The following is a 72,089-nucleotide window of genomic DNA, read 5'->3' on the forward strand; positions in this document are numbered from 1 at the left end:
CTTATATAAGGATTCGAACTAAGGAGTGATAATACTAAAACCAAAAATACTCCATTTTCCCCAAGGAACATACATTCAACAGGGGAAACATAGACAAATAATGTTTACTTTAAATTGTCACACAGTAGGGGCTTAATAATTGAGAAGGGAAAGAATATTATATTCTACTTTAAGTTCATTCCTGGCTTTCAAATAGTATTTTCTCATCATCAATGATTTATTCCTTCAAAGTAAATTCCATCTGCATCCTCTGATACTTCCTCTTTTTTCCTAATAAAATGAAAAGTATATCATATTGTGTGCATTATATGATTAATTAGGTGATTTATGTAAAGAACTTTGTCATTCTACACTACTAGTAGCATCAGTTTATTGTTATTATTGCTACTGACTCAATAGATCCACAAGTCTATAAGAGTATTGCCACTGGCACAGAATTCCTCAGCACCTTAGTAAGCTGATAACCTGTTTCTGTGGCCAACATTTCCATCACCTGGTGGGCAATCTTTAGATAATGAACTTCTTTAAACTTAGCCAAGCAGGGGTTTCTCAGGTGACAGTCCTTTCAAAATTGGTAAAACTACCATTACCTGATTCACCTGTTGGCATATCCTCTAGAACCCAGGGTCACTTAATATCATGATGAGATACCTGAGAAGGATTTCAGCAGATAATTATAAATGTAAGTCATATAAGAACTTTAGATTCCATTCAAGCCCTTTCTATGATATTACCAAGCTTGAGATTTTCACCTGTATATGACAAGTATTCATCAATTTTCTCTTAAAGTAATTGGGTATTCTTAGAAATTAACTGAAACTCAAAAACAGATGGGGTATGTGAAGGTATGTAAGCTTTGGGAGAAAATCAATCCATTAATAAGTATTCATGAAGTGTCTACTACAGGCTTAACATGTACATAGTAATGTACCTGCCTTGTATAAAAATGTAACAATATCTTGCCCGTAGACAGCTCATGCTCTAATGGGTCCCTTGCCAGTGGCTGCTTTTTAAGGGGAAACCCACCTCACAAGCATGTGGTTAGATAAAGCAGCAGACTTGTTACCAAGATCTCAATCACTCTTGTAATCACTCAGAGGGAAACCATGTTATTCAGGCATAACCCACACAATGCTATCCAAACCAAAAACCCTATCTTACACGAGTTTCATAGAACTCCATCGTATCCCCCGTCCTGACAGGGATCATCTCCTAATATTTCACTAGGAATTATACCACTACCACCACCACTGCTCCTTCACACACACATACATACATCCTTTCCTCATAATTCCCAGTCTATAGATATCATTGTTATCTGAGGGGGAGGGACAGGAAAGAGAAAGAAAGGAGAAGCACTGAAAAACCCTTTCTCTTAATTAAGCAGCTGGGCAAAAACAAAGGACAGATCTCAAGACTAAATATGAGAGGCAAAGTTGGAGGAATGGAAAGGGCCCAAGGATGAGGGAAAATTGTGGGATAGAAAAAGGACCTCACCATATTTTCCCACCCCAACCTCTGGTGGTAACATATACATGGATGGATAAAAGTAGGAGATAGCTCCACACTTTCTCCTCCCCCCACTCTAACATTCATTTAAGAAATTCTTTGTTTTCTTAGGACAGGATAGGGAAATTATAAAGAAGTGTTTGAAGAAAAGTCAAAAGAGAAAAGATTACATAGGCTCAAGTATCCATAAGAAGGAAAAAAACAAAAAAAACCTCACAATCAACTGCAAATTCTTATAATCTTTATTTTTGTTGACCAGGAAAGTAGCTCTCATTAATAACATTGCTCTTATAGAACTAACTGCCCTTTATATCACCTGATATACTTTTACAAAATCAATTAACAATGCTACTTCACTATCCTGGTTACACTTCTTTAGACCCATTCTAGTTTGTCAATACCCCTCTTAAAATATGGTATCAAAAGCAATCAATCATATAAAGGTGGTCTGACCATTGCCTTGTATAGTAAGACTTGCTTCAAGGAACATAGCCTAGGTTTGAGGTGTTTCACAAAAATTACTTGTTTCCCATGCCTTTCTCATCCTTTATGAGATTTTCTTCCTAATACAATCTAATTCCAGAAAGGGTTCTCTGCAATCACATCTATGTTTTGAAGAATTTATTTTGGTATCTCTATGCTTCCTGGACTTTTCTACCAGCTAATAAATCTCATCTAAAATCAGGCTGGAGAATTTTTTTTTTTTAGATTCTTTAATCTTTATTGAGTATTGACGTATTAGTATTAGGTCAAAAGATATGCATAGTTTAGTTACCTTTTTTTCTTTTTAAGGGAATGTTTCAATCTATTTTCAGACACAATCAGTTCCTTCTCTGGGTATGGATAGAATTTTTCAACATAAATCCTTCAGAGTTGTGGTGGATGATTGTACTACTGAGAATACAGACCAGAAAATTCTTAACATTGCCTCAACTTCATGAAAATCAAGTTGTTTGAAAGATTGGTGTTTATAAAAAGCCTGTGTTTGTAAGTAATGTACTATGTTAAAAAAAAAAAAAAATCATCCCAGCAGTAACAAAAGATTTGTTGCATTTTACTATTTTAAAGTGGAAGAAAAATACTAATTTTAGAAAGAAAGATCGTGCAAGTGAAAATCCTGATCCTGTTTCGTACTAGTACTACAACTACTGTAAGCTGCGTTTATATAGTGGCTTTAAAATTCAAAAGCTTTTTACATAGTTTGGGTTAGAAACCCATCTGACCGCATTCAAGTCCCCTAACCCAACTAGTGTTGTTTCCTTATCTGCAAAATGTAGAATAGATGCTCCCTGAAGTACTTCCCAATTAGAAATCCCATCCCCCTGTTTGTTCTTAGGGCATTAAAACAACAACAAATATGCAAATCTCTAATAATTAACTTTCTAACTAAAAAAGTAAACATTAGCACAAGTTATCACGTTACCAGGTTTAACCTTACTTTGATGTGCTAACAGCCCCTAATGAAGAATGGAAACTGTCAGTTAAATAAATAAATCATTGGATTGAGAACAGATATGTCAACAGAGGCACAATCTGATAATTGTCTGGTTATTGTTGACTCTTAACTCCAAAACATAAATACTGTCACCTTTGGTTCTGTTTCTCTAGTGTTGCTTTTGTATGCATTGTGATGTTTCCCATTCCCACCTCTGAAATTTGACTTATCTGCTTCTTTCCTAATGTGCCAATTAATTATCTTCCAAAATGAATCTTTTACTTTTATTAGGCTCAGTGCAAGGAAGATGAAGAAATGCCATGACACAGTAATTGTGTATTGGTTTCTAAATTCTAACTAGCTCTGGAAATGTAATTTCAAAAGTCTTTTAGGCGATGAAAAGTCTTGCAAGAATTCAGTCACACTTAGTAATTATAGAAAATCACTGGCTATGTTTAGATCAGTCGGCTGTGTCAAAGGACTCATTTGGTAGAAGATGTCTGCAGCTCAAGTATAACCATCAAGCAGTCTCTCAATCTTCTGCAATATTCTGCAAAGGTATAGCCAATTCATGATTTACATTTTCCTCAAGTTTTGAAGATATCTAAAACAAAATGAGGATGTATCCTCTGTCATTCTGGCACCATGTCCCTTTATTAATTACTATGTGATGGGGGGAGAGGAAGGGGAGAAGAGTCACAACCTTTGTACTTTTAACAACTCTAAATTGTCATTGGATTCTCCATGATTTGTCCAAATGTTGATGAGGGTCAATTAGCAGCATAAAACTAAAGAACAAATTTGGAAGGGATTTGGGGAGAGATGTGTATAAATTTTGAGAAATATTGCCATAATAGAGAGAGTAAAGGAATTCTGGAGTCTTGGATTACATGCTCTGACACTAGCTATGTGACTCTGAGAAAGTAATTTGCTCTCAGTTACCTTATCTTTAAAATAGGAAAAATAATCAAAATGCATAGTCATTGTATGGTAGAAATGATATTGGGACTGGCAGAAGAGGACCTATCATTTCATTACTTAAGTGATCTTCAGCTAGTCATTTAGATTCTTAGCCTCAGTTTATTCATCTGCAAAATAAGGTAACTGACTTCTAATGCTCTTTACAATTTTTATTTTATAACTCTATGACAAAACTGGAAAGATTACTGTAAAAAAGGGACATCATAAGCCTTAAACTACCATATAAACAGGAATTATGATTGCAAGCTCACGGTTAAAAGAGATGCATTTTTTTTTTCTCCAAGACCAATTTTTTGATAAGACATTACATTTTAGTCTGATGAACTGTTGAGAAACTGAGACTATTTTTGTTTTTTTAATCCAAGAACCAAAGGATATGCATAATAGCACAATGATTTTATCCCAGAAGACTGGGGTTGTAGGGAGGGAAGGGAAGCATGGTTAAAATGACTATTAATAAGATTTTAGAATACAAATGGATACTTGCAATTGCTCACTGGAGTCTAGCTTTTTGAGACATTTTCTGTGAAAGTTTTGCCTGACAAGATCAAAAATATGAATTTATTATCTCTGCAAAAATACAAAGCTGCTCTAAACTACACCTAACTACATAGAAACATAGAGACGCAACCATAAATAACTGAACTCAATATAAACCCAAAAAAATTAATTTAAATAGATGAATGATAAATTATCATCAAAAATTCAGGAATCTCACAGTTCTGTTTTCCAAGGAAACTTCATTCAGTTCACTTGTGTACATGAAAGATTTTTTTTTTAGTACTGAATCTACTAAACTTGTGCTTTAATGTATAAATATATAAATTTGTGGCCTGTTTATAGTTGCTTTGGGAATTATTGCTTTGAATGTCTTGATTTTTTATGTTTAATTTTTTGGCTATAGATTCTCCTGCTGAATTTCATGAGATAAGAAAGGAAACAAGGAGTTGGGAGAATTGTACACTTAAATCTGACTTCCCATCATAAACTTTGCCCTGTTATAGTACCCAGAACTGCCCATCCATAGATGTCTCCTTGGACAAACAAGGAAGGACTGAAGAGTTAATAGATCCTCAAGGCCTTCTCTCTCTCTGTCTCCATCATTGCTACTGTTTTTTTTATTCTGCAAAGGTATAGCCGATTCATGATTTACATTTTCCTCAAGTTTTGAAGATATCTAAAACAAAATGAGGATGTATCCTCTGTCATTCTGGCACCATGTCCCTTTATTCATTACTATGTGATGGGGGGAGAGGAAGGGGAGGAGAGTCACTTAACCTTTGTATGTTTCCCCATTTGTAAAATAATTATCTGTATTGCCTCTCAACTTCAAGATGGTTGTTAGGAAAATTCTTTGTAGATCTTAAAAAATATATATATAGAACTATTATTATCAAAATAAAGGAACTAGATATGAAGAAGTTCCTAAAGCATATGAACTTAAATATATATGTATATAACTTTTTTCAATGTAATAAATTGGATCCTTTGTATTTTTATGCTTTTAAAGACTTTACTCTTAGAAAAGGGCACATGGGCTTCACCAAACTACCAACAGGTCTAGGACACACAAAAGGTTCTAATCTGAATTAGAGGTGACAAAAGAGACTTACTACTGAAGGTAGTCTCTTAATAGCGACACAGAGATCACTTTAAACCCTAGCTGAAACTCAGTTGTGATGGAGGGGAAAAAAAAGTCTTGCTCTTTCCCCAAAGGTGCCATCTTAAATTCTGTTGTTTATTAGGAAGTATCTAATTATATATAAACAAAAATCTATGAATGAAAAAAACTGAAGGAGAAATGAAGAAGGGGAAAAATGGGGTCTATTAGGACAGAGTAACAGAGAACCAAAAGGGGCCTCTACTAAGGAATAAGTTCTTTCAAGAAAAGGCTTCCCATTCTTCAGCACTAGAGGAACAGAACCTACCTCATTGTTCAAGGTAGGAAGGAGAGAACAAAATTCTTGAGCAACTGTAAATATTTTTCCGTTCATGACCTATCATGGTAAAGAAAAAAAAAATTAATGGCTTCTTCTAGGAATAACAGTTTAAAATTCAGTAGACCAGAGGGTGGGACAGAAAAATGAAATTTCCTCCAACCCAACACCATGACTACCCTTTCTATACATTTCAGGGAGCTCTTTCTTTCATACTCTGGAACACTGCCTGGGAGAGAGATGGTGTCATTTGGAAATCTGAAGACCTCCTAAGGATTTTAATTTTTACTTTTTGACACCCTATTACTCAACTTGGTTTGCTCCTCAAGTAGTTTCAATCCTCCCAGAAATGAACGTTCTATCATAGTACTGGTCAGAAGAACTAAACTCATTGACTAGAAACCAGTTTGGGCTTGTAGCAAAACCTGCCAGAGAGAGCCCCATGCCAGCCATGCATGGGCAACTGTTTGAGCCAGTGAGATGTTCCCTTGGGTATTCAGCTGAAAGGCCAATTCTGTGGGTACCACCCTGAGGTGTGTAGAGTGGCAGGCCCAGGCAGGGCATTTTGACATGCTAGAGGGCATGAAATTTGAATCTGGGGTGTGTGTGGAATCTCTATTGAAGATGTATCTTAATAGCAACACAGAGATCACTTTAACCCTAGCTGAAACTCAGTTGTGATAGGGGGGAAAAAAAGTCTTGCTCTTTCCCCAAAGGTGCCATCTTAAGTTCTGTTGTTTATTAGGAAGTATCTAATTATATATATAAATAAATATCTATGAATAAAAAAAAAAAAGCATATTTACCCCATACTGGAAGACTGGGGTTGTAGGGAGAGAAGGGAAGCATGGTTAAAATGACTATTAGTAAGGAGATTTTAGAATACAAATAGATACTTGCAATTGAGGGTAAAAACAGTTGTGGTAGCCATTCCTTGATTTTGAGAAACACTGAAGTTACCTTGGCTACCTGTACCTTTCAAATGCTAAACTGCATTTGAACAGTTCAGAAAAATAAGGGGCACTTACTACTCAAGTCTGGAAATAGAGATCTGGAAATTCTCTCCCTCTCCCAGGAGAGTTCTTGAAGTTTCTCGGCGAAACTCTCAAATGCCAATTAGGAAGTACCGTTAATTGATTTCAAATTCATCTGTATTCAGTTGTCTGCTCTAAAGTTTCAGTTTTTTCTGCAATACTCAACATAATAGAAAATTTGAAGGGGGGAGCGAGAGGGAGAAGTAAAGGGGAGAGAGGGAAAAGGAAAGAGGAGAAAGAGACAGAGACAGACACAGATACACTGACGCAAAGCCCTTAACTTCTGGGGGGGGAGGGGGGAGAAAGGATTATCCTCTTTCAGATCTGTCTTTTTTTTTCAGGACTTCAATGCTGGACTAGTCTTAGAATCGTTATTATCCATATTGTGGAGAAATAAATAAAAAATAAAAATCCTTCCATTCAGCCACGCATCATAGCAAAGCTCTCGTGACCAGTGCGACCGCTAGTTCAGGGTGGGTGGGTCAGACCCTTGAGGGCTTCTAGTGACTTGGCATCTGTAGGATCTGCCACCTCCTGAATAGTTTGGAGGCCGCCTACAGGTGCAATACCCACATTGCTCAAACAAAGCTGCCCGCCTTCCTGGGCAGCCGAGCCTGTCTCCGGGAGGGGAAGAACTGGAAGGGAAAGCCCAGGAAGCGACGTCTAAGAATAGTCTAACCCACTCGCCCTTCCCTGGTCGCCCCCAAGATCCAGCAGAGGGGGAAGGGAGACACTGAGTCTCCTTTACTTAGGTCTCCACCTCCCCGCCACACCCCCTAGCGCTTCAGCTGGGCAGTTCGGGAGGAGGAATCTAGCGAGCAAGAGAGGCTTTGCAAACTCTGATCCCATTGCTGGGGAAGACGAGGCAGAGGAGGAGACAGTAGGATCAGGACTCCCATCCCTCAATCGCAGACGCTCGGGTAACGTTTTTTCCAAAATTCCTAGCAAAGGGGGCTGCTCAGGTTGTCTCGGGCCCGCCGCCCTCAGCCTCTAGGTGGACCGCAGAAAGCCCGCGCTGTTGCACGCTCAGGTCCGCAGCTAGCTCCGAAGGAGCGCGCGGAGCTTAATTGGAGGTCCCTCCTTCTCCTCCTCCCGGAGAGAAGCCGCAATTGACGCATGAAGGGGGAGGGAGGGGAGAGAAGAAGGAAGCTTTCCAGCTCCGGCCGTGTGAAGCCTGGCTGCACCGGGCTCTTTCCACTCGCCCGGCTTTAGCACTGGGGGGAAAACTGAAATGCAAGCCCCGCCAGCGACAGGCTCTAAACACATACGCATCTGTCTCCTTTCTTCTTCTCCTACTTTACACACCTGAAACACCACGTGTCCCCTCCCCCTCGGCTCACTTTACCCGCCCTTATAAGCGTTCCAAGCTCTAGCCCACGCGTGGGATCACATGTCACGCCTCCTCCACCACGCGGATCCTAAGGGAAGCGCTTGCCAAGGCTAAAGGGAAGAACGAAAGCGAAGGCATCCACATATAAGCGTATCTACACATATTTCTAATTACTTCACTTTCCACCTCCCCAGCCCCAATTCCAGCAGTAACCCCTCCCCATCTTTTCCACCAAGTCTCTCCTGTGTGCTAATTCTCGCCTCATTTAGGTGTACCTCACACCCACCCACACCTCCGCAAGCTCTTTTCCTCCCCTCTTGACCCTACCAAGGCTGTTAGAGTAGCCGCAACCCCTCCTTCCTTCCCAGCCTGGGAGAAAGGGAGGAGGGGGAGGGGGCGTGCCCAGGAGGTCTCCAGAGGGATACGCCCCCTCATGAATATTAATAAGGGGCGCATGCGCCTTCTTCCTGCGGTCGGATAGAGTTAGAACCGTCTCCCAGACGGGCTCTCAGGGTTCTTCTCTGTGTGAGCCAGGCTGGAGGGCGAGCGTGGTGCGGGCGCGTGTTATTGTGTTACCTGCGAGGAAGCGGTGGCTTTTTTTTCCCCTTCCTTCCCTCCCTCCCTCCCCCCTTTTCCCTGCAGCTGATCTGAAAGGGAATAAAAGGCTGCGAATAATCATAATAATAAAAGAGAGCAGCCCGAGAGGAGGAAGAAGAGGAGGAGGAGGAGGAGGAGGGGGGGGGGAGAGAGCAAGAAAAAAAAACGAAGAAGAAATCAGAATAATAAAAGGAGGCTGGGCTCTTTTGCATTCAGTACCCGGACGCTATTGAAAAGGCTTTTGAAAAGTGGTGTTGTTTTCCAGCCGTGCATGCTCCAATCGGTGGAGTATATTAGCCGGGACGCGGCGGCCCCAGCAGCAGCGTTCAGTGTCTCCGCGACCGGCAGCAGAGGTTACAGGAAAAGGCGATGCTTTTACCACGGGCACCCGTCCGGACTGAGTACTCTTTAAGTCTGATCATCGCTCTGCTATGTTTGCGAGTAAAGGTACGTTGCACTGCCTCTGTCCTACACTAGAATGTTAGGAGTTGGTGTATATAGATAGATAGATGTGTGTGTGATGGCCTTTTTTTTTTTTTTTTTTCCCCGTGGTGAACCGGCGTTCTTTCCTTCCTTGCTTTCTTCCCTCTCCTCCTCCCCGTTAGTCACTTTCTCAAGAGTGGGCAATAAAACTGTTTGCACCTTGGACTTCTGATTGCTGCCTGTGCTTTTTCGTTCTCGCCTCACCTACTTCTCCCCTTTCAGAAATATATACATATTTTATTGTTTTGCATGTGTGTGTATGTATGTGTGTGTGTATATATATATATATATATATATGTATGTATGTATACCATACCTAGATATTTAAATTATTCTGTCTTTTGGATGATTTCTTTTACTGACGAGATTATCGGGCACTGAGGACTTAACTTGGTTTTATCTCAGTTGGGTCCGGCAGCACCTCTGTTCTGCCCTCCCTCTTACTCAAGATTTTGTTTCTCAGTTTGTGTTCTGTTGTAGCCTTCTTGGTTTGACGTTTATCTAGCGTTAACAAATCCCTGCCCTTCTAAGTTTTTGTTTTTTTTTGTTGTTGTTGTTGTTGTTTTTCCCCGTCTCCACTGGGGAAAAACAATCACTTTAATTTCATTTCTTAGTGTATGTGTTGTTGTTGGGGCATTTTCCCCCCATAGATACTCGATTCCTTAATCCTTTAAAAAAAAAAAAAAGAAAAGAAAAGAAAGAAAAAAGTGGGAAACGTATTTTCACAGTTGTCATTATGAATTTTACTGTTGCATGTCTTCTCGATGGAAGGGGTTTTCTATCTCTTCTTTCTCTTTCTTCCCCTTAAGCCCCCTCCCCCTGCCCCCGATATTTAAAAAAAAAAAAATAGCCCAAGATAACTTTTTCGGAACTCTTTCTCTGGGGGGGACTTAAACAGGTGTCCTCGGCGTCCGGACAGTTCGAATTGGAGATCTTATCTATGCAAAACCTGAATGGGGAATTGCAGAATGGGAATTGCTGCCATGGTTCCCGAAATCCAGAGGATAGAAAATGCACCAGAGACGAGTGTGCTACTTACTTTAAAGTTTGCCTGAAGGAGTATCAGTCCCGGGTCACTGCTGGGGGGCCTTGCAGCTTCGGATCCGGATCTACTCCTGTCATCGGAGGGAACACTTTTAATTTGAAATCGAATCGGAATAGCGAAAGATACCGGATTGTTCTCCCTTTCAGTTTCGCCTGGCCGGTGAGTCCCAAGTTCGTTCTTGCTGTTTGCGTTTCCCTAGCGAGCGGCATTTAAAGGTCTCTGTCCCTGAGCGTGTGTTCTCTTTAAACTCCCCGTGGGGAAGTGGGGGTGGTGAAATCTTTGCTGAACTACTCGCGGAAATCCCCACGGGAGTTATCGAAAGCTCCAAATCCCTGCAGAACAGGGGAGCGAGCTGAGGGGGCTGCTGGTTGTGGGTTTGGAAGGGAGATTTATAATTGTGCAACTGTCTTGCTTACTAAGCATGCAAAGTTGGAAAACTTTGCTTGTTTGCACTGTGATCTATGAACAATATGAAAAATCTGCATCCGTTGTGCAGGAGTGTTGTGCATAAGAGCTTGCTGGAAGTAGGTCTCGGTCCCGCGCTATTACTCCTTTCTCTTTCCCCTCCCTTGCCCCCGCCCCTGAGGAAATAAGAGGTCAGGAGTTCATTATAAACGTGTGTATGTTTTTAACCATTTAAATTTAGTGTACAGAAGAAGGGAAAACACAGTTATCGCTTGTGAACGTGATCCAAATTGGCATCCTCCCCTTTTCCGTGAGCGGGTGGGGTGTGTCCTTACTGGAGGAGAGGCGGGTAGGAAAAGGGAGAGGAGAGGTAACTTGTTTCCCGCTTCTCTAGAGGGAGGCTTCCTGGCAAAGACGAAGTTGTCAACTCTCGGCTTCAGGAGCAGGAGTGGTCGTCACTCTAAGTTATTTTGCAATCCTGCCTTTAGCGTAGCCATGGCCGGAGAGATCCCTGAGCTTTGTATTTGCTTGGGGAAGGGGGCAGGGAGGATGTGCATTTTTCCCACCCTTGTCCCGTGCTCCCTTCTCCCCTCTCTGCGGGGTGGCTTCGTTTTCAGCGGTTCTCTGGCTCCTAGGAACAGCTGTTTTGCAAACTTTCCTGCTAAGTGCAGACCGCAGAGAGGAGGAGGTGGAGCCTGGAACCATGTGCTCTGGGAGGCACTGCGAGGAACCGCCAAGAGAACCTCCACCTTCTACCATCCCCGGGAGACCCGGCTCCCAGGGAAGTGACCTGGCCTAGGAAGTGTCTGCATCTCTAACCAAGTTTTATTTTTATGGTGGGCTGGGGGAGGGACTTACGTTTTCCCCTCTTCTAAAATAAAGACCTCCCGAGTGACTCGATTATTGCCCACTTGGGGAGGGGTCCCTTATATTTTTTGTCAAATAATACAAAATGCGCAGAAAATATCAGCCTTTTGATAGCTGCCCTCCCACACACCCCTCCTTTCCCCTCCAGGGATGTAAGTGAGATAATGTCTCTCCTACAAAAAGAATATCTAGACAAAATTGTGTTTTCCTATAGCATGCACACGCAGAAATCTCCAGAAACTGCAGCGAGGAGGAGAATTTTGGATTATAAACTGGCAGGGGATGGGGGGGAGAGGGTGGTTCGTGTTCAGGGGCTGGGACGGAGCAGACACCAATGGGAAGACTGCAAAGGTTTGGATGGTGGGTGGATTCAGTTACTGGGAAGAATGCATTCAGCCATGTGCTCTAGAATTGTGCCCTTTGCTGCCCCCTACCTGTGATCGTGGAGAGTCTCAAGTTGTGATTTCTCTCTCAAGAGCACTGCAGAGGGAGGTGTACTTCCGCCTCTGGAAGAAATAAAGTCCGCAGTTTCAGGAGATAGCATTACAAAGTCTAGCTAACAAAAGTGTTCTCTGTTGGGACCATAATCAGATTTCCTCGTTTGTGTGTGTGCCTAAAATGAGATAAAACTGTTATCAAATATATCATCAAACAGATAAGATGGTTTATAAAAATCTGTGGTATTTGAAGTCCTGCCAAAGTCGTCAGTGCTGCCCCTGCTGTGGGATTTAACATTTCTGAAGGGCAAGTTCATCTAGATGTACTTCCCCTCCCCCATTTGAAAAAGAAAAATGTCTAAGCAGAATTTCAACTGAAAACTAATTTTCTACTGCTTAGGAGTGGAGAACAGAACTGTATTGCCTGCTAAGAGAACCTGTGTTCAAAACCTAACTCTGACATTTAGCAGGGATGAGTGACCTTAGACAAGTCATTTAATAATGGGCTTTGGGGATAAATACGGGGGAATTTGACAAAAGATCGTTTCTGTTTGTGTTCCCTATTTAAACAATTATAAACCAAGCCAAAACTTTAGCTCTCCCCCCCAAAAAAAACCTCAAAAAACAAGGTATAGCTATAAAGTTTATTTGAGAAGGTGGTAATTTGAGGAAGTGGTATGGTGAACCTAACTGCATTATGTGGCTTACCTATCAAAGTTTGGGAATAGTAAACTAGGAAAGATAACTTCAATTCTTCTTTGATAGAAATGGGAAGGCTAGAAATGAAGCATGCTAAGAGTAGGGAAATGATCTTTTTTTTTTATTTCAGAAGCTCCAAAAATTTATTCTGTGCCTCCCTGTTTCTTACTTGTCTCCCACTCTCATCCCAAATCCCTACAAGAAAAAAATTTCTAAAATTATTCAGGAAATATAGGTAAGTTTCATGCTTATTCCCATGTTTGACATTTGAAATGGGAAATTTGAGGTTTATTTTTCTTAAAGCATAATTTGAAAGTGTAAAGTTTGGTAGTTTCCCTTGAATCTCCAAGTGTGGTTAGCAAGGTCTTTATACTAGTTTTGAAACAAAAGGTGCTTAATCATTCTCAATCTTGAACTTCAATAATGATAAAATAGGCTTTAGATTTGAAGGATGGGCTTCATTTCTTGAAAGTGCTAGCCTTAAGGAGACCTGCACAAGGTATGCAATGGAAACTTTCAAGTTGTTGTAAGAAGTTTGACTTAGTTGGCACTATAGTGCAATAAGTTTTTTAAGTGCAGAAATTTTAATTTTGATGATGACCTTGATCAAACAAGGTTTTGCCAGTGCTAGAGAGGAAAAAGTGGAAGTGATTTAGCAAGATATGAAATACACATTTCAGTGTTAATATATTAAGCCCACTAAAAGTTTTAGACTGGATGCCCTAAGTATTTTATTACATTCATTTGGCTTAGTCTACTTTGACCCATTTTCATAGTTTTATTTATTTTTTAAGTTATTGTAATTATGCTCTCAGATTCATGCAAACTTTTTTTTTTTTTTTTTTTTGAGAAGTAGCCAGATTTAAAATCTTGGAATAGGGAAAGTACATTTCACAATAATGTCCTTTATTCAATTAAACAAGAAGATACAGAATCATTTTGTAACTAATAAAACTTATTAAACTGTGTCCCAGAAGTGATGCTGATCCCTGGTTAGTAGTTGCTTATTAAAAATCTATTGGAAAGGCAGTATGGTGCATTGGAACAGATGGCTAAATTTGGAATTAGAAGACTGACTCAATTTCAAATCCTAGCATTGCCATTTACAATCTTCCTAACCGTAAAACTAGGGGGGTTGGTTTGGACTAGATGACCTTTCAGGTCCTTGCAGGGCTAAAACTTCGATCTCTCCCAGTCTTAAAAATGTCTTTTAGATCTCCCCGAAATAAGATTAAAATGTGTTGATGAAAGGTGGTTAGAATTGGACTTTTTTGACCCTCGAAAAAGATAGACAAGAAATTTAGAATTGGTTTTATTTAAATTTGACATAAGTACAGTTTAGTTCTCTTGCTTGACGAAACACCTCATTAGATACTGATAATATTGATCCAGCATTTAAAATAATTGCAAAGATCAACTTAGTTGTTAAGGATAAATCACTTGAAATATGATCTCTGTGTACCAAAGAGACGGCCAACTTTGACCTGCTCTATGTTTATTTCCTGAATAAATGGTCTAACTGCTATACTCTGGAGACCTTTATGTAGAAAGAGACTGCCAAAATTTTAATTTTAAAGTAATTTCACCCCCTTTCCACACCTTGATCCATCCATCCCAGATGCTCTGTCTGTAACATGTGCACATAAACTTGACATTTATGAACCAGTCCTTTTGGACTTCAGCTAGCATCTCCTAGAAACAGGTCAAGTTTTTCATGGGGATGTATTCAAACAAATACAATGCATACAAACATGGGGCATGTGCATGCTCCGGGCATGATGCTTTACATATATAGGGATGTTAAACATACTTTGCCCAAATGAACAACCTTTAAAAACACAAGCTATGGACAAGTGGGTGTTAGACAAGTTTTTGTTGTTGTAGTAGTTGTTTGGTTGGTTGGTTTGCACTGAAAATATACATAGGTTTAAGGGGAAGGTAAAAGAAAGATACTGATTGTGGTTCTTGCAGAGATGACAGAGAAGGTGTCTGGAGAAGGACTTGTCAAATCCATTCATTTTTAAGGCAATTAAGTTTACTATGTTTCTTTTCTTGCTAGATCAGGTGCCGGTTTCCCTGTTCACTCTTTTCCTTCCTGTTGGTCTGTTGCCCTGTTTCCTAGCAACTTATTCAAGCCTCTAATCAATTAAATGAATTTACAGCCCACCAACCACACACCCATTATTCACCAGGGAATTTTTTTTTTTTAAACTTTACAAAATGAAGTGGGCAAAGTCTTCTATGTAAAGGTCCAACCAGTGATAGCAACTTAAATGCACAAACTACCAAAAAATCAGATTAGCCAGAAGCACTTAAATGTTTCCAGTACTAGAAAGCTTTACACCCAGTGGTAATGCCTTCTTAGACTTTCCCCAACTGAAGGGCAAAGGAGAAGAGTTTAGCATGGGGGAAAAAATAGTTATCAAAAAAAGTCGCCAAGGCAACAAGAGTCTGTCCCACCACCCCTCCCCTTTTCTGATTCTAAAGCAGGAATGCAAACAGTAGTCTGAGTAAAGATGCATGTGCAATGATAGTGCTGGACATTTATTGGATAATCATGGTATGTCCAGAATTTGATTGTCTACGCTTTAAAGATTAGTCTCAATTTAGGAGAAAATAGAACTAAACTAATCATCTATTTAATCCCCCTGGATGTGCATAAAATTAATTTGGGAAGACATAGTTTTGTGAATTGCTTATTAAGACTATTACCACCTTATTTGACTAAACCAGGTTATCTGTGCTTCAAAATTTATGAAATGACATTGCTTGGAAATAAGGCTTGAGCTTAAATATGACCCATATATAGGACTAATATCAGTTCTTTGGATTGACCACATCCCAACAGAATGCATCTCAAGGAACAGTTATGTGATTTTTGCCCTTATACATTCCTTTCTAGAGGTAGGAGGTAGGATTATATGAAATTTAGGATTCAGAAATAACTTACCTTGGCCTTTAGTTAGGGCCAAAGAAGGCTTGTTCTTGGTTTCCAATTACTGCATGGCATTCAGAAGCCCTGTGGTCCTTGTTTTTACAATGTAAATTACATTCATTTACTGGGATGGTGTATAGAGAAGAAATTCAAAAATGTGGCTAGAAGTGGTTAAAGTGGTTTGTAAATAGTCAAACATTCCGAGTCCTTTACCAGCTCAACCCAGTTTTTATGCACTTTTGGTAAATAAGTAGAAGGGCTTCTTGTCCAGGCTTGCTCCATGTGAACCTGAGTGTTGTGCTTGGCTGGCTTCTAGGTATTCTATCTATTAACCTTGCCACCCTTTTGTAACTGGTGCATTTAATTATCTGTGGGATGCTTTTGAAACAGGTAGGAGTAATGATAGAAACAAGAATAGGATTTTTTTTAAGAACCTATAGGATTGGATGGTTGGGGGTCTTCTATGGTGGGATTTCATGAGAAAATAACTTTGTAACCAGATAAAGTTTTATTGAGAAATACAGCACACCACAGATGAAAACACTTTTTACCACAGAAGTCTACTTCAGATTTGAGATGCATGCTATAGGTTAAAATAAGAAAAAAAAATGGATTTGAAATCTTTGAGGCATTGTTGGGTTAATGCATGCTAGGCCACCCAGACAGAAGCGGTGCTGGCTAATATTAACCAAGAACAATAGCATGGTCGTATTGACTGCAGGGAGGATTACAGAACATAATGGGACCCATCCAAAAATAATGCTAATACAGGACAAGCAACAGGAAGCAGCAGTAGACTCAGCAGAGCCCAGCTCCCAGACAAACCATGGACTGACTTCACACAATGGCAGCTTCAACCCATTAGGTATTCACAGGATGCTCATTATTCTAACAGGCTTGCCAGATCAGAGCTGGGCCTGGTTTTATTGGCTGCAGCAAGCCCACAGTTTGGATATCAGTACGTTTCATGTCCATCATTTTGGCAGGGGGGGGGGCAGCTGTGTTAAAGTTCTTGACTGCAGCTTTATTTTGTCTGTGGCTGGCAAGAAGAAACGACTTCTAACAGCACTTAATACAATTACTTTTTTTTTTTTTAATGCCCCCTTCCCAAAGTGTCAATGAAATGCTTACCCCTGCTGGTGCCAAGAAACTGTAACTTTGTAACATCTAAATATACCATGTCTATAGTCCCCTGACCAGCATCTGGGAATAAAGACATACATACATGCATGGGTTGTGCCACAGAGGAATGATTGGTTGGTGGTGACTGGGCAGACTTCGCCTTGATAAGGGTTAGTCATTTGGTGATACTTGGCAGTTTCTTTTTTGGAAACCTAGAAAAACCAGGCTTCCCCCCCCTCCCAAGACTCTACTAAATGCTATGGACCATACATAGCCTTTATGCTAATTTGTTACTGGTTTCCAGTGGATGTGGATTAGGAGAGAGAATTTCTCCTAACAAAACTCTATCTCCCCTGGAGCAACTGCTTCAGCACTTCCTAAGTGCTTTACAAATACTCATGCTACTTTAGTGTTATAAAAAGGAGGGGGGAGAAACAACCCAAACCTCACTTCTCTACTTAAGAGGTGATAATCATTCACTTTGCAAGCCTATTCAGAAGTTGTACACTACCCTAGCTTTGCCTCTAGGCTATTGTTTTTGGATAATGGGGAGGACTCCGATCCATAACCCTAATTTGGATTTGGAGTTAAGGAAGAGAGAAATCCTGGTAAGACAGAACCACAATTGAGTATCACCTTTGCGGCAACCCATGCTTACTCTGGGAAAATGGGGACTTCTAAAACTTGAAGATTTAAGTTGCTGTTTAGGAGAGTTTTCTCACTGCATCTGTCAATACTTGTGCTTTAGAAGGTGGAAGGGTTCTAAACTTCCTAAGTTTTTATGAGAATGGCCCCTCTAACAGTTCAGCATCACATTCTACTGCAAGTAATGCTCTTTTATTTTCATAGCTTTACTGTGAGGTATTTAAGAGAAGGGTGGGTTCCCCTCCCCCTGGGGTATTCATTAAGCTACTAAGGTTTGAACATTTACATATTACTTGTTGGATGTTTCTTTTAAAAGTCTGCTTTGGTCTCCTAGAATCACTGCTTTCTGGTCAAGATCAGTTTTACAGTGGCTAATTGGGTGTGACTTTATCATAGTTCACTGCTGATTTGTGGCCCAGTACCTCGCTTTGATGGAGTAAGGTAGTTGGTCTGGAATTTTTGTGTCCAAATGTATATTTGGGGATGGGCAGAGGTCAGGGGTGGGCATGGGAAAAATCAAACTTCCTCAGACCTAGTAGTCATTCCTAAAATATCTTAGTTGTTGATCTATAGAGTGAGGGAGGTGGTGGGAGCAGATGAAGAAGGAGGGTGAGAAGCCCTTCCTATACTCCATGAAGTACAAAGATTGTTCAGATTGTATGGACTTTGGGAGAGAATCATATCTTTCCTACAGGCACATTCTGATCATAGAAACCCCAGATGATTATTCTGTTTTGTTGCGTGTGTGTGTGTGTTTGTGTGTAATCAGTTCAACTAGTATTTGTTTAATGCTCATTATATATTCCAGGGACTGTGCTAGAAAATGAAGGTACAAAAATGAAAACCCTGGGTTTTCCTTGATTGGGGAGGGGAGGTGGTGAGAAAACATTTTCACAGATAAGTAATGATAAAATATATTCGCATGATTTGGAGAGGAGAGAGCACTGACAACTGCTGAGAGAGGGGGAAGGGCAGATCAGGAAAATCCTAGGATAAGAGGTGACACTTGAGCTGAGCTTTCAAGGGAACTAGGGATTCTTGGCATCTTCCCAGCCTGGGGAGAGGGGGGCAGGGCAGGGGTGTTGTAGCCTGTGCAAAAACAGAGATGAGCAATGGAATATTGTGTATGAGAAGCAAGAAATGGGCCAGCTTGACTGCAGGATAGCATGAATCAGAGAAGTGGAGTGATGTGAAGTCAGTCTATCAAGATAACTTGGAGACAGATTGTGAAGGACTTTTAAAACTAAGAACAAAAGTTTTAACTTTATTCTTAGAAGCATCTGGAGTAGGAGATCGGTATGGTTAACTCTGTGCTTTTGAAATAGCAATTTGCCAATAATACGGAAGATAAAGAGGACGGAGAGGGAAGGTAAGGAGGTCAATGAGAAAGCTTAATGTTATAGTCCAGGCAGCAGACACTGAGGGTCTAAATTGAATTGTGTGTGGGGGGGGAAACAAATATTTTTGTGGAAAAACAACCCCCCTAGCACCTTTCTTTCAAAATTCTGGGGTTCCTTGAGTCTCACATTTAACGGAAACCACTAAATGGCAGTGATATAAGAGTAAGAAAAATTTTATTTTCATAATGAAACTGGAGAAAAAAATTCACACACAAAAGTGAAATTTAGTCATTTGTTTGAAAATTTCTTGTCTGGTATGTGAGGATGTTACTGTTACAGGTTTTTGCCATTCCTTTTCCTCAGGATGGAGAGGTATTGGTAAACAACTCTTAAGAACTAAGTACTGTAACTCGGAAAGCTAAGCAAACTACTTCATAGTAGATTGTCCACGTGCTTATGCAATATCTAAACCTAAATATTAATAGTTGCAAAGTGAGCTACCTCATCAACCAATTCCTGTCTATCTTTTTGGTTTAGAAAAAAAAATGGTAAGGATCTTCCCTATGCAAGTCTGTCAGAATTTTTTAGTATCATTGCCTTTAATCAAAAGATTAATTACATCCACATTATTGACAGGAAAGTGAAGGACACGGGTAGCAAGCAAACCACATTGCCTGAAAATGGAGGGCTTAATCATAAGCACTAAAAGGTGTAGCTTAGTATCTTATTTTATTTTCCAGACTTGGATCTTTTCCTCAGTTGACTATTGAAATCACAAATTATTACTGCAGTGAGAAAGAGTCCTGTGATCTTGTAGGAAATCCCAAGAAATTTTAAGAGGTGTAACTTTCACTAATAAAATATTAACAACAACAAATAGTTTTAACTGATAGCCACTACACAAGAGGTGAGGCTGTGCCTCAGCATGCCTGGCTTTGCTTACTTTTCTAAGCATTTTCCCACAGTTATCAGTGAAGGAAATGGAATCCCAGTCATCTTTGAATATGAAACATATTTAGGCCATATTCCAAGGCAGTGCCTATCACTAAATAGATTTCCATTCAAAAGACTACATGCTGTGTCATGTCGTGAGAAATAAGGTTTGCTTTAAATCTTAAAGTTAGCTTTCTGCCTACACCTTCCAGGTGTTTACTTTTCCTACTTAAACCATTGTTTGTTTCTAGTAAAGTAATATTTCATTGATGTATTCCACTATCAGAAACCGTTGATATCTAACTGGGCCAGAGCAAGTACATGTTAAGTAAATAAACCAGTTTCTATGATGCAGAGAATTTTAAAATTCTTTTCTATGTCCCTCCAAATATACACACTTCCCTAGTACCAAAATAGAAGAAAGTTTATTTAAGCCTGAAGTTTTGTGACTCTGACCTTATAGTGGAGTCACAAGTAAAGTTTTAACCAAATTAAAGGTGGGAATTTGCTAATGGATTGGGGTTTGGGGACCTCTTTCTCTCTTTGTTCTTTTTTCTTTCTTTCTTTTCTTCAATTTTAGAACTAGAGATAAAAGGTACCTTCCATATAATAGTTGGCATATTTCCAGTTTCCAGGGAGTCTGTCTAGTTGGTGGATGCTCATGATTATTATTAGAATGTTAGATTCCATTGACAGATAGTTTCATCTATTAATGTGACTCATAGATTTACAGTTTTCTCCTCCCCACTTCATTTCCCTTACTCCCCCCTCCTATTGCAGGCTTTGTTTCTCAAAGTCTCTCTTTTCCACCAACCCCTCCCCTTTTAGTTCCAAGATTCATCAGTCCTTTCCTTTAGTTACCTGATACTTGTGGGAGCAGTGATGGTCTAGCACAGACACAGCTTTCAAAGGGGTGCTGAAAAGGAAAAAAAGGTCTCTAGAGATTGCCCAGCCAGGGTTCAGTGTGTAATCTTAGCAATGCCCCTTACTTTTCACTGTGGAGATTTTTTTTTTCTCTCTGAGCAAATACCTGGTTAGCTTAGAATAAATTCATTGTCTGCTTTTCTTATGGGCTATGGTTAGAGCCCAGCACATTTGGGAAAACTGTATACCAAGTGTCAGTCTATAGCAAGGTGGCATTTCCTGATTAAGCCCATGAGATGCATTAGTGATGACAATAATGAGCTCAGGAAGGTGAAAGGTCCTGTTTATCATTCTGGATAAGGTAGCTTAAGGGGTTAGGAGAGTTTGTCGTTGGTAAAAATCTGTTGCTTAGTTTAAATTTAAAACAGACACTATCTAAACTGATTATAAATGCCATTTTCAGGTGGGCTTTCTGCTTATAATTGGCATTTGTGGGAAAGAGGCATTGAGAAATATTATGAAACTCAGGCAAACATTCCCCACCATTGGAGTGGATACATTTATTCTTTTGTCTATTTTACAGAGATCCTACACTCTGCTTGTGGAAGCTTGGGATTACAGCAATGACACCAATAGTAAGTATTACCTGACTAGACTTCAGCCCTAAAAAGATGTCCCCAAGCTTGTTTCACAGAATCAGTCATTTCAGACCATATGTGCTATTCACAATCTTCCCTCACTCTCAGCTGGAATAGTTCTTTTTCTGGCTGATCTGGTAATTCCCTTTACCCCTTTTTCTCCTGCCCTGAATTTGGATGGCACTATAGCAAGGGTGGTCCTTCCTGGTCAAAAGACTTACTATATAACTCTGTTAATATGCTAATAAGTTTGTCTTTAAGAAAGGAATCTTTAAAAATTTTACACTTTGAAATTTTTGTATTTTTTAAATGATCAGATTAGTGAAGGATGGATCACTTTTAGTGAGGATTGTTATTTGGAATTATGATAAACCTACTTTTCCTGCCCCATACTACCTAAAGGGTGTTACACTATATTTTTATCAGCATGGCCTTGAATGACTTCTCATCTGCTCTCATAAGTGTATAGTCTTTAGAAGAACTACTTTGCAAAGCCCACATAAAGTAGATCAGAGAGACAAGTGTTTCCACCAGAGTTATCTCAGTGTGTAGCAAGATCCTCTGTTAAAACGATATCCATAGGCAAAAACATCTATGAAACTGAATTTCCAGTCTCGCCATTCCTTTTTTTTTTTTTTTTTTTTTTTGAGAGTTTCTAATTCTCTTTCTCTTTATGAATCTTTGATCAGTACACAGCAGATGGAGTGAGTTTTTCTATTTGGGGCCCAAGGTGATAGGACCTTTCAATTACAGCAGCAATCCCATTCTACCTGTAATTAAATATTGCTTCTTTCTTGGATCACTTCTTACAAGGTATTAAGTGACCTCCATTTTGCTAGTAAAACTTTCCAAGCTAAGTAAAAATTTAAGAAAAGGTTATGTTTTATGTAATCAGAATAAATTTCTTGGTGCATTATTGTATTTCCTATAATATCTCTGAGCTTTAGCTTCCTTATCTACAAAATGGGGATAATAATTTCTGCTAAACCTTTCTCTCAAGAAACAATTTTCTAATTCCTTGAAAACCCATTGTTAATTGGTTATTTTCTTATTCCTGTGAATTTTCAAATATCAGTTTCTTAATTTGAATATTTTCCAGTCCTCTGTTATCACTAGCACTGCCTTTAGTTTTTTTTTTTTTTTTTTTTTCCTTTGCCTTATTTCCTTTTCTTCTGAGTAAAATCTGCTAGTAATTGGGAACTTCTGCTTTGCTCTTTTCCTAGATTCTGGGATGATATGGCACTTTGTTTTAGAGAACTCTGTGTTAACTATTAATGGAATAATATGTAGCTGGCTAAAGTTTTCACAATATATTTATTGCTCATCTTCCCTGGATAACTTTAGAGTCAATCATTCATTCAGAGTTGCCAAGCTTTTACATTTGTCAAATAATGAAAGCATAAAATTCATTCTCTCTCTCTCTCTCTCTCTCTCACACACACACACACACACACACACACACACACACTTAGACTGCTGCCTTATCAGATGATGTGCTGAGAGGTAATAGTGGAGAAAGATTAAAGGAAAGGACCAGGGAGGATATGCCTTATTTTAGGGGAGGGCATTCTTTTTTTAAAAAAAATTTTAACTGAATTTGCTAACAAATAGCCAGTACTACTCGTATGATTTATGTATACCTGTCAGTTCAGCTCACTTTCTCCTCCCTACCATTTGAATCAAGTTTAACAATATTACATTGACCTATTTTATAAAAGTTTCACTTCCTACTACTTCTGTCCCTCCCTAGCCTGCTTAAAAAAAAAAAAAAGAACCAAAACTAGATTTATGATTTTATTGATATAGGAAATTCTTCAAGAGTAAACTCTCTTTACTTTACTCTCTTTATCAATCTTCAGTTGATAGACTTAAAGAAATCCTAGGGCACTGAGAAATTCATTGGCTTGTCCTAGGTTTTAGAGGTAGGATTTCAACTTGAGGCTTCTGACTTGAAGGCCTGCTATTTATGACTTTTAAAAAAAATTTCTCATTAAAATCTCTTTTCATCTATATCTACCTTTTACCCTCTCAAAATTCTTGAAACCCTTAATGTTAACATGGCATTTATGTTGCAACTTTAAAGTCTGCAGAATTTTATATGCCCAATTTTTAAAATCTTCATAATATACTTTTAGTAGTTACTTTATAGACATCATTATATCCATTTTCCAGAAAAAGAGAGTGTGTTTTTACTCAAAATATTGGGTCAGAGGTAACTGTTGAACCCAAGGTTTTCCTCAGTCCTAATCCAGCACTCTCTCCATAATTCCAGAACCCTATCTTACAATGTATATTGTAATTCCAGGCATCTGAAAGTTGACTTTTGATATTAATGACCAAAAACCATTTATTGTATGCTTTATAGTGTGGTAACAAACCAACAAGGTGTACAACCTCAATCTACCAACCACACAGGTCAGTTAAGCTATACATATATGAATATGGTATTTGATAAACTAATCACTTAAAAAAAAAAAAAGCATTAAGCACCTTCTGTGTGCCAGACTGCTCTGTGTTAAACACTTTAGAAATATTGTGTCATTTGATCTTTATAACAGTTCTAAATTATTATTCCCATTTTTCAGTTGAGGAAAGTAAGGCAGATAGGTCAAGTGATTTGCTTTGTGCCACAGGGTTAAGGGTCTGAACTCAGCTCTTCCTGGCTCCAGGACCAGCTGTACCATCTGCCTCTCTCTATTGGTTGTAACATAAAGTTACAATTGTACAATTCTATATGCCCCAAATTTTGATAAAAGTTACTTAACTTACCATTTTTCTTTCTACCTGCTTAGTACTGAAATCTTGTCTCCCAAAGTTGGAGGATATGAGAATAAGAAGAAAATACTGGTTTAAGACTTGTAGTTATAAAAGACAAGTTGCCATTATATTTTACCTGTTGAGTGTTCGTAATTTAAACTCTGGCCTCCAGCCTTGTAGAATAAATTTAGCTTTTTTTTCCTTTTGTCCTGTTTAAATTTTTTTAAATTACCATCAATTTATTAGTCTATCTTGATTGAGTTAATCACCTTCAAAGCAGACTAGGTCTTTTTGTCCCTGGATCTAAATTAACAAGAACTTCGATGTTAAAATAATTGTTCTGGAGCATCAGCATTCCCCCAACCCCTGCTTCTGGAATAAACATGTCATTGTAAGAGCCTGGTCCAAGGGAAATAAAGTGTTTACATGAACTCCTTTTAGAGAGTAGGTTCTGAGGCTAGTTTCTTGTCATCAATCCCATTACAGTATTTTTATTAGATTTCAAGACTGCTTTGTATAAGGTTCCACATTTTTTATTACAGGGAGGGCAAAATGGTTTCAATTCCATTATAATTCTTAATAAATATGTAAATGTAGAACACGAATTTTGTTTTTTTTCTTTAAAGCTTATTCTTATTGGCAAAAGCTCTTGTGTCAGTACCCCTTGCCCTTGCTCCTCTTCTCTTGCCATTGGTCCCATACTAAGCATTATGCTTAGTAAATCAGAACAGATTTTTATTTTGCTTAGCTATTCTTCCTTCTTGATCTGCAAGGATATATTTTGTATGTTTTATGATAAATCTTCTCTTTGCAGTCAAGGACTACCAGCAGGTCATAGAAAAGAGTCAGGTCTTTTTCAGTCACAAGGCTTGGACTGCACAGTGAAATACCCCAGATATATACAATGTTCTGAACTGACACAAAATATTATTTCAGGCCATCACTTAGAAATGTTTAGGTATTTTTTCAAGTCTGCAGACAATTTCTGCACCTAATAGCTCAGCTACTAGAGGGCATGTCCCTTGTAGGGAGAGCTTCTTGCATGTTCTATATCACAAAGAAAACATTAATCATGCAGGTATAAAGTTATTTTTATAGGCCTTCTCACTTACTAAAGATCCATTAAGGATTCTAAAGTGATAACTTGCACAATATGTCTTGGCCAAAATGGAGTATTGTCAAGTGAAAACCAAATGTCACTAAATTCCCTCTCCCAGACTGTTATAGCTCCTGATAGGCAGGCATAAACAAAACACTGTAAGACTTTTTTTGGCCATGTCTCCAGAGATTATATGTGTTCCCTTATTAGGATATTGAAGGGCCTGAGGCCCACTACATTCACTAATTGAACCTGCAGAGCAAAAACAGCTTAATAAACCTGACATTTTTGCCATTCTTTGAGCTGTGTTTATTTGCAAAATTTGAGTTAAGCCAGTAAAAATTTATCTGCAAGCTGTTCTGTTTATGGACACTTTAATGAGGGTGTGAGTCTATCCGAAGGCCTCATTGGAGAGCAGTATCCTGTGTGTGCGCTCCAGCTAATGAAACCCAGAGGGCAAGGTAGGGCCAGGTGGGGTAGTAGATAGTCTAGCTAGACGTGGGAAGCCTCCGATGCGCTAAGCTGCTGTCTAATCATGGTCACCTGGCCCACTGCCTACCCAGGTGTGCGAATGAGCTACAAGCCCTGGGCCTGAAAATAGCAGTCATGTAGGTGGGTAAGAATCATATTAAGGAAATGGAAAGTAGACTTCAAAGGACTGTGTTTGAAGTGTGATGGCTTGGAAACTGACAAGCCTGTGAAAAGCTGGTGGGTTTAAAAAAAAAAAAAAAAAAAGCAAACGCAGCCCTAATCTAGGAAAATGACCTAGTATATTATTGGCTTTAACATGTCCCTCCTCTGACTTATTATAGCTCTGTGTTTGCTCTGTTCTTATGTCACTTAGCAGCTTGCTGCCTTATATCCTAGATCTCTTGTTTATTACTTCCTTCCTTAATTGATTGCAAGCTCTCTGAGGGTAGAGAACTTCTGTAGTAATCCCATATATGGCCTATGCAAATATTTAATAAATATTTGAATGAATATTGATAAACCCTGATTCATCTGAACCCCCACTTGCCTGTCTCTATATTGATATATTTAGATTTTAGACTTACTTAAAATCTATTTTAAATTCTAAACTTAAAATCTCTTTAGAATTTAAACTTATTTAAACTTTTACTTATTCAAATAATTTTACTGGACCATGGGGTTTAATGAGATGAATTTGGAGTTCTGTTTTTAGGCCTTATACCATTGGCCATTTAGAATCTTTGTGGCCCTGTTACCCAAAAGTGTTATGGCACATCCTTGAATGGACCTAGCAATCTATCCAGAAAAGAGAATTATGTTAAAGGTAAGGATGCCATTTCTAATACTAGTTGGGTTTTTCATTTTATAGTTACTTTTAATTTTTAATAAAGAAAGCCACCAGTCAATCATTTATTTCCTTGGGGCTCTCTTTTGGCTTTAAGAAAGAAGGCTCTGCTTGTTAGTGACTAGCATTCACATATCCTAATGCTACTCTGTAATTTGTCTCCTAGATCCTGACAGCATTATTGAAAAAGCCTCCCATTCGGGCATGATTAATCCCAGCCGCCAGTGGCAGACCCTTAAGCAGAACACTGGCATTGCCCATTTTGAGTATCAGATTCGAGTCACTTGTGACGAATATTACTATGGCTTCGGTTGCAATAAGTTTTGTCGTCCTCGAGATGACTTCTTTGGACACTATGCTTGTGACCAGAATGGAAACAAAACCTGCATGGAAGGTTGGATGGGACCCGAATGTAATAAAGGTATGTAGTTTTGGTGGGTTGTCCTATTTAGGATGATCATAGCTTCCTTCCCCATTAGCCCTAAAGTCACTAATATGAAGATTTCAAAGTGGGATGAATTCAGATCTGTTTTCAGGCTTTCTTATGTCATTGTCTATTTGGAGTCTTTGTGGCCATGTTACTCAAACTGTCATGGCATGTCCTTGAATGGAGCCTAGTCCATCCAGAAGTAGTCGTTCCTTGGTTTTGAGGAGGTGGCTTTTAAAAAGTCAGAGATCATTGAACATTCTTAAGTTGAGACTTGGAAGTCAACTGAGACCCTGTTTAAATGACTTGACAAAGTAGTATGTGGCAAAGCTGGGTTTTGAATTCAGGTTTCTGTGATGTTAGTCAGCATGGTTTTCTGTACCACAGAATACTAGAAGTAGTCCAAGAGAAAATCTAGTCCACCTCTTATCGTATTTTGGTTGAAGAAACTGAGACTTGGAGAAATAAAATCAGGTGGGCAAAATCACAGCTAGTTACTTTAATTAGAACTAAGACTACAAAAATTGACTCTGTTCAGTGATTTTTTTCCCCCTTCTATACCATAATTCCAAGTCAGGTAGATTTTTAAAAAATTTAAATATAATTATTTTCTGTTTGCTGACTACAGTAAACCAAAAAAAAAAGTCATTTACTGTTGCTGTCATTGTGATTTTTTTTTTTTTTGAGATTGTGAAATTGATGGAGGTGAGGGCATGTGTTGTTAGACTTCACATCAATAATTGCTTAAATTTGAAATCATTAATAGTATTACAACTTTATGGATCCATTCCCTAATTCATTGGAGGTTTGAGTGGGTATTATTATACCCATATTATTGGGTACTGTTAAACTGAGTGTTGATAGGTGGATATGATCCTCTATTGCATTCTGCTTGCGAGCATTTTGCAGAGTATTTTAGACATATTATCTCATTTGATATTTCTCATGTTGTGAGGTAGTTGTTCTTATCCCAGTTTTACAGATGAGGCACCTGATTTCAAGTGACTTGCTCAGTTACTCTTCTAGTAAATATCAGGCAAGACATGAACTCTGAAGTCCCTGAGAAGTCTAGCACTGTCAACAAAGCCATCTTCGTTTCCATTTGGTAGGACCTGCTAGTGTGGCCTAAGAAACCTAGGATTAATGTCAGCACTAGAAGGAAGCACTGGGTCAGCTTTAGTAGAAATCTAAACACTAATTAGATGAAATTGTGTTTCAGAAAAATTGATATGTTTCAAGAGGTGCTCAGAGAAGAAATGTCTATTCTCTGATTCAGCCACAGTAAAAAGAGCTAGACTTTTCAAGTAATTGTGGAGTTGGTACTTTTCAAAGATTGTGAGTAGAAGACATAGCTACTTCATGTAGCTGGGTGGTTTGATAGGGGCAGGTCTGGAGAGAGGAGAAATTTAGTACCTCTGATTAGAGTGAAAAGATCCCTGAACTTGGAGATGGTAGACCTGGTTTCTGGATACTATTTGTGATCTTAAGCAAATTGCTTAATTTTTCTCACCTAAAAATAAAGGAATGGGACTAGATCTCTTTAAAAAAAATCCTCATCTGACTTCAAAGATCCTAAGATGCCAGTTTTCTGGCTGATCTAAAGATAATACTAATATGTTAAGGGATGATGCTATATTACATGTAACAGAACCATCATTGGAGAAAAATGACCCATTCAGATTAGCTTGTCTGATACATGAATTGTTACTGAGATCTGGCTCTTACTGGTTAATAAGAAATTTAAGTGCCTATTTATTTAGGATGAAATATTTTGTTACATTGTGACATTATAAACGTTTAAGCTAGGCCTTATTTGGATCAATGATCTTTGTTGCAGTATTAAAACTCAGTGGGCTCCATTCTGAAACTAAACATTCCTTAGTGACTTTTAAAAGGGTAGGAGAAGAAAAGAGGAAGATTTGGAGGTGGGGATGGGCTGCAGTTAATGTTCTATAGTGCCTCTAAAGCACTATTTTAGGGAAGTAGGATAGGAGTGATCTGACCCTTGAGTTTTTTGTCTTCTTGTGCTATGTTGCTTATGTTAGAAATATGTTAGAAATATCATACTCCTATCATCTCTTCCTGCAGATTATCAGAAAGCATGCTTATATGTTTGGGGATAGATAGTAACATGTATTTGCAGTTTTAAAGCTAAAGATAATGGCTGAATGGCCGGATTTGCTTTTGTGGAGCACCTCCTACCTTATTCTTTTTCCAGTAGACTTGATATTAGAGACCTTTTAAATCGTGGATTTTGTAGGATTACAGTGCTAGTCAGAGATTTAAAAACATTCCCACGATTGTGTGGATGCTATAAACTGGCAGCATGCTGATATATATGTGTATATACTTTTAAAAAATTCTTAACTCTATTCCCACAGCTATTTGTCGTCAGGGTTGTAGCCCTAAACATGGTTCCTGCAAGAATCCAGGAGAATGCAGGTAATATTTATAATCACTATCTATAGATATATATCAAACCATTTTGTTTTAAGCTTAGTTTAGCATAATATCTCTCCCTATTGTTCTGTGGAAAACTGGGAAACATTAAAAATGGGTATCTTAAGTGCTTATTAAATCATACCAGCTGTCTGATGAAACACAAACACTCCTTTGCTTTCTTGTAAAACTGGAAAAACTGTATGAGAGGGCAAATTCAGCCACTTCATGTGTTGACTATTGACCAATTCCACCTCTAAATTGGGAACAGATTTTTGTAATCTTTTAAGACTACACTGCCATTCTGGCTCTTTTTTGACTTATCATCCACATAATGTTTATTTTCTTCCTCACCCTCCTTGGGTCTCCTCTCCTTTTTCTTCTAGATTGCCCTTCCCTTCCCCCACTTTTCCCATCAATAGGCAAAAGTCAAGCATTCTTTAGAATGGGATTAGTAAAATCTCTTGGTTCCTTTGCAGTTGAGAGCCTGCTCCAAGTGCTGAGAGGTTAATAACAGGGATGGAATCTTGTCAGGAGAGACTGATGAATGCAGAATTTTGTTTCTCTGCTTTGAAGTCTACTCCATTCTGGCCGAGTAACAATGCAACCCAAAAGCTGGGACATACCCAAACAATTTAACAATTAAATTTAGGAACTCTTTGAATTATAACTGTGTGTTGTTATTTGACATTTGGGAAGGTGATTTAAAAAAAAAAACATTCTTGGTGGTGTTCTTTGTACAAATTTGGATAAAAATCCACAATAACTGAAATTTTTATATTGTTAATATTTTGGGGTCATTTTTTGTTTTGAAGTTTGGATTTTGGATTTTGTTTTGTTTTGGAGATGAGGGTAGAGAGGGATTCCAAAAGAAGCGGTAACTATCCAAATTGTATCTGATCAAGGAAGGGAAGTTAAGGACGTTTTATAGAACTAGTTTATTTGAGTGCTAGACTTTATGTAAAGACCAATAATCTGATAGATTGTCAGGCCTAGGGGGCCTCTTCCCTATGGAAGCTACTCTGATTTTCATCAAGGGAGGTTTGTTAACTCTTCTCCAAAGGAACTTGAGGAAATCAGACCTAAGGACTCTTTTCTATTTTAGAACAGGTGTAGAAATTTGGCCTATTGTAGGCAGTAATGATGACTCAGGACCAGGCTGGAAGCATTCAATTTCCAGAGTTATGATACATCGTTCCCCTTAGTTTCCTGCATTTTATCCTTTGTAGTCCCATACTTGTATTTTACAAGACCAAGGCTCCTATTTACAAGAAAAAAAATAGGAAGTGACAGTGGCATGTCAATATTATGACATTTGAAGTGGTTGAGAGCTAATAGAAATATTTTGCCCCCTCTCCCTTTTTTTAATTAGTGACATTTTTCATTTTGTTTATCCTATGCTTGAGTAAGATTTTGTTTTTCTGGAAGACTAAAGGAGTAGTTAACCCTAGTCATTCTAATATTTAACTGTACCGGTATTGGATGATTCTAATGTTTAACCTCATTGCTGTCAACTGTTTAGCTGAAATACACCTACATTAACTTTTTCTAATTAATAGCCTTCTAGAGTAAATCAGACTTGAAGTATCATTAGCACATCTGAACTGGGCCAGATGCTTAGATGTCTATCAGCTGAGTCTAACAAAGATTTGTGCTACTGTCATCAGAATAAACATGCCTTATAGGGGGTGCTGTCTCCCAGCCAGAACAACAGGCTTTGTTTCCAGGTTTTAGGCCTTTCTCTTTCTAAGGCTTACCTCCCACTCACTGCCCAGACATGCACTGGTGCCCTTATTTACTTAAGGTGCAACTTTCCCACACTTAATTTGCATAGCTAAAGTCAGGAAGATAGAATTTTTTTTTAAAAGAAGGAAGGAAAATTTCTTACAAAATCTTTCAGCTGTGTCTACTTCAGAAATACTTTTTAATGCTCACCTTCTCTAAGCTGTCATTCGAATGTCTCTTTCACATGTGAGGGTTTATTGGTTATGTGTTTACAGTTGTTCCCAAACAGACTTAAAATAACTTCTTTTCCTTGGTGCAAGTGCTTACTTTCTTTATTGCGAGTCTGCCAATAATATCAAACTTAATTATGAATCATCTTCATAAGCAAAGGAACTTCATTTTCTCATGAGAAACTTAATCATATGTATTATTAAACTGGTATAACTTTGTAGATTCCTGTTTTAGGTTCAGTATTTTTATTTGTTTTCTTTTGAAGTCATCCATAACCTCTCCTGGCCACCTTTGTTGTACTTAAGGGTAGAGCCCTCATTAATTAAAAAAATGAAGTCAGATCCTCAGCTGCCCTTTTTATTGTATTTGTGAGCCAAAGTGAGGGTGTACAGGATTTTAATTCTTTAATTTGTAAGAAAATGAAGACTACAAAATGTTGATGTTTCACAATCAATTTGCTGCTCTGATTGGTGATTAAGGGAATCATTATCTTTCTCCCTATCTTTAGTCCCTAATTCAGTCTCTAAGTGATTTTCATCATAATTTTTATTTTCCTGACTTTTAAACTTTGTATTTCCATTAATTTTGAATTATTGATTCCCAAGACAGCTTTTTTTTGGGGGGTGGGGGAGGAGAGCATGGTATGGGTTGGAGCTTTTGTTTTGGTTTTAATCAGTAGGAAGTGGTTAGTCTATCAAGATTCTCAGAGGGTTAAATTTATCACTAGCTGTGTGATTAACTATTAGCTAGATCCCTATAGTTTTCCCATGACAAGGATTTACTGGTCCAAAAGCCTAAATGACTTCTATACAAGGGTTTATTTTCATAACTTAGTGACAGCTTAAAGGTTAATTGCTGCTGATCACTTTTCCCCATGTCTCATGAACAAAATATTTTAGTAGAGCCTGTTTCTCTTTTGACTTGGGGTCTTTTCCCCCCATCTTCCTGTTATAACATTTTTTCTTTTTTTTTCTCCCTCTCAAAAAATCCTTAGTTTCCTTGATTTTTTTTTTTTTTTTTTTGAGAAGACTGGTTAAGGTTTCAAATGCACTGAAACTTAAGAGGGAGAAGAGTTTAAGACCCTTCCCCTCCCCTCCTATCCCAAGTGTGGGTTTGTGTGTTGTGTTTTTGTTTGAGGATCAAAAAAAAAAAAAAACCATTTGGCCTAGATAGATTCAAATTGACAATGCACTTATAGAAAATTGAACTCCATTCCTCAACATTAGATAAACCCAGTTGACCTTTTTTGGCAGAGAGAGAAGTAAATATTCCTAGGGACCAGCAGTTAATATAAACATTAACTGCCGTGGGTCAGACACCATCCCTTCAATTGATTCTACCAAGAATTAGTTCTTCATATTTCCCTTCCCCAAAAGGCACCACCACATTCTTTACAAAAAGAAGTGGGGCTGGGAGATGAATATAAACTGCTTGCATTTTTGTTTTTCTTCCCGGATTATTTATACCTTCGGCCCTGTGCAACAAGAAAACTGTTCCGTTCTGCACACGTATATTGTATCCAGGATATACTGCAACATATCTAACATACATAGGACTGCTTGCCATCTAGGGGAGGGGGTGGAGGGAGGGAAGGGAAAAATCGGAACAGAAGTGAATGCAAGGGATAATGTTGTAAAAAAAAAAAATTACCCTGGCATGAATTCTATCAATAAAAAGTTATTTAAAAACAAAAAAAAGAAGTGGGGGAGTAAAGGGTAAAGGAAACAGAGGCAGAAGTAGGATAGCTAAGCAGAGCGATTAAGGTTTCCCGTGCCGGCTGTAGAACTCGCATTTGTGTGTCAGGTCATGACTTATTGTTTACACACCAAGTGTGGAGACAAAATACTGCAAATCTCGCATTCATGAAAATTTTTCACATGACCATTGTTTTTGGTAACTTCCCCCTCCTCGCTTTATAGTCCATTCTGACACAGTTCAGAGATTGATTTATCCTGCACACCCACCTTCTCTATCTCATTTGTGTACGCCTGAGAATAGTCTTGTATTGTGTTCCTCGGCACCCCACTGGGCTCTCCCAGAACAGTTATCCTTTTGTAAGTAGTCGGGCTTTGGGAGATCTTAGCCAAATTGTTAAAAATGTTTGTTTATAAGGAATCACCAAACAAATCTTGACTATTACCTCTCCCTGCTCTCCTTATATCCCTCTCTTTCTCTGCTTTGTTTGATACTTAAAGTCTTCTTCACTCATCTCTGATTTAATTCTAGGACCTAAAAAAACCATACTTTGTTTTATCTTAAGGTGTCAGTATGGATGGCAAGGCCAATACTGTGATAAGTGCATTCCGCATCCAGGATGTGTCCATGGCACTTGCATTGAACCGTGGCAATGTCTCTGTGAAACCAACTGGGGTGGTCAGCTCTGCGACAAAGGTATGCTAATCTTCTAGAACCAAGTGTAAATTGTGAATTTTAATGCATGATATGTGTATGGGGTTGATTGCAGAGGGAGTCCCAGGTATTATGACAGGAGGCATTTATTGGAGGTGATTAGACTTGAGTTATAAATACCTTGTGTTTTAACTAAGCCATGCTTTGAGGGACTCCCCTCCCCCCAAAGTAAGTAAAGGTAGAAACAAAGATAAACTACATAAAGTTTTTTAAAGTTTTTTTTTCCCCCCTGGTACTTTTTTTTTATAGATCTTAATTATTGTGGGACTCATCAGCCTTGCCTGAATGGTGGTACTTGTAGTAATACAGGTCCTGACAAATATCAGTGTTCCTGCCCAGAGGGTTATTCTGGAGCAAACTGTGAAATCGGTAAGTTTTCTGAACATCCTTTTTTTTTTTTTTTTTTTAAATTAAATCATCATTGACATTTTTACTCTTAATGACAAGGTTTATATATATATATATATATATATATATTTTTTTTTTTTTCTTAATGCAAAAATGTACAGCTAAGTACCAAAGGCATCTGACAAAAATCTAGGTTCTCTCTGATATATAAAAACTAAAGCAATTGAAACCCTTGTAGAATTTGCAAAGTTTTTCTTTGTTGTTGCTGATAAGTGAGAGGTCATAAAGGTTTTATGAAGATCCTAACTTAGAGATGTCTTGGAATGTTGATTGTGTCAGCTAAGCATGAAAGATGACTTCCTATTCCCTTGATAATACAGTATGAATGTATCATAAGCTGCTCAAAGAAAGCAGACAAGGAAATATTTAGGCAGGTAGCCAATGGGTGGATGAAGGATGTGTGTGTGTGTGTGTGTGTGTGTGTGTGTGTGTGTGTGTGTGTGTGTGTGTTTTGGAAGGGAAGGGAGGAGGTGAAGGAAGTTAAATGTGTTGGTGGTACCCTGGAAGGCAGAAAAAGCATTTTCTTTTGTTTTGGTTTTTTGAGGTATTTCTTATTAGGGACTGCCATATTGAACTATTCTTTTTGATTTTGTTTAGCGGAACATGCTTGTCTTTCTGATCCTTGTCACAATGGAGGAAGCTGTCTGGAAACATTCATGGGTTTTGAATGTCGATGTCTTCCAGGTTGGACTGGGCCAACATGTACCACAAGTAAGTGTATGTTTGGGTTCCCACCTTTACAGAATGATTAGCACTCCTTGAAATATGGGAGGAAGTAGGGCAGAACATTAGTTGCTATCTTATTCACCAGGCTGTTTTTGAACTCATGGCAACAGTTTCTGTTATCCTCATTTGTGATGATGATGGTGTTTGGCTAATAATTCCTGTTAATATGTTTGGTAATTCCCTGGATTATTCCTTGAAATGTTAACATTGATTATGTATTTCATTGTAATTATTTCTTGGTGGACTCCTTTATCAAATGATACCATGTCTCACCAAAATCTTCTTGCTTTTTATCTTAATCTTGTGAGAGAGACTTGCCAGACAGAATCCCGTTCATTTTCATTCTAGTCTTGGAATGTTGCAGTAAGGTGACTGAAATAGTAGTCAGTGCAGATTTATTAGTGGTATTCCACTTAATTGGGGGTGGAGGGCATTGGTAAACTGTTATTTTAGTTTATATAGTCCATTCAAGTGACAAGGAGATAGGATTTAGGATTTTGATCAACTGGAAGAATAACTGTAATATTGGAAAGGTAATTTTTCCTCTCTTCCTTGGTTTTCTCATCTCTGAAATATTCATAATTCTTTTTAGCTTTTCCCAGGCATGTGATAAAAAATTTACAGGCATATAGAATGATTTTTTAAAAATAACTTTAAAAAATTAACCTAAAATAGGTACTCTAATTGAATTTCTGAGGTCCCCTGTTTTATTTATGTTTGGGAATGTTAGACTACTTAAACCCAAATAAAAACTAAATACAAAGTAGTTGCTCCCTTTATCCTTTTGACATATTTACTTTTACCATATTAACACTTAGAAGGATTTATAATGTAATTGACAGGGACTTTAGATCAGGTAGTATGAGGAAACCTAGGTCTAGAAAAATGAATTTATTTGTCTAGGGTCATATAGTTAGCAATGATCAACTGTTAGAGAGCTGGTTCTTCTCATTGGTTCAATGACTCAAAGCAATCCCAATAGACTTTGGACAGAAAAATGCCATCTACATCAAGAAAAAGAACTAAGGAGATGGAATGTAAATCAACATATGCCATGTTCACTTCTTTTTGCATTTTTTCCCCCATCTCTCCCATGGTTTTTCCTTTTTGCTCTGATTTTTCTCCCCCAACATGAATCATAAATCAATGTGTATTAAAAATAAATAAATTTACTAGAAAAAAATTAAAAATGCAACAAGAGTTATATAGCTAATAAGAGTAAAGCCATGTCTACTGACTCTAAGCCTTCGCCACTATATCATGCTGCCTACTATGTATATGAGCTATGATTATGTTGTCTCTCTTTAGCTCTAGAAGTACACTAAATTTCTTTGTTTTTGCTCTTTCCCATCTCTCACTTTTTGGGGGACAGATATTGATGATTGCTCTCCAAATCACTGTGGTCATGGGGGAACATGCCAGGATCTAGTGAATGGATTTAAATGTATTTGTCCTCCTCAGTGGACTGGCAAAACATGTCAGATAGGTAAGAAAAAGAAAAGTTTGTAATTTTAATACTTTAAAAATGCTTGTTTAGTGATACCGAACTGTCAAGGATAACAAAATTTTAATAAAATAGTGGGAAAACAAAAACTCCCAATTTAAAAAATAACATAATTTGTTATCAATTCCATAGGATTTCTTGTGTGAACCTGTAAATTGAAAATGGACCAGCTAGTTTTCTTAAGTTCTGTGGGAAAGTGAATTTAAGCGTGTTAGCTCCTCCAGACCAAGGAGTTTACAGCTGGGCTCCAAAATATGAATGATCTCATGAAGAATGACCTTGTCTGCATTCTTCCTGCCCTATTTAAATTCCAACTATACTAGTGCTTTCTAAACGGCTGATGGCCTCTCTTATTCTTTAGTTTCTTGGGGGAGTTATTAATTAGTGATGGTTATCAATTATTTTATCTATCATCTTATAATTTAAAAAATGAGGGAGGTGGTAGACTAAATAGAGGCACCATAGAGACTAAAGTTCAGTATGAAACAAAACAATAATCCATTTGGTCAGAATTTGGATATGTTAAAGGAATTATCATATTTTGCACGAAATAGAAAGCCTGGTTTTGTTTGGTTTTTTGTTTGTTTTGTTTTTGTTTCTGTTTTTTGAGATTTTGATATTTTAAGGGGAGGATTGTAAGTAGAAAATCCAACTTCTCATACTGACAGCTTTCCATTCTCTTTCAGATGCGAATGAATGTGAGGCAAAGCCTTGTGTAAATGCTAATTCTTGTAGGAACCTGATTGGGAGTTACTATTGTGATTGCATTCCTGGTTGGACGGGTCAGAACTGTGATATAAGTAAGAGACTTCCACTTTCTTAATCTTTTTTTATTTAGTTTTAAGGATGGGGTTACTAAAAAGAACTAAATTATCAGTATGAGCCTAGCTTAGTAATGGGAAAGCCCAAGCATGATGTTTTCAGAAAGGGAGTAGTCAGTCTGGAATGAAAATACACAATTTTATCAAGCTCATTAGTTGGTAACAGGGTCATATTCTGATAAGGTGGTTTAAAACAATGATGTGAAGTTTCATTCACTCTGCTGGAGGAATTGGTTAAGGGTTCCCACCCATTATAATATCCTTATCTAAAGGAAAGCATACAGGAAATCTGACAACAACTTTATCTGTTCTTACTATAGAAACCTTATAAACTACACCTAATTTAAATGTAAAATGCCTCTTAATGATCTGCTGCTTTATTTTGTGATTTTTTTTTTTTTTTTTTTAGATATTAATGACTGCCTTGGCCAATGTCAAAATGATGCTTCCTGTAGGGTACGTAAATTTCAATCTTAAATCAAAATTCTGATAATTAATAACTATCCCTACTCTGAATATTGGTGGTTAAGCATTTGTTCTTGAACTGCAGAGACCAAAATCTGAGAGTGTTTGATCTGCACAAAATTCTAAAGTTCATATGAAAAGTAAATCTTTATAAATGAACCAGGCTTGTGTTACCCTGGCCTATTGGCAGTCATTTTGAAAGAATGCAAATATAAACTCCTCCTTCTGCAAATGTTGATAAGTTTGGTATTTAACGAAAAATTTCAGGGACTTTGCTGAGTTTAAAGCAATAGTGAATTTATGCAGTGGCTTGGCACAATGAAAATGTGTTAGATTTGATTTGTTTTATTCTTTGTGTCTCCCAGGATTTGGTTAATGGTTATCGCTGTATCTGTCCACCTGGCTATGCAGGAGATCACTGTGAGAAAGACATCAATGAATGTGCAAGCAACCCTTGTTTGAATGGGGGTCACTGTCAGAATGAAATCAATAGATTCCAATGTCTGTGTCCCACTGGTTTCTCGGGAAACCTCTGTCAGGTGAGCATTGGTGAAATGCAACTCCAGATAACTTGGGTTCCTACCAGCAAAGGCTTTTCTTCCCTCTTTTCACTCTTGGGACTTTTTACACCAAATACCTCAGTCTCACTGAACCATATAAAGCCCTACTTGAGGTTGTCTGTCCTACATGTGTGAGTAGAAAATTTTAGTGGCTGTTGGAAGAGCCTTTTAATTTAAAGGCTGACAGTGTCTGTGTATCTAGGCAGTTGAGTGTTCACTGTGGCCCTCTGGGGCCTTTTCATACCCTTTTCTTGTCTACAAAAAACCCATTGCAAGTATAATTGGATATATTATGCACCATGTACAATTAATACAGATAAAAAGGTCAGATTCCACCATGTCAGCTGCCCAGAGCAGAGCAAGGAGTTATAATGAAATCCTTTATTTTACTCGAGCTTAAAAAAATACTCTACTTTTCTTCTCTTTCTCTCCTCCCTTCCCCCCACCCCTGCCCCAGTTGGACATCGATTATTGTGAGCCCAATCCATGCCAGAATGGAGCTCAGTGCTATAATCGTGCCAGTGACTATTTCTGCAAGTGCCCCGAAGATTATGAGGGAAAAAACTGTTCACACCTGAAAGATCACTGTCGTACTACGCCATGTGAAGGTACCCACCCTAAAACTTGGCTCTTCTCTCAACCCTTTCTTCCCTAAAGTCCCTTAGAGATATCAGGAGGTATAGTGTATGTGTGTGTCTGTGTATCCCCTTTGGGGTATACGTTTATCCTAAGACAGTTTGGGGAAACCAGTTTATAAGAGAATAGGTTTTTTATTGCTTGATATTTCCCCCCTTTTTTGGTAGGGGATTCCGGACTTGTTGCATTTGTAGAGAACACCTTCTTAGAGGGAGCTTTAATTCTAGTCTTAAAGATTTGTGGGGACAGTGAGAGATCAGGGAATTTGTCCCTAAGCCATACCAGTCAGAGGTAGGGCTTTGTGTCTTCAAGGCTAGCCCCTTTATTTCTTACACAGTGCAAATAGTTACCCTTCGCAACAGAAAGAATGTGCAATGCATTGTGTTACCTGAGCTGCTTGCATATCTAATTAATATACAGTAGAGACAGTGTGCCATGTTATAAAGAATGCTGGATGGGCTGGGAAGCTAGACATCTAGATTTCAATTATGTCTCTGGGTCTTGTTGTGGAGCCATGAGAAAATAATTTAATGTCTTGAAGCCTTTACTTTACCTATAAAATGGTAATAAATAGTACCTTAGAACCTACACAACAGGGTGATTGTGAAGATCAAATGCGACTTTTATATACATATAGATGTATGTAGGGGAATGTATATGTAGGTATATATGTATGTAAATTTCATATATATATATATATATATGTATGTATGTATATATGCCCCTTTCCCCTACATAGTTACCTACAAAAGTACATTTTGTTCCCTTTTAGATCCATAGACATCCTCTGATTCAACTTGCTCATCTAAAACAGCTTGCCTGAGGCTACAATAGTCAGGGTCAGAAGTTCTTAAAATAAGCTTTAAAAGCCAAAAGAAACTAGTGTTTTTGTCAGCCACAGAAGTTTTTATCTCCATTTCTCCTCAAAAAAGTTAGTCTTAATAGAATCTTGAGAATTATCTTAATTTATAAGAAAAAGATGGTAGAGAATCATTCTTTTTATTACATTGAGGGAAGCATCACATAAGCATACTGGGTGTTTGAATTAAAATCTCTTAATAGTTTTGAATGATAATAACAATAAGCACTAGCATTTATATCTGCACCTAAAGGTGCAGAGTGCTTTATATACATTGTCTTCTTTGATCCTCCAAGATCTCCCATTATATCCATCTCCAGTCGTCTTGCTCTATATCTTCCACTGGACCCAGATGGCTCTGGAGGGGAAAGTGGGGCAGGTGATTTTGTCCAGCCCTCCCTCATTTAAATCAAACTCCTCACTTGCATGTCATGGTTCTCTTTGGAGAAGGAAGAACAATAACAATAACCAACCTGTCAAGTATGATCCTCATTTGATAGATAAAATTGAAGGGAGCTCAGTGCCACCTATCTGATAATACCTGAGGTAGTATTTGAATTCTAGTCCCAAGTCCAGCAGTCTCTCCACTGTAGCACTTTCATGCTTCATCATACTTGGAGGTAAAGTTGCCAATAAGTACATAATAATTTTGAATCCCAAGTTTGGCAGAGGTATCAGAGCCCAGGAAGGTCTAATTCCACAAATATAAGAGTTTTATAATTAGGAGGGACATCAGATACAGCATTGGGCTGAGAGTCAGGAAGACCCAAGTTTTTTCCCAATTCAGACACATACCAGACTCATTATCTCTGGTTCTGTTGACAGCATCATCCCACTAGCTGAAAGATGCAAAATCTATGAAGAAGAATAGCTTTGGTTTGGGTGCTTAGTTGTTGTAACTATGTTTTGTTAGTGAGAATGCCCTGATTCTGAGTCTGTGTATCCCGTTTAGTGATTGACAGCTGTACTGTTGCGATGGCTTCCAATGACACACCAGAAGGGGTGCGATACATTTCTTCAAACGTTTGTGGGCCCCATGGAAAGTGCAGGAGCCAATCGGGAGGCAAATTCACCTGTGAATGCAACAAAGGCTTCACTGGGACATACTGCCATGAAAGTAAGATCCCCAAAGGATTATAAGTTGTGTATGTAGGCTATGTGAACAGAACTGCTGAGTTCCCTAGGAAGTTTGATTTTTGAATTTTCTTAGGGAGCTAGACCAACTCTTTTAACTCCAGGGAGGACAGTAAATCATTGAGATGGGTGCAGACAGCACTAGGATTTAATATATTATTACACTGGCTTCTAAACATAGTTTAATATGTTTTTGAATCCTACTTGTTTTCTAGTTTATTAACCCTTTGGAATGAGACAACTTTGATTTTTATCTCATCTTAAAATTTAGTCTTCACTATAGCATTTTTAGAAAACTTCTTACACTTTTTTCTTACAAAGGGATATAACTTATCAAGCTCCTTTTAAGATCTATTTCTTTCTATTTCTATAAAGAATTGGTGCTGGCAGGTGTTTTGTATTTTGACTCATTTGGGTAAGAATCCCCAAAGTTTGGTGTGCTGGGATAGTTTCTGAGAGAGGTAGCTCCAGGTTTCTGCTACAGTAATGGTAGAACAGGAAGTGAACTTGGTCCAGTGTACTTCTGCTTCTCTGAAGTCTTGCTTTCTTTACCTCTTCTGCAGATATTAATGATTGTGAAAGCAACCCTTGTAAAAATGGTGGGACTTGTATTGATGGTGTCAACTCATACAAATGTATCTGTGGTGACGGCTGGGAGGGGACATACTGTGAAACCAGTAAGTAACCTGTCCTCCTTGGGGAGGGCACATGAGGGAAGGGGAAGTCAATTTGGACTGAGGCAGCCTCCACCATGTTAATGGAGAACTCTGAAACAATTGAGGTGGCTGTTTCTGTACAGAAACATCATCTCTGGTCTGTTTACATTCATTTATGCTGACAGCAGCAGGAGGAGAGACACTTGGCTGCATGTTCATGGGGCTGCAGACTGTGTAATTAGTATAATAAATAGCCCCACTTCCAAAGAAGCAAACAATTTTCCATCATTTTTTCCCTTAAATTTAAGTTGACACTGCAGAGAAATATTTACAGATTAGTTGGACTATCTTATTGAATTAAAAGTAAAGATAAGGGAATACTATTCAGAGCTATATAACTAGTAGTTAAGACTTAGGGAAGTTAATCCACATTGCAGACTTTGGGTCAGTCTGTTGAATTCTAATGTGCATCTAGATAAGGCTGTATTAGTTTGTTAAATCTTATTGTTTAGAAGCAAATCTCTTTCAGTTTGATCTTTTTAATTGTAGATATTAATGACTGCAGTAAAAATCCTTGCCATAATGGAGGTACATGCCGAGACTTGGTCAATGACTTTTACTGTGAATGCAAAAATGGTTGGAAAGGAAAGACTTGCCATTCCCGTAAGTTGAAGCTTACTTCCTCTCCCCCAAACAAGTTGAATGTAGTATTTGACCTTGTTAAACTCTATGGAGAAGGCCATGAAGGAGGTCTCATTCTGAACTGCTTCTCTCCAGGTGACAGCCAATGTGATGAAGCAACCTGTAATAATGGTGGGACCTGCTATGATGAAGTGGATTCTTTCAAGTGCATGTGTCCTGCAGGCTGGGAAGGGGCCACATGTAATATAGGTAACTTTCTATCAAAGGGCAAGTGGTCTTACAAGGAAAAAGGGGAGTGTGAGTATGCAAGCGGGTGTGAGAGCAAGAGCTGCTAGGTGAACGAGTGAGCACGTGAGTGGAAGTGTCCATTGATTTCTTATTTGGACCTACTTTAAAGCCCAGTGCTATTTTTTCTTTTTTTTCTTACAGCTAGAAACAGTAGCTGTTTGCCTAGCCCTTGCCATAATGGTGGTACCTGTGTGGTCAATGGAGACTCCTTTACTTGTGTTTGCAAAGAAGGTTGGGAAGGACCCATTTGTACTCAGAGTGAGTCTTTTCCCTTGAACTCTCCTAAGTGTTGCCTGATGAGAACACTGGCTCATCCTGTCGCCCTCTGAGAGTCTAAATTGAAACCAGAAGGGAGAGCTATTTGAAGTCTGCTTTAGTATCACCTGAATCTCTGTTTTAATGGCTTTGTATGATAGAGTCTTGACCTGGGCATGAGAAAGTTACAAATGAGATAAGTGGAGACAGATGTAGTCCCCTTTTTCCGGCATTCTTTGTATGCCAGCGGCTGTCTGCTTCCATTCACTTCTTCCCGGTCTTTCTTTACAAGATTCTCTTCCTGTGTCCAAGTATCCCACGATAAATTCAACAAAATGTTGAAGGGGAGACCTGGATTTAATTTAGGAGAAGATTGAAGCATATTTTATTAATGTTAACTAAGTACAACGTGTCACTTGGGCATAACAGAAATAAATCTCTGTTTCCCAGTGATAGGAGTATTCTTATCATTGACTTTTGCATTTTTTTCCAGATACTAATGACTGCAGTCCTCATCCTTGGTAAGTATATGAAATGATAGACATCCCCCCCCCAAAAAAAAAAAATTGTGTATATTTATTACATCACCTTATATACTGTGAATGGGCAGATAATTTTGTCATGACCAGATACATTTATTGGTTTGTGGGATTTGAAATTGAGACATCTCTGCTTTCTTCTTAGTTATAACAGTGGAACTTGTGTGGACGGGGACAACTGGTACCGATGTGAATGTGCTCCAGGGTTTGCTGGGCCAGACTGCAGAATAAGTAAGTTCCAATTCCCGGTGACTTCGCGCATCCGTGTGTGTCCTTCTCCTTTGTTCTTTCTTTTTTTCTCTTCCCTCAGTGAAGATTTTCCTTTCCATAGTTCAAGAAAACTCAAGGCCACATTTCCCTTCAAATTAACATTGACATATAAAATCATATATATGATGATCTGCCTCCAGCTGGGACTAGCATGCCCTTCCAACCTGATCAGCTTCCCAGTCAGCATTAGTTTCGTATGCTGCTTGGTAAGGCCAGCTAAACTATTTTGGTCAATTAATCTATATTGAGACTGTGGGGCAGTGTATATACTCCTCTCTAATTAATATTAACTTACAGCCAAAAGGGCATTGACTTTATTAGACCATGAAAATGGAATTTTGGCTCCTAGCATATTAAGAACTTTGAAATGGCTTTACATAAATATGAATTGCAATTGTTTTAAGCCTGGATGAGCTGTGTAGCCAGAAAACCCTAGCAGTCCTTGTCTTCCCATCTCCTTCCCCAATGTAAGCCATTGCTTATAAGCAGTGTTATAATGTGTGAGGCTGAATTTATGCTTCCCACCTCAAATTCTCTTAGATATCAATGAATGCCAGTCTTCACCTTGTGCTTTTGGAGCTACATGCGTAGATGAAATCAATGGCTATCGGTGCATCTGCCCACCTGGTCACAGCGGTCCTAAATGCCAAGAAGGTATGCCCATTTATCATACTCCAGTTTATGTTTATGGAGAAAACACTAAGTTTGCATGTAGAGAGTAGAGTGCCAGTTATCAATAAACATTTATTAAGTGCCTCTATAATACTGAGCATTATAGATACAGAGACAAAAATAAAAACAGTATCTGCCCTGAAAGGAGCTTGCATCCTATAAGGAATGATGTCGTGTGCACATTTAAATAAATAGAAAATAAAGAAAGAGTATTTGAGGGCCAAGGTAGGCCCTCGTGACAAAGATGAGAAGGGAGTGCATTCTTCTATGCAGTGTCACGGAAGTGGGGGAATGAATATTGAACATGAGGAAAGATAAAAGTTTGTGAGGGAGAATAATATAGAGCTGCAAAGGTTGGTCAGACTCATGTTCTTTAAATACCAAATTAAAGAGATTAGTATCTGATTCCAGAGTGACAGTCACCCGAATTCTATTGCAACCATTTCCCAATTAGTTTGCTTTCAGCTGTGAGAGGGCTGCTTAGGGAGACTGAAGGAGGACAATTGGCTTGCTAAAAATACACTGACTGCTTACAATTATAGACTGTAATTTACTCCTAACACTTTCCCACCTTTTTAGTTACAGGAAGACCTTGTATTACCACAGGGAGAGTGATGCCAGATGGGGCCAAATGGGATGCTGATTGTAATGCTTGTCAGTGTTTAAATGGAAAGGTTGCCTGCTCAAAGGTAGGAGGAGGAACTGCGATTTGCATTTTCTGCATCATCATGGGGAGGGCATGTTTTGTAAGCATTCTGTTCTTCTGCTCCCCTAGGTTTGGTGTGGCCCCAGACCTTGCCTAATACACAGCAAGGCTCACAACGAATGCCCCTCTGGGCAAAGCTGTGTCCCCATCCAGGATGACCAGTGCTTTGTGCGACCCTGCACTGGAGTGGGCGAATGCCGGTCTTCAAATCCTCAGCCAGTGAAAACAAAATGCACCTCTGACTCCTATTACCAGGACAACTGTGCCAACATCACATTCACTTTTAACAAAGAGATGATGTCACCAGTAAGTACTTAAGATTTTTTTTCTTTTAGTCCATGAAAATTGTTCCTTTGTTTTGTCCAGATTGGGCGTCCTGTCTTGCCCAGGCTGCAAGTGTAATGATTCACTGTTGATTGGCCCAGAAACTTTGGCCTGTCCTATTTCCTAACTGGACTGGTTCTGCTCCACTTTAGGCAAGCTGATTGTGTGTTTTCCTCCCCATCCACAATTCCCAGGGATTCATCATTCTGGCATCAGACTTACTGCTGATATCTAATCGGCTTAAGCCCTACTGTAGCTCAGAACCCCTGAGCTCAAGCCTTCCAAAAATCTGCTGGGGCCTCCCTTGTGGCAGAGATTACAGGCATGCATTCACTATTAAACTTAACTTATACAAATTTAAGTAGTGGTCTGACATCTAACTTCCATTCCTATGGCAAAACAAGACTGGAGAATGCAAACCTGATTTAAGGATAATTTAGCCATCTTTCTAGTCCATGAGTCCTAAGATTTTTCCTTTTTGTTTTGAATTATTTTAGGGTCTTACCACTGAACATATTTGCAGCGAACTGAGAAATCTGAATATTTTGAAAAATGTTTCAGCTGAATATTCTATCTACATAGCCTGTGAGCCCTCACCATCTGCAAACAACGAGATCCATGTTGCCATTGTAAGTATTGGGCAGGACTGATTATCCCTAATAATTTGATGTAATTATTTGGAATACTGGTCTAATTTGAAAAATAATTCCAAACAATTATATTAGATGCTTGAATTAAAAAGAAATTGTGCATATAATACCTGGGTCTTACCTTTTGTCTTTTTTCCAGTCTGCTGAAGATACTCGAGAGGATGGAAACCCTATCAAAGAAATAACAGACAAAATCATAGATCTTGTTAGTAAGCGAGATGGAAATAGTACTCTTATTGCTGCAGTTGCAGAAGTTAGGGTCCAAAGACGACCCATGAAAAGCAAAACAGGTGGGTGTGAATAAAATGTGTTTTACCATGGTGATGGTCCTGAGAGCAATCCATTTTTATCTTGGAATCAGAGAAGGAGACTTGTAAGAGCCCTTAGAAATCAGCTAGCCCTATTGACTTTTCTGTTGTTACACATGAGGAGCCTAGGGCTCAAGGATGTTAAAATGTCGAGTCCACAATTACCTAGCTACTTCATGGTCAGGCTGGCTTTAGAGCCATGGTCTCCCAACTTCAGTGTTTCCTTGCCCTACTGCTGTGAGCTCTTTAATATATGTACTTTGATTTGACTCTTATAGGTCGTCATTCTCCTTTAGGTAGACTGATAGGAGACGCCGAAGATTTTGATATAATTTTTGTGTTTTAGATTGAAAATTATAGTAAGCATTTTTATATACTTCGTCCCCGGTGCCTCTTATCAGAGAGGGACAAATGTAGTCATCGCTCTTTGGAGGTTCCCTTGCCACTAAACTCTATATAAGCATCTCTGCAGGTTGAATATTAAATTGTGTTTGTATCTTTCTTTCTTTTTTAAAAAAATTAACACCTCAACACAATCATCTAGGAACTCCCCTTTAATCGGATTCAGGCTTTGCTCTGGAGTGCTGTGGCCATGTGTCCGATACCTGTTACAGACCACACACTACATCGGAGGAGGGGATTTTTGTCGGAGATAGAAGGGATTCCATTGTTCTCTTGGTCTGGTTTGAGAATCTCTCCTGCCCTCCCAAGGACTTAAATAACCATGCTTACAGGGGTGTGCGAGAGAGGGCTCCACCCTCAGGTCTGCTCCTGCCAGAGAGATCTTCAGACTCCAAATGGGCCTGACTTAGAGAGCAGCGCCAGGAAGCCCGTGTGGCTGCTGCCCATCTTGGCGCTCTCCTGGGAACACAAACTCGACAGTCTCCAAGGCTCTCAATCCAGCACCTGTTTAACAAGCAGCGGATTGGTTTAATTTGCAGTTGTGAGAAAGAAAGGGACCCTTGCCTATGGCTCTCATTTCAGGAGCTCTGTGTATAGGAAAACTAATGAAGCGCTCTTTAACTCTTACGATTTGGAGGCTAATTGGTTTTGTGCCTGTCTTTCAGATTTCCTGGTTCCGTTACTGAGCTCCGTCTTAACCGTGGCTTGGATCTGTTGCCTGGTAACGGCTTTTTACTGGTGCTTCCGGAAACGCCGAAAGCCGAGCAGCCACACGCACACGGCTTCCGATGACAACACCACCAACAACGTGCGCGAGCAGCTGAACCAGATCAAAAACCCCATCGAGAAGCACGGGGCCAATACGGTCCCCATCAAGGATTACGAAAACAAAAACTCCAAAATTGCCAAAATAAGGACACACAACTCCGAAGTGGAGGAGGACGACATGGACAAGCACCAGCAGAAGGCCCGCTTCGCCAAGCAGCCGGCATACACGCTAGTAGACAGAGATGAAAAACCAGCCAACAGCACCCCCACAAAGCACCCAAACTGGACAAACAAACAGGACAACAGAGACTTAGAAAGTGCCCAAAGCCTAAATCGGATGGAGTACATCGTATAGCAGACGGTGGGGGGCTGCCGCGCAGGGGGCTGCCTTTAAATATCCTTAAGGGCACTCTTGAGTTTGTAGGTCTTTAAACTGTTGTGTAATATTTGAGTCTAAGGCTGTTATTTACTTAGAATCCCTGTGTTAATTTAAGTTTTGACAAGCTGGCTTACACTGGCAATGATAGTTGCTGTGGTTGGCTGGAATACCAAATGTGGCTGCATTTCACATCTATGCAAAACTAGTCAAAAATGCCCGAATGTAAATTCCACTGCAGCTGATCCATCACAGAAAGGTTTCCTCAGATATCACATAGCCTTGTGAACTGTCCTTTAGCTTCCATTTTTTGCCAGGTGTCCCGACTTTATTGCGGTCTTAGACGAATACATTTTATTTATATTTATTGAATTTTTTTTGAGTTTTTTTGTATATTGGTTTTATGGTGACGTACAACTAGTTCTGTATTTGAAAGTGCCTTTGCAGCTCAGAACCACAGCAACTATCACAAATGTTTATTATTTATTTTTTTTATTGTATTTTTGTTGGGGGAGGGGGGAAATCAATGTCAGCAGTTGCTGGTAAAATGAAGAATTTAAAGAGGAAAATGTGTCAAAAGTAGAAGTTTGTATAGTTATGTAAATAATTCTTTTTTATTAATCACTGTGTATATTTGATCTATTAACTTAATAATCAAGAGCCTTAATATCATTCCTTTTTATTTATATGTATGTGTTTAGAGTTTGAAGGTTTTTGATAGCTTTGTAAGTATAATGGCTTTATTTTTTTTGAGCTTATTTACTTGTTACATGTTGCCTATAAGCCAAAATTAAGGTGTTCTAAAAATAGTTTATTTTAAACAATAGGATGGGCTCTCATGCTCTGATGCTGGGTTTGGTTTTTTGTTTTTGTTTTTTGTTTTGGTTTTTTTTTGTACAATGTCAAATGTTTGAAACACCTATAGTATCACTTTAAGACTCTTGTAAGTACTGACTGAGGCAGTTTAGAGAATTAGACTAGAACAGGTTTGTGTTTCATTGTGTTTTGTTTGCTGCTTTAGACTTGAAAAGAAAAGAGGCAGATAATCTGCTCCAAAGCAGTTCAAGGGAACAAACTGAGAGCTATGATGTCCCATAGCTGAAATGTGAGTGGATGCATATAACAAAAGAAAAAAAAAATCAAATTTAGCATGAAGTTGGAAGCACAGCAATCTTATTTTGTAAATTCTGATTTTTTTTTTCACCATGAATATGTAATACTGAACCACTTGTAGATTTGATTTTTTTTTTTTTTTTTGTAATCTACTGCATTTAGGGAGTATTCGAATAAGCTAGTTGAATACTTGAACAGTAGAATGTCCAGTAAGATCACTGTTTAGATTTGCCATAGATTACACTGCCCGCCTTAACAAGTGAGGAGATCAAAGTGCTATTACAACATATAAGATCGAAAAGGCTTATAAACAGAGTAATCTCATTGGTTAACCACTGAGATCATGAAGATACCTTGTATTGTGCTATGAGTGTTATATGAACATGAAAATGCATCTTTGATGTGTTGTTCCTGGCAATAAATTTTGAAAAAGTAATATTTATTAAATTTTTTGTATGAAAACCTGGAACAGTGTGGAGTTTGAACTTCCTGATGCTCAATATCCAATCTGTGGGCCTTAGCCATCCTCTCTAGAACCTCCTCTGCTCACTTGTTTGAAGTAGCCTGGCATCCGTGGCAGAAAGGAAGTAAGTGCTCCATTGCAAGAAAATGGTTTCCTCCCCTCATATCTTGAAAAAGACTGTTGACTACACGTTTTAAGCTCATTTGTTTTGGAAGCATAGAACTTGAGGACAACGTAGCTGGACTTTAAAAAAAAAACCCATCCTCTCTCCTCTTCCTTCTCAAGACAGGTGGGTCCATAGATTTTAAATTTGAAAAGAAACTTTGAGGTTACCTAGGTTAATCACTTCATTTTACAAATGAGGAAACTTGGCCCAGAAGTTTAAAGTTTGAATGGTAGAGCTGGGATTCAAACTGAGGTCCTTCATCCCTGAATCTTAACATTGATGCCCCAATAAAACCAAAATGGATTAATCCGGCAACAAATGTAAATGAATAATTCTAGAATAATCTCTACTGGGTTATTTGTGTAGACCATCCTAGTGTATTAGTTTGGCTTTTTAAGACATGTTCACTCCAGCAAAAAAAAAAAAAAGTTTTAAAGCAATCTGAATTGGTAAAGTTGGTGGGGTGGGGTAGGGGGAAATTTCAATTCATTTCTAGTTACTTGGATTAATATTAATGCTATTTTATTATAGACCACACCTTAGTAAATGTTTCCAATTTGATGGACTTAAGCCTCTAGGGATATTTCCTCACCACAAAGGAAATAGTTGTTACAAACTTCTGTAATTCCAGCCAATCTACTTGCCTTGTCCCAAGAAGTGAATAGGCCCTTCTTGTGGCATCTTTGTAAAGCCGGCATTTGCTGGGCTTGGGGTTGTGGTAAATTGGCTTCTGGCCCACGATGTGGCCCAGAGGTCACAGTGGTTTCCACTTGCTAGGAGAAAGCTGCCCAGAATGGATTAAACGGCTCCTTCCCTGGGCCAGAAGCCAAATGACATGCCAGAAGGAAACTGCCCCTATCTTCAGAATGAGGGGAGAGCTGTTGGCCACCTCCCCCAATCTGTGGTCAGAGACAGGAGCAAAAGGAGGTGAACTGAGATGTCAGGTCTGTAGATGATTTCTGAAACTCCTCCCAATGGTAGTTCTCAACAAAGGTAAGTCGTTTTTTCCTTGTGCCCAAAGATTCATTGGCTATGAAGATAGGAAAACCTGAAACGGATGAGTTTCTGGGCTTCCCTTTTTGCTGTTGGCCTTTTGCTTGTGTTGAGCTTGATTTTTCAGGAGTCTTATTCTAGGGCAATTAAGCATTTCTCTTGAATTTTTATGCTACCTTTTTCCATTAAGATCAACACTTTGCACATGAGGACAAACCTTCAGAATCAACAAAAGCATTTATTTAGCACCTACTATATGCCAGGCAATGGAAACATAAATAAATACAAAGAATGGAACAAGTCTGGTCTTATTAGGAAAATCTTTTTTTTCTCTTTCAGCAAAATAAGTGCATTTGATGTGAAAAGAGCAGAGTAAGCTAGGTAAATGTTCTAGGCTTGCCCAGAGTCATACTTAGCATTTTCTTGGGATCAGTGTGGGGCTTAAAGTTAGAAGGATGGTGTTAAAAATGACAAGATGTGTTCCAGCTTGTAAGAAAGGGAAACATGAGCAGTAAGAATTAGACATATTCACATGCGATCTCCTTGCCTTAATGAAGCAATACAGATTTGTCATTTTGCTTTCCATTCAGACAGCTGGGTTTCTGGAAGGTGGGGTCTGGTAGGAGTGTTTTCCCACTGTCAAAGCACACCTAATGAGGGAGAAAGTCTGGTTGTACAATGACAAATGTTTCTTGGGTTGTTGCCAGTGCTTTGACCAAAAAAAAAAAAAAATCTATTTTGCTTAATGAGCTACAATGATTCCTTATTGCCACATTTGGAAAAAACAAAATTGTTCCTTGAAGGAAATGACTTTTATGAAATTTACATGTCTTTTCAGAATTTCTTTGGGGCTTTTTCTAAGGAGTAAATCAGGCTAATTTCTAAACTCATATGCAGTACCATGAATTCAGTCTTCCTCCTCCTTTTCTCCTAAAAAGTTCACAGAGAAGGGATTAGGAAATATGTCCCTGGCTGTTCTGGGGTTGGAATAGAGAATGGTTGAGAAGTGATATGGTACCTTTTTTGGTCCCATTAAAAAACCTGAACACAAGTTCATTACAAGGGAGAACCCTAGCAGAAAAGTGTTTCTGAAGTTCATGAACTTGTTTTTAGCAATGTACACATTTTGATAATTTTAAATATAATTGATTTCCTTGGTAATTTTGTATATTATATTTTATGCACTTAAAAGCCTTATTGTGAGAAGGAATCTATGCCAAAAAACAGTTAAGAATTCTTGATTTAGATAGCCTTGGTAACTATAATATTAGAAGATAATGGAATTCTAGGAAAGGCTATGTGAAAAGTTATTCTTAAGCAGTAGGAAATTTATTCTAGAACTATCCTTAAGCTGATACAATAAGCACACATTTATGTGTGTGTATATATATGTAATATAGATTATATTGATATATACAGGCATATATGTATGTATGTGTGCATATATGTGGGAGAGGGAGGGATTGTATACATATTGTTAACTCCTTTGTTTAAAACCTTTTCAGCTACCATAGTTACCTGAAAGCTAAGTGTTCATAGAGTTGGCATAAGTGGCAAAACTTTTAAAATCCAAAGCAATATGTGAAAAAAAATAACAGACCACATATGACCCATCTGGAAGATTGGTAAGAATAGGAAACATGAATTCCAAGCTCAGGGTTGATTTGAAATAGGCAGGGTAAAGGCGATGAAAGCAGCCCATTCCAGCTTCCTCTGTTCTAAGAATGTGAAAGTTCACGAGTTAAAAAAAGTTATTGGAGGATTGGGTGTTTTTGGTTTTCTTTGAGTTTAGAGATTGTTGAGTGCAGGACATTAGATTTGGCATCAGAGAACCTGGATTTGAATCCCAGGTCTGTCATTTCACTCCTTATGACCTCTAATAAGTCTATGTAACCATTCTATTGATCCATTTGCTAAGGTTGAACAAGATGCTTTCTATGGTTTCTTCCAGGTTTAAGTCCTGGCACTTGTAATGTAAGGTTACTGTCAGCATATATGTGTTTCAATGTGTTTGTGTGCTTCTAAATCAAATTTCCATCCTTAGGAGGAAAAATTTTAAGAGTATCTTAAAGCTGAAAAAGCTCTCTAGAGATCAATTAGGAATGGCTAGTGAGCATTTACAAAAAGCAGCAGTGAATTCATGACTTCACCAAAAATGGTCATTTCAGACTGAATTCAAGTATTTTTTGGACAAATTTATTAAGACTAGTAGATTGGGGAATTTAGAAGATTGTTTGCTTTGATGTCATCAAAGCACTTGACAGTTGGTCATCCTGTTGGGCAGCTAGGTATCATAAGAAATGGAGTATGGGTCTGGTGTCAGGCTCATCTTCAAGAGTTCAAATCCAGCCTCAGACAATTACTAGCTGGGTGACCCTGAGCAAGTTACTTAGCCCTAAATCACTTAGCACTTCAGTGTCTTTGCCAAGAAAATCCCCAAAAAGGGTCACAAAAAGTTGGGCATGATTGAAAAGACTCAACTACATTCTATTCGTGTGGATGACATAGTTTTGGTTCAAGGATCATTAGGTGGATTTGGAACTAGTTGAACATAAAAGAATAATCATTGTTTTATTCCAATTTACAAAGTCTCTTGTTGAATGCTTTGTGCCATTTCACATTTTCATCAATCACATAATAGATGTCCTAATATTCACTGATGAAACAAAGTCAGGAAGTACTGTTAAAAATCTGGGTGATAGGATCCTGAAAAGATTTGCAATCTAAAATGATGAGTTTGATCTAAGAAGATAAAATTTAATGAATAGAAGGTATGAAGTCTTCCATCTAAATTTTAGAAATCAGTATCTGAGCTCAAGATGAGGTTAGGATGATAGGATAATTGTCTGAAAACAGATCTTGAGGTTTTAGGACACTGCAAGCTTATTTGAGTCACCAGTATGATAAAGTAGCCAAAAAACTAGTATGATTTTAGGCTACCTTGAGAAATATAGAACTCAGGACGAGGAAAGAGATAATGCTGTACTCTGACCACACCTAGAACATTGTGTTCAGATCCATAGGAAGGCAACTAAGATGTGGTGAATTGCTTCAAGTCCATGCTATGTGAGGATTAAAGAACTAAAGGTATTTATCTTGAAGAAGATTCAAGTATCTGAAGATCTGTCTTTTGGAAAAAGAATACTTGCTTCACTTAGCTGTACAGGGTAGAACTAGGAGAAATAGGTTCCAAGGAGGAAGTTTTAGGCTTGGCTTAAGGAAAAACTTCCTAATAAGGCTATTCTAACAGGAAATGGACTAAAAAAGTAGCAGGTTCCCTCCTGCTATAGGTTCCTATCGTTATAGGTCATCAAGGCTAGAATGACCAAATTTCAGAGGAAGCTAAAATCAAGAGATAATTATAATCATCAAGAGTCACTTGAGTTAAGGAAGAAACAGAAACAGTATATTCCCAGTTGCTCAAGTTTAACTATCCTTTCCAATATACTCTACTTACTCCTTTCTCAGGAATACTTTGTCAAATAAAAATACCCACCTTTCCCTCACTTTATTTGTATTGTTTTCACAGGGATATTGAGAAGGTGAATTTCAGATATTGAACCTACTGTTTGATTTGAGAACATATTAGCTTTCTATATAGGTGTATAATAAATTTTTTTCTTTATAACTATTGTGAACCTATGACATTCTTAGGAATTTTTTCCAGCACTTTATTTTATACTTTTTTTTCAGTTACATGTAACAAAAATTAACGTTTGGTTTTTTTAAATTTTGAATTCCAAGTTCTCTGGCTCCCTCCCTTTTCGCCTTCCTCTTCTTTGAGAAAGCAAGCAATTTGCTTTATTTATACATATGTATATTATACATATAGTCATACAAAAAAAGATTCTTAGAATCTATGAACCTCCTACATATGAACCCCTTCTTTTCCAGGGTCAAAATGGATAGACTACTTAGTATTAGTCATTAAATAAATTTGGAGGAACATGGGCGGCTTTGTGGGAGGAGGGGCAAGAAAAATGATTACGTTCTCATTTCCACTTTCCCCATATTTTAGCAGCAAATATTCTCTAAATATGTGATTTCGTAATAACCTAGCACCTATATCAGAAAAATGAAAGACAGCTTATGTCCAAAACTTACAAATGTGAGAGTTATTGAAAGTTGTTCTTTTGTTTGTTTAAATTTCATCCAGAGTAGGATGTTATAGGTACTTTTCTGGGAGTCTGCCTTTTACTTCAGATTTGTAGATTGGGTCCATTCATGGGCAGTAAACATATAAAAATGGCTTCTTGTTTTTCATTTTATACTATATATACAAAAAGTTCTGTCTCTGATGTGTGTCAATGAGGCTTTGCCAGTTTTCCTTGCTTCCCAGGGGTTCTAGGGTAGTGATTAATGGGGAGACATGGGAGAAACCTCTGCTCACCAATTTATGCTTTGGGATCTCTGAGCAGTATAAATTGTTATTGTTATTATATATATTATTGAAGGGACAAAGAAAGGAGAAAAAAAAAGAATCTAATTCACTCAGTGGCAGACAAAATTTGTTTACCCCATAAGAAATAGGGGCTTGCTCTCATGACCTTAGATGGGATGAATTGTTTTCCCACAATACAGGTATCTGGGAGTTTACTCCCTCACATTGAGGCCTATTAAATGTAAAGCTATAACTATTGAGTTTGAGGAAGAAGCCTTAAGCTCCAGAGATGCTGTGTTAAGTGGACCTGTTTTACACTCCCAACCCTGAATAATTCAACTAACAAGATGCTATGTTTCTGATAGAATTAGATTGGTAGATAGGTTAGATTGTCTCTTTATGGGTAAACTAATGGGTAAACTAAATCTGAACAATTCCTACACATTTCTACTGAACCAAAAGCAGCTAGGTAGCTTAGGGGATAGAGTTGGGAAGACTTTCAAACCTTTACTAGTTGTGTGCTCCTGGTCATGTCATTTAACTTCTGCCTCAGTTTCCTCTATAAAATGGGGATAATAATAGCACCTACTTCCAAAAGTTGTTTGAATGAATCAAATGCAATATTACTTGTAAATCACTTAGCACCATGCCCAGAACATAGTAGGTGCTTAAAAGAAATTCATGTTCCCTTCTCTCAAACAATAAAAAAGAGAAACTAGATATACAAAAGTCAATTTGGAAATGAAATGTTTCTCAGACACAGGATAGTAAAATACAAGAAATATATTAAAATTGGTTGTAGAGAATCGAGGTTTAGATTAAAACAGCAAGTCAGTTCAGAATCCAATATTCTAATACCAGGCTAGACTAGTCATGGAATAGAGCTAACTCTTTAAGACAGAATTACTTGAGAGGTATGGAGAGTCAGAGGAAGAGATGGGAGGTCAGATTATAGTTTTATCCAATCCCTGCCACTTGACCAGAGGGGAAATCATATGATCTTTGAAAGGTCAAGGGATATGAACTTCCATTTGGTCAGAGTAGTAGTGGCCCTAGAGTAAATTAGCCAGAGGAAAAGCAGTTTCCAAATTCTACCAGGACTCTTGATCTTTGGAGCCAAGTAAGAACTTTCTGAGAGTTTCACAGAGGAAAAAAAAGGATTTTCAACCAATCAGAAATTGCAAGATACCCCTTTGCCACATGTGATCACTAAGCTAGAACCCACTTTTTCTTTAATACTAGATCTACTTGTGTGTCCTAGACTTTGGGAGAAAATATTTTCTACCAATTGTTCTTATATCATCTTAGCATATTATGCAAGTATGTATGTGCCATAAATAAGCTAATATTCAACTCGGGGCTTTGGATCTGTGTTTCATTTATTGATGTCTTACAGTCATAAAAAGGATCAATAGTAAAGAGGTGGACAGGCTACCAAAGCCATCAACAAATCACTTCAACAAATATTTATGAAGACAATAAGGATACAAAGGCAAATCTAACCAAATGAAACCAAAACATTTCCTATTCTCAAGGAATTTTTATTCTATTAACAGGACCCAAAAAGACACAATAAGGAAATAAATGGAAAATTGAGAAAGGAAAGTGCATTATCCATTGATGATGTGGAGTTCACTAAAGGCTTTTCAAAGGTTGGCTCTTTCAGCTTTTAAGAGACGTGTTCTAAGAAAGATTCATTCTAAGTAAAATTCATTCCAGGTTCATGGCATGACTTGTGATTTGGGGAAAACCTAACAGTTCAGTTTGGCTAGGATGAAGAGTTTGTGAAGAAGAAAAATGGAATAGAAAAAACTGGAAAGTGTGCCATTATATAAAGAAGACTATAGAAATGGGATGTCTAATTAGAAAAAAGAAAATTCAAGTTTTTAATTGCATTGATTTGAGGGCACATTTGGAAAAAAAGAGTCATAGAATGCACCTCATACCTTGCATTTTTGGAGTAGGAGAGTTTATGTTTGAATTCTAGTTTTGTCACTAATGAAAGTCATTTCACTTCTCTGGGCTTTAGTTTCCCAATTTGTAAAAATAAAGGGATTGAGGTGGGGGAACCTAGTTTTTTTTGAGATTTAAATATGTGATCCTATGAATAAAGCACATTTAAGTTTCCTATTTTCTAAAATATATCATCATTCTGAGTTTCTAAGATTTTATTTTCTGTTTGATGAAATCTGAAATAGCTCATGATTCCATGGGTTTGCATAGCCATTTGATTTGACTTCAGTGAAAAACTGCGACCTATTCAGTGGTCAGTGTATCTAATTGCTTTGGAATATTTATTAGCCAAAAGAAATACTCAGGTGATCCAAATTTCACATCTGAATGAAGCAGCCTGTTTTCTTTAAGCATCTTCCCACCCATCCTCACCATGTCCCTCTGATATATTCAAAGGTGTTTATACTTTGAAATTTTCTGACTTTCAAAACTTATTCTATCTATCCTAAGGTGATATGTTATGTTAATCTTAGTGAATATGGCTGGTTAAAAAAAAAAAAAACACAAAACCTCCAGTTAAGTCCAGAGTTCACTGTGCCTTATAGTTTTACAGTGGTTTAAGACACAGAGTGACAAATCATAATTTTTTTTTCCAAAGATTTGGATCCATTTTGTTGACCCTACTGGGAATGAGAACTTGAAGAGTTCAGAGGTTACTGGTCTGGGAAGACATACAAGCAAGTTGGTTATGGGAAGCCTCCTACTGCTAATGTGTATTTATACTTTGTAAACTCTGATTCATCCAAGAATTGGAACAGAAATCTGCTTCCTGAGGTTGTGTTTTTAAATAGTTTGCAAAAACAACAAAATTATTTCCCTTAGCTTTTTTTTTCCACCCCACAATAGGCTAAACACACCAGATCAGATTTTGTAAGTAACAAGGCAACAGGCAAACTAGTTATCTCTAGGAAGAAAGGGACTCCTGAGGTCTTTGTAGATGAGCATTTGAGCATTCTGGGACCCAGAAACCTAAAAACAAAGTTTAAAAACCATTAAGGTAGCTACATTGCATCATCTTAAATCCCCAAGGTATTCTTGTGTCTATTAAAAATAACGAACTTCCTTTTGTGAGCAATTGCCTCTAAATGATTATTACAGAAAAGTAAAAGCCAGGAGTGGGTGATGCTTATAAATCAGTAACAATACTGTTGCCTGGTAGTGGGGAAAGAATATATTGAGCTTAAAGCCTAAGCAACTGAATGGGCAACCCTCTCCAAAATCCTGTACAAATGGGTGAGGCTAACTTTGCTTTTGATATACATTAAACCAGCCTTGCTTGCTCTTGCATGCAGGGCACAACTTTCCTGGCTGGCAGTGCCTTTCTTTCAAGTCCAAGGGAGCTTTTACAAGTCTCAAATTATGTATTATTATGGATGAGTCCAGTGTCAACCTGTGGTATTCAAGTCAGGGAAATTAACTGTTGGGAACACAGGCTTTAAAGTCCAGCCCCAACCTTGTGCTGAGTCTCTCCTCCCACCTTCCCAATCCATACCAAAGTGTTGAGAATGTTTTGGTCTCCATAAAAACAATGCAGAGAGATTCCAGCAACATCAAAACAACAAGCTTTTTTGGAACAGAAACCCACCTGTCAAGCCCAGAGGTTGATTGGCTCGCCCAAATTCTATAGGGCAAATGTAGTTTTGTGGTTGGTTTGTCTATTTGAGCATCCAACATAATTCCCACACTCTTCACTTGATAAATGGAAAGAGCCATTTTGTAATTCCTAGGCACTATACAGATGGAAAGCCTTCCATTTAGAATGGTAGACTGTTAGAACTGAGTGAATACTAAGAAATCTCTCCTTTTACAAAGGAGAAAACAAACCCAGAGAGCTTGTTTTTACTGAGCTGTTTAGAACTCTACTCTCTTGGTGTTCAGGCTAGTGTTTTTCCCATTTACCATTCTCCCTGGGAATCTGCCAGCTTTGGGTTGGGCCCTTCTTGGCAACGTTTTCAAAGGCCTTTAATCTAAGAGGCAGCAGTTGGGATTCATAATCAATGGAAAGATGTCTACAGCTATTCAAAGAGGTCCCAATCGCTCAGAACTTCACGCAAATCATTTACTGTGTATGTTGAGGGACAAAGAGGGACAAAACCCTGATATTTTCCAAAGTAATTTCTGACTCTGAAATTCTGTTAACTACCTGGGTCACCTTCCCAGGGGAAGGCAGATTTTTTTATTCAGCCTTCTAAAATTCCCTACTCTGCATGGGGAACACAAAGTGGCAGGCTTTCTACCTTTCAGGGACTGCCCAGCAGCCACACTGCTTACCATTCTTGTGAAGATAGTGGGGCAGAGGGAAAGAAGGTATTTTCCAGACCTGAAGCAGGCCAAGCCTTTGCCATCTACATGGCTTCCCCTTGTTCTCTTCTTTCATATTGTCGATTGGTTATGGTTTCACAGAAGTATAAAATGAATTGCAGGAAGAGGAAATAAAAAGTCCCCTACTTCTTCATCTAGCCACAGTGCTCCATTAGGTAGGATTGCTCTTCATGGAAAAACAAAGATGGAGTGATGGGCTTTGCCATGTCTTCAGGTGACCTCCATATCTCATATTCTGTAGACAATCTCCAGCTTTTCCTTTTGAGCAGGTTATTATCAGGTTATCACTGGTGGATCAATTAAGCATTTAAAAGTACTAAAAATTAAATTGTTCGAATGTGATTCATGTAAATCACTTCCAGGTTGAATGCTTCACATCCTTGGTGGCAATCAGAGAAGCTCCATAATTGCAGGTTTATGGGAGTGCTGCCCCTCCTGTACAATCCACCCCTTCTCTCACTTCTGCCATTGCTGGAGCAGAAATATATCACAGACACCATCTTTAACCAGTTAGCACATCAGAGAAGTCTGAAGCTAAATGTCATGCAAAAGCTTTTTGTGTGCAGAGGCAATAGTGCTAAATGACTTCAGAATATTCCTGTATCATAGAGGGAAAATGATAGTTCCTTAAATTTAGGACCTTAGAAGTTCTTTTGGGGATTCTGTTTGGATTTTATGTGTTACATTCTAAAGTTCTTTGAAATAATTCAAGGCTCAAAGGATGGTCAGAGACTGGAAATGAGAAACAGAAGAGATGGCTGGAAGTTAGGAGTGGGAGGTTGCAATACTGTGGCAAAGGAAGGAAACTGTGACTGGAACAAGGAAAAGGGAGTTGAGGGAGCCAGAGCAAAAGCTTAAACTCTTCCCTATGTGCACTTTACACAGTTACCCTCACAGATTTAAGCAGCTGCTGCTGTTAGATTTCACTAAAGAATGCCTGAAGTTGCTATATGTCATTTTTTAAAAGCCCCATTTTTTAATGTTTTGCTAGGGAACAAGTTTTACTTTCTCTTTCTATACTTTTATTCATAGACAACTGGGGCTAGAAGGGACCTTAGAAATCATCAGGTGCAACCCTTTTATTTTAGAGAAAAAGAAAGACTCAGAGAAGCTATGTCTTGCTCATGATTATACAGGCAATAAAGGAGTAGAACCTGTATTTGAATCCAAATCTTCTCACTCTGACTTTAGTGCTCCTTTTGTTATACCCAATGGAGAAAGGATAAAGAAAGGCAAGGAAAGGATTCTCCCAAGCATCCTTTGATTCAATATGATGACCAAAGATAATGAATTGGGGATCATATGATGATAAAGTTAGATTCTAATGTAAATTGCCATTCCAGCTATCAAAATGGACACCATCTTAAAAGGGTGGTGGCTAAGGGAGGGAAAATATATTTTGATATGAAAGTGATATAAAATAGAAGATATACACATACACACACTTAAAACTGGATACCTGTTGTAATGAGAAACAAAGACAAATTTAGCTTCTACTGAAGACAAACCAACGAAAAATAAAAATTCACAGGTATATTTAAAATAGCTAGGCATAGTCACTCTACTTTGTTTTAGAAATAAAAAAGGTTTTGGTGAATTTAGGAATCAGATCAGTACCTTATAAGCAGTTTGATATTCATAGGAAGAAAATTTAAGACCTAGAATGAAGTATTAAGTTCTCAAAAATATCACTGATAATTTGTGTTTCCAAACAAATCCACCAATACTGTGACACAGAATAATTAAAATTAAATAAAGCCCTTTTGTTTCCTTACACCATTAATGTGAGCTCAGTGGGTTTTTGTACTTTTTTTTTCAGATCTTTCTCAGATACTGACTCAGTGAAGATTTATGAATATTGATCAAAAAATGCTCCTCAGATGAAAGCATTACTTAGACACATACATCTATGCTCACTGATTTAACTAGATGCTTCATTTCCTCAAAAATTTTAGTAAGAATTTTTAAATAGTCCATGCAGAAAATGCTGTTAATTGGGTCCAGAGAATAATTTCTGAGCTCCTTAATTCATAAAGACAATTCCAAGGATTTTTAGCATCTTAGTGCCATACAGTTCTAGAACTTTATAACTAGGTGAGAAATGCTAGTTGGAGGCCATCTAATCTAATTCTTTCATTTTACAGGTGAAGAAATTGTTAGTCCAGATCTGGACCATTCCCTCATCAAGTCCTGATCTGGCAATTTGCCTGGGAAGCTATATCCCACAACAGGTGGGTAGGATTTCTTTCACGTCAATAGTGGTGTTATAACACATCCTAATATCCAATTTAAATCGCTAACAAACATGAAATATGGAAACCAAAATTAGGAATTTAGAGCCTAGGAAATTCTGAGGCAAAAAGCCAATAGGAACAGGAAATGATTTTGCTAGGTTGGGAAATATCAGTAAAAATGAAGTCGACTTGTTAGAAAATTCAGATATATGAAATAGCTCATTTTCATTTTCACCTTCTTTGAATCTCATCAAGTAGGTTGTTACAGTCTGAGGATCCTACTATTCTCAAAATACATTTTCTGTAACTTTTAAAGTCTATCTCTGTAGAATTCTTCCCCAGGCCGAAGGGGCACTTTTCCCTAGGGAAGAGTTTGAGAACACTTTTCCTGCTGTTCCTCCCAGAGGAATATTTGGGCTCTACTTTTTCTCTTTAGGGTCACTATGTTGAGGAAAATGACCCCAGAGAAAGCATTGCCAGGGAAGAATTTTAAAGAGTGCACAAGCCAAGGAATCTCCATTCCTCCTCCTTCCCTCTATTTTCCCCTTCCACCCCCACCCCCCAGCCCCACTTAACAAACCTTGATGCACTCCAGCTTCATTAGAGAGAAGCATTTCTTAGTCTCTCCTACTGGGAACATTCACTGAAGCCAGGGTGTGATTTCCCACATTCTGACTGGAGGTCATCCTAATATACAATAGCACCTTCTCCCTCTGACAACAGGAATGGATGGGCTTGATATTAATCCTCCCAAGTATTAATAGTGGATTTGGGAAAGAGTTCCCATAGTTATTCCCACAGGTTACAAGTAGTAAGAAAGAATTTAAAAGTCCTAAATGCCGAGAAAACCTAAATTATCTTTCTCCCCCTACCCCCCAGGACCAAATTTATGCCAGTTTTTCTAAGTGTTGGTGGCAGATAAAGTGTGTGAGAGAGGAGGAAAGCTGGTGAATGTAAGAGCAGAAACTGGACTGGTTTGGAGTAGCCAGTTAGAGAGCGTGGGAGACTGAAAACTCATTTACAAAAGCTCTTCTGCCCTCAAGCAAGTCAAACTCCCTGCTGAGGAGCTGCTTTTTTTTCCCTCCCTTTTGAGTCTTGTGTACAGCACTGACCTTTCCCCTGCATAGGTCAGCCCTCTGTTCGCCCAGGGTACACACAGCCTTCTGGGGTTTGAACGCCTCAGAACCCTGCAGAGAATTTCTTCGAGGCTAATTCTTGAGAGGAAAACCTGAAGCAAATGTCATGCCAGCTAATAACCGGGCCAATTTTTGAAGACACTTGTATAGATTATGTTTAGTAACAAAATAAAATGGAAGCAAATATATTTTGGGTGTAAGTGTAAGGCCTTGTATGCAACCCATTTAAAAATTAGGGATCAGAATCTCTTCCTAGGTAATTCTTGTGGGAATGTTGAGTTCTCCTGGTTTTCCCAAAGAGTCACTTAAGATGAGAACACCAAGCCAAAATATTTAATTTAAAAGCATTACTTCCTTTCAGTCTCCTGCCAAAAACTTAGTTTGAAATTCACATGTACTGTAATATTCTATTAATGATATTAATGATTGTGGATCAAAGGCAAACCACAGAGGGTTATGCAAAAATTCCAGATAATTACTTAGGTGCTTGAAAAAAAATATCTTATTCATAAGGGTATCAAGTTCCTCCATGTCTGAGGGTGGATTCAATCAAAAATCTTTACCAACAGACTGATACATTGAATCTATTGCAGTACACAGAATCTGGTAGACAGTACTTAGGAGGAAAATGGGGAGGAAATTCTACTTAATTAAAATGTAGTTACTCTAAAGGAACCTTTCCTCCTTCCCCCTTGCTCTCTTTTACACTTCAGATCATTTAAAAAAAAAAAAAAAAAAGCCTTTGATTTCCACGGTTCCTTTCTTCTCAAGAAGCTTGAGCTTGTAAATACCTTGTTTTCATCTTAATTTCACAAATGGAGGAGAGGAGAGGAATAATTACCTTGAGCAGTATTTTATAGAATCCAAGGGCGGAGTTTAGAATTATAGACTGCTAGAGTTGGAAAGCAATTGTAGAGGTCATGTAGCCCAGCACCAACATTTTACAGCTGAAGAACCAGAGAATTTATTTGCCCAAGGTGACACCACTGGTTAGTAGCAGAATAGAGGCTAGAATCCAACTCTTTTTACTCCCAACACAATTCTTTCATAAAATCTTTAGATTCCCAAGTCATATCACTAATATGCTAACCTGATTTTTCTCAATTTCTAAATCAAGTGATTTCTATGAGAAAATCTTCATACAAAACAAGCAAATATGAAGACATTTTAAAAATAGCAATCCTCCTATAAATACACTGGCAGCAATTAATGAAGGGATTATTTCCCTCACATCTCTGCAATGTCACTGTTCTGTGGTGTAGTGGAAAGAAGGCTGGGTTTGAAGTCAGGAGTCTTAGGTTTAAATAAATTCTTATTATGTTACTACCTGTGTGACTTTGGACAGTCATTTAACTTTTTGGTGTTAGGTTCCTCATCGATAAACTAAAGATGGGGGCAAATTAGATCAGAAGTTCTTAATCTTTTTCTGTGTCATGGGCCTCTTTAGCAAGTCTGGGGAAGCCTATGAACCTCTTTTCAGAATGATGCTATTAAGTAAATAAAATAAAATAGAAATAGAAAAGTAACCAATTATATTGAAATAATTATCTATATCTATCTATTTAGAAGTTAATGGATCAAAGGGTAAAAATTCCTAGACAAGCTATCTAAATCTATGATATATATATATATATATATATATATATATATATATATAATATATATATATATATATATATGTAATTTAGGGGAGACACATTTGCAAATAATGGAAATGAGGTTTTGTTTAATATGGAAAGAAGCAATTTGAGGTGGGATTGAACAAGAGATTAAAGCTTTGATGATGGAGAACTAAGTGATGTTCAGGTGGGAAATGTTGATTCTCTAGAATAGGATACTTTACACAAGCACACATGACACAGATATTTGTGTTAGTGAATTATAACAAGTAGATAATCCTTAGGATGCATTTATAAATGAATTTGTATTTCCAGAAGAACTGATGTTCTGAAAGTCTACTGAGTAACAAATTGAAATCCTTTCTTCCAAAACACAAAAGTTATGGTTTAAATCTAAAAATCTTGCAATTATTTTGGTTAAGAAAATACTCAACATTTCTATAAATGCTTATAAAGCAAGATCATATTCTTTTCCATGATAGTTCCACTTCCTAAGCAGGCACAGACTCCTTTTGTTTTTTACACTGATGTTTTTCTTTTCTTTCTCTTTTTTTTTAAAAGGATTAAAAAAAAAAACTTTGCTGTTTAAAAAATCCACCCCAGATACTAAGGTCAATCTGAAGCAGGAATTCTGGCAATCACTATTGCACTGTTTGACTTAATAATGTGATTGAGAAGCTAAAATAAGACACTAGGGATATGTTACAGACATAACAGTATCACCTTCAGACCTCTTGCCATCTGCTTTCAAGCCAACAATTATTTTACTGATTATTGTTTAATAAAAGTTAGGATATTATCAAAAAGGAAATTTATCTGTAGATGTTAGATATATGACAATATTATATAAATCAAGACTCTGTAACTGAGTTCAATACTCAGTGGTTCTACCCTCTTAGGTAATTTAATCTATTGGTTTCCCTCCCAAATCTATTATCTTAAATAATGGATTGACATTTGTTTATTTAAAATTAAGATCTAGAATAAATAAGTGGGGGTGTGCAGCATTTATCACAAAAATTAAATATATCCTTGAATCATAATATTCAATGATATATATGTCAAATTGCCTATGCTGAAAAATTGGTAGAATTCCATTCTAGAATGTTTAATCATTTTGTATTAGTGAAGAACTTAAAACATTTAAGGAAATGAAATAAATTTAGTTTTCCTCTAATGCTAAGAATTTTGGGTAACAATGACTTTCTTGTCTTGACAAAAAAATGTGAGATCTCATAAAAGTAGAAAAATGAAATCAAAATGATTATCAAATCAAGTCAATGTATGTTGAATTAAAGTTATACCAGCCTGTATAACCTGATATACCAGCCCTCATACTTGGAAATAGTGTTGCATGCCTGGGGACACTGCAGTGGAATCTGCTGAAAAAAGAATGAGGAGAAAATAGAAAACTCAGACTTAGAGGATAGACTCCTAAGATTCTCACTCTCTCCCAAGCTCCTCTTGCCAAGTGAATGTTTCCTCACTTTTGGTCTCTTAAATCAAGTATGTCACATGTATGCACGCAAGCTTGCATACAAACACATATGATACATATAAAGATGTGTGTATGTGACATATATGAATATATCTCTTTTTTCCCCCTCTCTCCTTTGCTGAAATGAACTAATAAAATTCTTTCTTAAAATGTTTAAAGTTTTGCAGTTTGTCCATGACCTAGAATGTATGTATCACAATTCCAGAAGTTACTAAAAAGAGAGTAGATTTTTTAAGTGTTACTTTTTTATTCAGGGATAAGCAGTACTGAACTAGGAAATGTATAATGATTTTTACTCATCTTGAACTCTTGGGGAAAGAGAAAGAAGGAAATCATAAATTTTCCAAATGATTTTTTATTTCAAAATAAATCAAAACATTCAGTACTTGGGGAACATCAGATTCTCTATAATTTATAATGCAGACATATATTTGGGTAATATTCAGTATCATAGAAATATTTGTGGAAATAATATAAATATTGTTTAGATATTTGTAATTTGTGGCCATAAAAGTCAAAAGTAAGCTTTTAAAAATTACCATGTAAGGTAACAGCATGACACTAAGCTGTAACTCCAGTACTTAATATAATGCCTGGCATATAGTGGATGCTTAATAAACCTTTATTGATTGTTATTTGCCTATCACCTAAAGCCTTAAATAAAATTCAGATATTTCAAAGTTTCAAATATTGACAATTTATTGAGAATTCTTTACTTATTGACTAAACATGATAACAGTTTCTTAGCAACTGCTTGCATCAGATTTTGAGATGTTAAAATATTAGTATTTTACATTTCTCACAATTTTAAATTTGAACCTGACATATAACTCATACATTCAAAACACCTTGCATCTATTTTTTTATTTTTGTATTACAGAAAGATCACATAACCACTCACTAGTTTTAAAGTAACCAAAGAGCCATATGTTTTTCAGACATCTGGAGAAAGAATGCTTAAAGGCAAAATTCCTTAAACACATAGTACAATAGTTTAAAAAAATTACCTACATTTACTTCATGTTTTAATTCATGACATATAAGTGGCAAGAAAGAATAATTAATTATTCAAAACTCAGTGTAATATTCCAATTACATTTTTCACAATAATCATATAATTTCTAAAATTATACTAAAAAACAAAGACATTACAAACTTTTTAAAGAAAGCTATCAGAAAAAGTAGATAATTTGTTTTTTAACTTCTAAACCTAGGTTTTTGATGACTGATTTTTAAAAATCATTTATTCCTTTCTTTTCCCTTCTCTGAAATTAAAAAAAAAGTTTCTTTTCTGGCTGTTGATCAAATATTTTCTTACACTGAAGGAAAATTAGCAACTTTGGCATTGCTTTGTCTTTTGTTTTAGCATCACTTTAAAATGACTTATTTTCTCACTATATTTGTTTGGAGTCATGCTTTCAGGAGTAATCCAACAAACAGGCTTTGGAGTGTCTTGATTTGTCAAGACCCCTTCATGGTTGAAATAACAGTGTATCTCAAAAAGTGAACAAAATATGAAAAGTAAAATGTGTTGGCTATTATTTATACAGTTATATTTCAGATCATTACAAGGACCCTGTCATTACCAATTCATGATTGATGATGATGCTTTATGTGTCTGAATATATATGTATGTGATTTACACCATCCCCAAATCAGAGAGCAGTTAGATTTCTATTCCCTTCTGTTTGAAGTGACAGAGAATAGTAAAAAAAAAAAAAAAAAAAAAAAAAAGTATTCCATTTTTAAAATGGTGATTTTAATTTGCCTCCATATTCCACTTGGCTCTTCAATGACCTTCTGTTCTATTCTTCTTTCCTTTCATGTTAGCATATAGTCGAACTTTTAGCTGTCAACATGATATTCCTAATGCACAAGTCTGATCATGTTGCTCCTTTGCTCAAATGATATTCCTCATATTTCTTCTAGGATCAAATACAAACTCCTGTGTTAAGTGTTTATGGCACTTCACAATGGGCCTCCCACCCCAGATTTATTCCTCTTCACATACTCTACACTTTAGCCAAACTGACATACTTGTTGTTCTTCATTGTCAACATTTGTCTCCATGCCTCTGTGCTACCTGTCTTAGTATTGTCCTCTCCTAGACTATCCTACAACACTGAAATCACACACACACACACCAAAAAAACATACAAAATAGTCTTGGGCCACAATATAGTTCAATTACTATGTAATAGTTGCTGAACTTCAAACCATTAACCACCTTTTATTCCCACTCCCACCCCCCAAAAGAACCCTCAGGATTTTTATTTATGATTACAACTTAGGAAGAGGGAATCTATAATAGGTTAATACTGGAATATATTCTATAATACTGGATATTCTAAAATCAGGCAGCTGGGTGGCATAGTGGATGGAATGCTGGATCTAGGGTCAGGAAGAGCTGAGTTCAAATTAAATCTCATATATTTACTGGCTGTGTAACCCTGGGTAGGTCATTTAACTTCTTTTTGCCTCAATTTCCTCAATTGTAAAACAGAGAACATAAAAGAATGTATTTCCAAGGGTTAATGTGAGGGTAAAATAAGACATTATTTGTAAAACGCTTAGCATAGTATCTAGCACACAGTAAGTGTTTAATAAATGCTTGTTTCCACCCTTTTTTATCACCATCTGTTAGAATCCTTCTCCTCTTTCAAAGTTCAGCTAAAGGATCTCTTCTTAAAAGAAGCTCTTCCTGATTCCTTCAGTTGCTTGTGTCTCCTCTCTCTCCATTTTGTAATGGAGAGAGTCTAATTTACTTTTTATCTACTAATACATATACATGTTGTTTTCTGGGATAGAATTTGCTTCTTGCGAAGCCACTCAGTATAGTGCTTGGTATATAAGAGGAATTTAACATATAGCTTATTATTGTTTGAGATTATGATGTAAGAGACAGAACAGAAGAGAAATGGTGAGAAAAGCTAGAAGTTAGACTAAGCAAAGGATTATCCAGCCAGCCAATCCCTGGTTTTAGATCAAGGACCACCATGCAGTTGAGGCCAAGGAAGAATAAGTGACCATCCAACATTCCCATAGACATTAAGCTTCAGAGTTAAGTAGATTTTGAACCCAGAACCCCTAGCTCCAAAGTGAATGCTTTTTTGTTTATCTCATGCTGCCTCCTTTATGTCCAGATGGTTTGCAGTCAGGTAATAGAATGTTTAAGCACTGATAATATAGCACATGATAATCTGACGTGGGAGTTGACCCTTAGAGACACCCTTAGACCTAGTATCTTATTTCTTATACAAGAATGGAAAATCATTATGGTGACTTTTGGAGAGAACCTACTAAAGAACTGTTATCCTGGCTTTTATTTCTCCCCCTTTCCAACCTATTATAGATTCCCTCTTCCTAAGTTGTAATCATAAATAAAAATCCTGAGGGTTCTTTTGGGGGGTGGGAAACCATAAAAGGTGGTTAATGGTTTGAAGTTCAGCAACTACTACATAGTAATTGAACTATATTGTGGCCCAAGACTATTTTGTATGTTTTTTTGGTGGGTGTGTGTGTGATTTCAGTGTTGTAAGATAGTCTAGGAGAGGACAATACTAAGGTCCAAGACCAAGACAGGCAACTCTTCTGCAAATTATTGTCTGAAAGAATTTCCTGGAGATTAAGAGACAAGCTCAAGATCACATGGTCAGCATGTGTTCAATAAGGATTCTAAGGCTAAGGCATTATCCCCTAAGTCATAAAGCCTCTCCTACGATTCTACTTATTACTCATGATATATCTGTGTCTAAGGCCTTAATCTGTTATTAAATACAAATAGTTCGCCTTTGGTTTAATCAGTCAACAAGCATTTAAGAATTTACAGTGTGCCTAGCATCTGGGAGTACAAAAAGAAAAAGAAAAAAAAGGCACCTTCCTTCAAGGAGACCACATTTGATTGGAGGAGACAACATGCAAACAACAATGTACTCTTAATGTATTATTTATCTTGTGCATAGCTTGCTTTGTATGTACTTGTTTGCATGTTGTCTCATCCTTTAGAGTATAAGCTCCATGAAGTTAGGGACTGTCTTTTGCCTTTTTATGTATCCGTGATGCTTATTTATCACAATGCCTGGTAGGCACTTAATTTATTGTTTATTGAATATAAGATAACAAACTGCCAAATAGCAATAGCAGCAAATCTTATTGAAAAAACGGATCATTGCTTTCACGGGAAGGTAGGAGACCAATAAGAGTTTTGCAATTTCCCAACAGCAACTCAGTCATCTAGCTCTTGGTACATCTTCCCTGTCTGTTCCCATTATGCACTGTTATAACCAAGTATCATATTCCTCTTAGGAGGTACAAAGTAGCTAGGTGGTACAGTAGGTAAAACACCAGGTCTGGAGTCAGGAAGAGCTGAGTTCAAATGCAGCCTTACACACTTAATAGCTGTGTGACCAATGCTTTTTCTCAATCCTCATCCTCTTTGACCTTTCTGCAGCCTTTGATAGTGTTGATCAGTGTCTTCTCCTTGATGTTTTCTTTGAAGGACACAATTTTCTCCTAGTTCTCCTCTATCTCCTTTGCTATATTCTCCTCCAGTTCATGTCCTCTAATAATAGGTGTCTGATAGAATTTTGTCCCAGGCCTTCTATTCTTCCTCTATACTATTTCATGTGGTGGTCTCATCAGCTCCCGTAAGCTGATTGCCATCTCCAATCTCACATTTTCACCTACTTACCTTTCAGACATCTCCAACTGGATGTTCAGTATATGCAAACAGAGCTCACCATCTTGCCCCCTAAACTCTCCCTTTTTCCTACCTTCCATATTACTGCAGAGAGCAATGCCATCCTCTGTCTCCCAGGCTTGCAATCTGGGATTCAGCCTGGTTTCTTTACTATCTCTCACCCCACCATGTCCAAACTGTTGTCAAGACTGGTCAATTTTATCTTACAACATCCTTGAGTTTATCTCTTTCTTTCCTATGACATTACTACGACTCTTGGGCAGGCTCCTAATCATCTCATGCCTTGATTATGTCAGTTGCCTACTGACATGGCTGCCTGCCGCAAGTATCTCCCCATTCCAATCCATCCTCCATTCAGTCACTAAAGTAATTTTCCTGAAATGTGGATTTGATTATGTCATTTGCCATCCCCAACTCTATCCTTTTTCCACCGCTCCACCCCACAATAAATTCCAGTGGCTCTGTTACCTCCAGATCAAATATAGCATCCTCCAGCTTTCAAAGCCTCTTCCTCCCTTTACAACCTTCTTAATTGTCCTTGCCATCTTCTTGTTCAGTCCCATGATACACCATCCTTTGGCTCCAGGTGTTTTCTCTGGCTGTCCTCCATACCTCCTCATCTCTGCCTTCTACCTTTCCTGGCTTCCTGTAAGTGCCAGTTAAAATCCTGTCTTCTACAGATCCTTTTACTTTCAGTGCCATCCCTTGTTAATGATTTTCTCTTTATTCTGTATCTAGTTTGTTTGCATATATTGTTTGTTACTTCCATCATTAATTGATGAGATCCCTAAGATCCTAGGTCTCTTTTTATATCCCCAGTGCTTAGTTTAGAATAAATCCGCTGATGGAATGATCCCGGGCAACTCACTTAACCTTTGCGTCAGTTTCCTTAGTTGTAAAATGAGGGAAGAAGCACCTACATCCCAGAATTGGATGTCAGGATGAAATGAGATATTAGTAAAATCTTAGCATAGTGCCTGCCATGTAATTGGCACTTAATAAATGCTTGTTCCCTTACTTCCTTTTCACAATAAAAAAGGAAGAACTAATTCACTAAATCTAACCAATGTGTCAACTGAATCTGACAGTGTATTTAATGTTTCACTCTCTCACTTCTACAAAGTAGAAAAGGGACATACATTTTCTCCTTTCTTCCTTGATAACACCAAAAAAGAGAGCTGAAAAGCTTGGTTTGGGGAATGAAGGTACGGGAGTGGAATGGGGGGGGAGGGGTAAGGAATGGTATAGGAGTCCAAAAATCAGTCTGGATATCTAGGAAGAAATGAAGGTTGGTCTGGGTTCCTCCCCAAAATGTAGATATTAGAGAAATTCCCCAGTGGATGAAAAGGATCTGCATGATGGAGAAATATTCCAGGGTGAGAAGAGCAGGAAGAAAAATGGATATTACAAGGTGATGAGGCCCCAGTTGCTGAGAGAGGTTCCAGAGGTAGCAAACAAGGATGCACAAAGAAAATCAACACAGGACAAGTTGGAGATAAAATGCCACTATCTCTTGATTCAGAGGTCTCACTGCTAATCTTAATCCCTAAGGAGGTCAAAGATATATAGAAGTATGCCACATATGCCACATAAACTATAACTTACTTTTGATAGTATTCAAAAACTGAAAATAAAATAGTTATCCATCTTTTGGAAATGGCTAAACAAAGGATGTCACATGCTTCCTCAATAAGAAAGTATGACAATGAAAGATACAAGAAAGCCATTAGCAGTATGGGGTGTATAGGATCCTCAGGGAGCAGCATTACTTTTGTGTGAGGGTTTGTTGAGCCTCTTTTCAGGGCTGCTCATTTACCTTTGGTGTCCACCTGTCACCCAACTCTT

General features: G+C 37.8%; 1 protein-coding gene and 2 long non-coding RNA genes across 5 annotated transcripts; 1 reads left to right on the plus strand and 2 right to left on the minus strand.

The window, feature by feature from the left end:
• Positions 1 to 8,646: 8,646 nt before the first annotated feature.
• Positions 8,647 to 49,189, plus strand: JAG1 (jagged canonical Notch ligand 1). Its single transcript, XM_051975916.1, has 26 exons — positions 8,647 to 9,270; positions 10,205 to 10,510; positions 21,182 to 21,233; positions 26,574 to 26,828; positions 29,216 to 29,276; positions 33,490 to 33,620; positions 33,888 to 34,007; positions 34,644 to 34,757; positions 36,145 to 36,258; positions 36,963 to 37,076; positions 37,507 to 37,553; positions 37,928 to 38,101; positions 38,580 to 38,730; positions 40,570 to 40,734; positions 41,315 to 41,428; positions 41,957 to 42,070; positions 42,185 to 42,298; positions 42,479 to 42,595; positions 43,086 to 43,113; positions 43,277 to 43,362; positions 43,942 to 44,055; positions 44,653 to 44,762; positions 44,849 to 45,085; positions 45,601 to 45,732; positions 45,893 to 46,043; positions 47,129 to 49,189. Exons 1-26 carry the CDS (start codon positions 9,193 to 9,195, stop codon positions 47,584 to 47,586), a joined length of 3,657 nt encoding a protein of 1,218 aa, XP_051831876.1. The 5' UTR covers positions 8,647 to 9,192; the 3' UTR covers positions 47,587 to 49,189.
• On the minus strand, positions 42,698 to 43,277 carry LOC127548490 (uncharacterized). Its single transcript, XR_007950405.1, has 2 exons — positions 43,181 to 43,277; positions 42,698 to 42,943 (listed from the first exon to the last, which is right to left on the minus strand). It is a non-coding gene; the product is annotated as an uncharacterized LOC127548490 (long non-coding RNA).
• LOC127548489 (uncharacterized) lies at positions 43,391 to 47,184 on the minus strand. Of its 3 annotated transcripts, XR_007950404.1 has the most exons (5): positions 47,092 to 47,184; positions 46,794 to 46,967; positions 45,875 to 45,923; positions 43,966 to 44,040; positions 43,391 to 43,489 (listed from the first exon to the last, which is right to left on the minus strand). It is a non-coding gene; the product is annotated as an uncharacterized LOC127548489 (long non-coding RNA). The 3 variants fall into 3 exon arrangements; XR_007950402.1 differs by having other exon boundaries at positions 46,794 to 47,129; XR_007950403.1 differs by lacking the exon at positions 43,966 to 44,040 and having other exon boundaries at positions 46,794 to 47,132.
• Positions 49,190 to 72,089: the final 22,900 nt, after the last annotated feature.

Source organism: Antechinus flavipes, chromosome 2 (genome assembly GCF_016432865.1).
Source record: "Antechinus flavipes isolate AdamAnt ecotype Samford, QLD, Australia chromosome 2, AdamAnt_v2, whole genome shotgun sequence".
NCBI classification, from domain to species: domain Eukaryota; kingdom Metazoa; phylum Chordata; class Mammalia; order Dasyuromorphia; family Dasyuridae; genus Antechinus; species Antechinus flavipes.

Coding starts and splice junctions, on each gene's coding strand:
- JAG1 (XM_051975916.1), top strand. CDS start 9,193: ATGCTTTTACCACGGGCACCCGTCCGGACTGAGTACTCTTTAAGTCTG. Junction 37,554..37,927: donor AAAATGATGCTTCCTGTAGG/GTACGTAAATTT, acceptor TGTGTCTCCCAG/GATTTGGTTAATGGTTATCG. Junction 46,044..47,128: donor ACCCATGAAAAGCAAAACAG/GTGGGTGTGAAT, acceptor CCTGTCTTTCAG/ATTTCCTGGTTCCGTTACTG.